This window comes from Gnatocerus cornutus, chromosome 2, assembly GCF_029298725.1.
Source record: "Gnatocerus cornutus isolate USDA-ARS CGAHR chromosome 2, icGnaCorn1.1, whole genome shotgun sequence".
Lineage (NCBI taxonomy): Eukaryota > Metazoa > Arthropoda > Insecta > Coleoptera > Tenebrionidae > Gnatocerus > Gnatocerus cornutus.
Window position 1 is genome coordinate 21,135,824 of NC_142234.1, and position 60,948 is coordinate 21,196,771.

General features: G+C 34.7%; 4 protein-coding genes and 4 long non-coding RNA genes across 11 annotated transcripts; all 8 read right to left on the reverse strand.

Moving 5' to 3' along the window:
* Positions 1–18,522: 18,522 nt before the first annotated feature.
* On the reverse strand, positions 18,523–18,792 carry LOC148180031 (uncharacterized). The gene is made up of 3 exons (XR_015769602.1): positions 18,765–18,792; positions 18,627–18,718; positions 18,523–18,574 (listed from the first exon to the last, which is right to left on the reverse strand). It is a non-coding gene; the product is annotated as an uncharacterized LOC148180031 (long non-coding RNA).
* Positions 18,793–18,914: 122 nt separating this feature from the next.
* LOC148180032 (uncharacterized) lies at positions 18,915–23,855 on the reverse strand. 3 transcript variants are annotated; one of them, XR_015769599.1, is made up of 4 exons: positions 23,767–23,855; positions 23,437–23,709; positions 23,243–23,388; positions 19,950–20,193 (listed from the first exon to the last, which is right to left on the reverse strand). It is a non-coding gene; the product is annotated as an uncharacterized LOC148180032 (long non-coding RNA). The 3 variants fall into 3 exon arrangements; XR_015769601.1 differs by lacking the exons at positions 23,243–23,388; positions 23,437–23,709; positions 23,767–23,855 and adding an exon at positions 20,743–20,915 and having other exon boundaries at positions 18,915–19,997; positions 20,051–20,193; XR_015769600.1 differs by lacking the exon at positions 19,950–20,193 and having other exon boundaries at positions 23,010–23,388.
* Positions 23,816–25,857, reverse strand: LOC148180033 (uncharacterized). Its single transcript, XM_088029845.1, has 3 exons — positions 25,750–25,857; positions 25,349–25,701; positions 23,816–23,905 (listed from the first exon to the last, which is right to left on the reverse strand). Exons 1-2 carry the CDS (start codon positions 25,762–25,764, stop codon positions 25,396–25,398), a joined length of 321 nt encoding a protein of 106 aa, XP_087885971.1. The 5' UTR covers positions 25,765–25,857; the 3' UTR covers positions 23,816–23,905; positions 25,349–25,395.
* A 271-nt stretch (positions 25,858–26,128) lies between these two features.
* Positions 26,129–28,169, reverse strand: LOC148180034 (uncharacterized). The gene is made up of 3 exons (XM_088029844.1): positions 28,062–28,169; positions 27,661–28,013; positions 26,129–26,218 (listed from the first exon to the last, which is right to left on the reverse strand). Exons 1-2 carry the CDS (start codon positions 28,074–28,076, stop codon positions 27,708–27,710), a joined length of 321 nt encoding a protein of 106 aa, XP_087885970.1. The 5' UTR covers positions 28,077–28,169; the 3' UTR covers positions 26,129–26,218; positions 27,661–27,707.
* Positions 28,170–32,144: 3,975 nt separating this feature from the next.
* LOC148180035 (uncharacterized) lies at positions 32,145–34,093 on the reverse strand. The gene is made up of 2 exons (XM_088029615.1): positions 33,678–34,093; positions 32,145–32,224 (listed from the first exon to the last, which is right to left on the reverse strand). Exon 1 carries the CDS (start codon positions 34,091–34,093, stop codon positions 33,725–33,727), a length of 369 nt encoding a protein of 122 aa, XP_087885741.1. The 3' UTR covers positions 32,145–32,224; positions 33,678–33,724.
* A 9,880-nt stretch (positions 34,094–43,973) lies between these two features.
* LOC148180036 (uncharacterized) lies at positions 43,974–44,990 on the reverse strand. Its single transcript, XR_015769644.1, has 2 exons — positions 44,907–44,990; positions 43,974–44,278 (listed from the first exon to the last, which is right to left on the reverse strand). It is a non-coding gene; the product is annotated as an uncharacterized LOC148180036 (long non-coding RNA).
* Positions 44,991–45,092: 102 nt separating this feature from the next.
* On the reverse strand, positions 45,093–46,633 carry LOC148180037 (uncharacterized). The gene is made up of 5 exons (XR_015769645.1): positions 46,007–46,633; positions 45,764–45,952; positions 45,395–45,700; positions 45,230–45,343; positions 45,093–45,179 (listed from the first exon to the last, which is right to left on the reverse strand). It is a non-coding gene; the product is annotated as an uncharacterized LOC148180037 (long non-coding RNA).
* Positions 46,634–47,303: 670 nt separating this feature from the next.
* On the reverse strand, positions 47,304–57,453 carry LOC148180038 (kinase D-interacting substrate of 220 kDa-like). 2 transcript variants are annotated; one of them, XM_088030669.1, is made up of 3 exons: positions 56,929–57,032; positions 56,525–56,880; positions 47,304–47,393 (listed from the first exon to the last, which is right to left on the reverse strand). In XM_088030669.1, the coding sequence occupies exons 1-2, from the start codon at positions 56,941–56,943 to the stop codon at positions 56,581–56,583; spliced, it is 315 nt and encodes a 104-aa protein (XP_087886795.1). In that variant the 5' UTR covers positions 56,944–57,032; the 3' UTR covers positions 47,304–47,393; positions 56,525–56,580. The 2 variants fall into 2 exon arrangements, with proteins under 2 accessions (XP_087886795.1, XP_087886796.1); XM_088030670.1 differs by lacking the exon at positions 47,304–47,393 and adding an exon at positions 57,212–57,453 and having other exon boundaries at positions 56,762–56,880; positions 56,929–57,158.
* Positions 57,454–60,948: the final 3,495 nt, after the last annotated feature.

A 60,948-nucleotide genomic window follows, 5' to 3' on the forward strand; every position in this document is an offset into this window, starting at 1 on the left:
GTAAAATGAGCCGAGAAAAACGATGGCGCAAACCGCAACTCAATTTCTCTAATAGTTTCCGAGATATTTAACTTTGAAAATTGGGAAAAATGAGAAAAAATGAAAATCAACTATCCGAAACTTTAATCGGCCATAACTCGGTTATTTGCAGTCGTATCTGCATTTAAATCCCAGATTTGAAATCTGCGTAAAATTCTGCGTACACTGGTGTATAATAACTCAAGTTTACTCTAAAAAATAAGCGAGATATCGGTATGAGAAGTTTGGCCATAGTTTTAATCATGAATTTTTGCGAAAATTTGCAACTTTCGACTATTGGAAAATCTAAAGACTATTTCTTATGTGAAAAATCGCGAGAAAAACGATGCCGCAAACCGCATTCGAATATCTCAACTAGTTTTCGAGATATCGAGCCTGAATTGTTTGGAACCTTCAAAAATTTGGCCATCTGGCGACCACCCAAAAATTCAAACGGCCATAACTCAGTTATTTGTTATCCGATCTGAATTTAAATTCCAGATTTGGATTCAGCGTGAGATTCTGCGTAAAATGAGTCAAAATTTATTGAGTTTACCTACGAAATAAAGAAAGCATTGACCAAAAACTGTTTGGAAGTGGTCATTTTGGGGTGATTTTCAATCACTATTTTTAATATAAAAACAACGTTTAATACCTTTGTTTTATATACCATTCGAAAGAGGAGCTCGAAATCTATCTACTGGCCCAATTTGAGATCGATCAAGCAAACGGTTTACGAGTTATAGTCAAAAATAAAAAAATTGAAAAATTTTCATCGTTTGAGTCGCATTTTTTTTTCTCAAAAAATCGACTATCGAATTTTGGGCTTTTAAGCACTTTTTCTAACGTAAAATGAGCCGAGAAAAACGATGGCGCAAACCGCATCTCAATATCTCTAATAGATTCCGAGATATTTAACTTTGAAAATTGGGAAAAATGAGAAAAAATGAAAATCAACTATCCGAAACTTTGATCGGCCATAACTCCGTTATTTGCAGTCGTATCTGAATTTAAATCCCAGATTTGAAATCTGCGTAAAATTCTGCGTACACTGGTGTATAATAACTCAAGTTTACTCTAAAAAATAAGCGAGATATCGGTATGAGAAATTTGGCCATAGTGTTAGTCATAAATTTTTGCGAAAATTTGCAACTTTCGACTATTGGAAAATCTAAAGACTATTTATTATGTAAAAAATCGCGAGAAAAACGATGCCGCAAACCGCATTCGAATATCTCAACTAGTTTTCGAGATATCGAGCATGAATTGTTTGGAACCTTCAAAAATTTGGCCATCTGGCGACCACCCAAAAATTCAAACGGCCATAACTCAGTTATTTGTTATCCGATCTGAATTTAAATTCCAGATTTGGATTCAGCGTGAGATTCTGCGTAAAATGAGTCAAAATTTATTGAGTTTACCTACGAAATAAAGAAAGCATTGACCAAAAACTGTTTGGAAGTGGTCATTTTGGGGTGATTTTCAATCACTATTTTTAATGTAAAAACAACGTTTAATACCTTTGTTTTATATTTCATTCGAAAGAGGAGCTCGAAATCAATCGACTGGCTCAATTTGAGATCGATCAAACAAACGGTTTACGAGTTATGGTCAAAAATAAAAAAATTGAAAAATTTTCATCGTTTGAGTCGCAATTTTTTTTCTCAAAAAACCGACCATCGAATTTTGGGCTTTTAAGCACTTTTTCTAACGTAAAATGAGCCGAGAAAAACGATGGCGCAAACCGCATCTCAATATCTCTAATAGTTTCCGAGATATTTAACTTTGAAAATTGGGAAAAATGAGAAAAAATGAAAATCAACTATCCGAAACTTTGATCGGCCATAACTCCGTTATTTGCAGTCGTATCTGAATTTAAATCCCAGATTTGAAATCTGCGTAAAATTCTGCGTACACTGGTGTATAATAACTCAAGTTTACTCTAAAAAATAAGCGAGATATCGGTATGAGAAGTTTGGCCATAGTTTTAGTCATAAATTTTTGCGAAAACTTGCAACTTTCGACTATTGGAAAATCAAGACTATTTCTTATGTAAAAAATCGCGAGAAAAACGATGCCGCAAACCGCATTCGAATATCTCAAATAGTTTTCGAGATATCGAGCATGAATTGTTTGGAACCTTCAAAAAATTGGCCATCTGGCGACCACCCAAAAATTCAAACGGGCATAACTCAGTTATTTGTTATCGGATCTGAATTTAAATTCCAGAATTGGATTCAGCGTGAGATTCTGCGTAAAATGAGTCAAAACTTATTGAGTTTACCTACGAAATAAAGAAAGCATTGACCAAAAACTGTTTGGAAGTGGTCATTTTGGGGTGATTTTCAATCACTATTTTTAATGTAAAAACAACGTTTAATACCTTTGTTTTATATATCATTCGAAAGAGGAGCTCGAAATCTATCTACTGGCCCAATTTGAGATCGATCAAGCAAACGGTTTACGAGTTATCGTCAAAAATAAAAAAATTGAAAAATTTTCATCGTTTGAGTCGCATTTTTTTTTCTCAAAAAATCGACTATCGAATTTTGGGCTTTTAAGCACTTTTTCTAACGTAAAATGAGCCGAGAAAAACGATGGCGCAAACCGCAACTCAATTTCTCTAATAGTTTCCGAGATATTTAACTTTGAAAATTGGGAAAAATGAGAAAAAATGAAAATCAACTATCCGAAACTTTAATCGGCCATAACTCGGTTATTTGCAGTCGTATCTGCATTTAAATCCCAGATTTGAAATCTGCGTAAAATTCTGCGTACACTGGTGTATAATAACTCAAGTTTACTCTAAAAAATAAGCGAGATATCGGTATGAGAAGTTTGGCCATAGTTTTAGTCATAAATTTTTGCGAAAATTTGTAACTTTCGACTATTGGAAAATCTAAAGACTATTTCTTATGTGAAAAATCGCGAGAAAAACGATGCCGCAAACCGCATTCGAATATCTCAACTAGTTTTCGAGATATCGAGCATGAATTGTTTGGAACCTTCAAAAATTTGGCCATCTGGCGACCACCCAAAAATTCAAACGGCCATAACTCAGTTATTTGTTATCCGATCTGAATTTAAATTCCAGATTTGGATTCAGCGTGAGATTCTGCGTAAAATGAGTCAAAATTTATTGAGTTTACCTACGAAATAAAGAAAGCATTGACCAAAAACTGTTTGGAAGTGGTCATTTTGGGGTGATTTTCAATCAATGTTTTCAAAATGAAAATGACGTTTAATAGCATTGAATTATATATCAGTCGAAAGAGGAGCTCAAAATCTATCTACTGGCCCAATTTGAGATCGATCAAACAAACGGTTTACGAGTTATGGTCAAAAATAAAAAAATTGAAAAATTTTCATCGTTTGAGTCGCAATTTTTTTTCGCGAAAAATCGACTATCGAATTTTCGACATTTAAGCACTTTTTCTGACGTAAAATGAGCCGAGAAAAACGATGGCGCAAACCGCATCTCAATATCTCTAATAGTTTCCGAGATATTTAACTTTGAAAATTGGGAAAAATGAGAAAAAATGAAAATCAACTATCCGAAACTTTGATCGGCCATAACTCCGTTATTTGCAGTCGTATCTGAATTTAAATCCCAAATTTGAAATCTGCGTAAAATTCTGCGTACACTGGTGTATAATAACTCAAGTTTACTCTAAAAAATAAGCGAGATATCGGTATGAGAAGTTTGGCCATAGTTTTAGTCATGAATTTTTGCGAAAATTTGCAACTTTCGACTATTGGAAAATCTAAAGACTATTTCTTATGTAAAAAATCGCGAGAAAAACGATGCCGCAAACCGCATTCGAATATCTCAAATATTTTCGAGATATCGAGCATGAATTGTTTGGAACCTTCAAAAATTTGGCCATCTGGCGACCACCCAAAAATTCAAACGGCCATAACTCAGTTATTTGTTATCCGATCTGAATTTAAATTCCAGATTTGGATTCAGCGTGAGATTCTGCGTAAAATGAGTCAAAATTTATTGAGTTTACCTACGAAATAAAGAAAGCATTGACCAAAAACTGTTTGGAAGTGGTCATTTTGGGGTGATTTTCAATCACTATTTTTAATGTAAAAACAACGTTTAATACCTTTGTTTTATATATCATTCGAAAGAGGAGCTCGAAATCTATCTACTGGCCCAATTTGAGATCGATCAAGCAAACGGTTTACGAGTTATCGTCAAAAATAAAAAAATTGAAAAATTTTCATCGTTTGAGTCGCATTTTTTTTTCTCAAAAAATCGACTATCGAATTTTGGGCTTTTAAGCACTTTTTCTAACGTAAAATGAGCCGAGAAAAACGATGGCGCAAACCGCAACTCAATTTCTCTAATAGTTTCCGAGATACTTAACTTTGAAAATTGGGAAAAATGAGAAAAAATGAAAATCAACTATCCGAAACTTTGATCGGCCATAACTCCGTTATTTGCAGTCGTATCTGAATTTAAATCCCAGATTTGAAATCTGCGTAAAATTCTGCGTACACTGGTGTATAATAACTCAAGTTTACTCTAAAAAATAAGCGAGATATCGGTATGAGAAATTTGGCCATAGTGTTAGTCATAAATTTTTGCGAAAATTTGCAACTTTCGACTATTGGAAAATCTAAAGACTATTTATTATGTAAAAAATCGCGAGAAAAACGATGCCGCAAACCGCATTCGAATATCTCAACTAGTTTTCGAGATATCGAGCATGAATTGTTTGGAACCTTCAAAAATTTGGCCATCTGGCGACCACCCAAAAATTCAAACGGCCATAACTCAGTTATTTGTTATCCGATCTGAATTTAAATTCCAGATTTGGATTCAGCGTGAGATTCTGCGTAAAATGAGTCAACATTTATTGAGTTTACCTACGAAATAAAGAAAGCATTGACCAAAAACTGTTTGGAAGTGGTCATTTTGGGGTGATTTTCAATCACTATTTTTAATGTAAAAACAACGTTTAATACCTTTGTTTTATATTTCATTCGAAAGAGGAGCTCGAAATCTATCGACTGGCTCAATTTGAGATCGATCAAACAAACGGTTTACGAGTTATGGTCAAAAATAAAAAAATTGAAAAATTTTCATCGTTTGAGTCGCAATTTTTTTTCGCGAAAAATCGACTATCGAATTTTGGGCTTTTAAGCACTTTTTCTAACGTAAAATGAGCCGAGAAAAACGATGGCGCAAACCGCATCTCAATATCTCTAATAGTTTCCGAGATATTTAACTTTGAAAATTGGGAAAAATGAGAAAAAATGAAAATCAACTATCCGAAACTTTGATCGGCCATAACTCCGTTATTTGCAGTCGTATCTGAATTTAAATCCCAAATTTGAAATCTGCGTAAAATTCTGCGTACACTGGTGTATAATAACTCAAGTTTACTCTAAAAAATAAGCGAGATATCGGTATGAGAAGTTTGGCCATAGTTTTAGTCATAAATTTTTGCGAAAATTTGCAACTTTCGACTATTGGAAAATCTAAAGACTATTTCTTATGTAAAAAATCGCGAGAAAAACGATGCCGCAAACCGCATTCGAATATCTCAACTAGTTTTCGAGATATCGAGCATGAATTGTTTGGAACCTTCAAAAATTTGGCCATCTGGCGACCACCCAAAAATTCAAACGGCCATAACTCAGTTATTTGTTATCGGATCTGAATTTAAATTCCAGATTTGGATTCAGCGTGAGATTCTGCGTAAAATGAGTCAAAATTTATTGAGTTTACCTACGAAATAATGAAAGCATTGACCAAAAACTGTTTGGAAGTGGTCATTTTGGGGTGATTTTCAATCACTATTTTTAATTTAAAAACAACGTTTAATACCTTTGTTTTATATATCATTCGAAAGAGGAGCTCGAAATCTATCTACTGGCCCAATTTGAGATCGATCAAGCAAACGGTTTACGAGTTATGGTCAAAAATAAAAAAATTGAAAAATTTTCATCGTTTGAGTCGCATTTTTTTTTCTCAAAAAATCGACCATCGAATTTTGGGCTTTTAAGCACTTTTTCTAACGTAAAATGAGCCGAGAAAAACGATGGCGCAAACCGCAACTCAATATCTCTAATAGTTTCCGAGATATTTAACTTTGAAAATTGGGAAAAATGAGAAAAAATGAAAATCAACTATCCGAAACTTTGATCGGCCATAACTCGGTTATTTGCAGTCGTATCTGCATTTAAATCCCAGATTTGAAATCTGCGTAAAATTCTGCGTACACTGGTGTATAATAACTCAAGTTTACTCTAAAAAATAAGCGAGATATCGGTATGAGAAGTTTGGCCATAGTTTTAGTCATGAATTTTTGCGAAAACTTGCAACTTTCGACTATTGGAAAATCAAAAGACTATTTCTTATGTAAAAAATCGCGAGAAAAACGATGCCGCAAACCGCATTTGAATATCTCAAATAGTTTTCGAGATATCGAGCATGAATTGTTTGGAACCTTCAAAAAATTGGCCATCTGGCGACCACCCAAAAATTCAAACGGGCATAACTCAGTTATTTGTTATCGGATCTGAATTTAAATTCCAGAATTGGATTCAGCGTGAGATTCTGCGTAAAATGAGTCAAAATTTATTGAGTTTACCTACGAAATAATGAAAGCATTGACCAAAAACTGTTTGGAAGTGGTCATTTTGGGGTGATTTTCAATCACTATTTTTAATTTAAAAACAACGTTTAATACCTTTGTTTTATATATCATTCGAAAGAGGAGCTCGAAATCTATCTACTGGCCCAATTTGAGATCGATCAAGCAAACGGTTTACGAGTTATGGTCAAAAATAAAAAAATTGAAAAATTTTCATCGTTTGAGTCGCATTTTTTTTTCTCAAAAAATCGACCATCGAATTTTGGGCTTTTAAGCACTTTTTCTAACGTAAAATGAGCCGAGAAAAACGATGGCGCAAACCGCAACTCAATATCTCTAATAGTTTCCGAGATATTTAACTTTGAAAATTGGGAAAAATGAGAAAAAATGAAAATCAACTATCCGAAACTTTGATCGGCCATAACTCGGTTATTTGCAGTCGTATCTGCATTTAAATCCCAGATTTGAAATCTGCGTACACTGGTGTATAATAACTCAAGTTTACTCTAAAAAATAAGCGAGATATCGGTATGAGAAGTTTGGCCATAGTTTTAGTCATGAATTTTTGCGAAAACTTGCAACTTTCGACTATTGGAAAATCAAAAGACTATTTCTTATGTAAAAAATCGCGAGAAAAACGATGCCGCAAACCGCATTCGAATATCTCAAATAGTTTTCGAGATATCGAGCATGAATTGTTTGGAACCTTCAAAAAATTGGCCATCTGGCGACCACCCAAAAATTCAAACGGGCATAACTCAGTTATTTGTTATCGGATCTGAATTTAAATTCCAGAATTGGATTCAGCGTGAGATTCTGCGTAAAATGAGTCAAAACTTATTGAGTTTACCTACGAAATAAAGAAAGCATTGACCAAAAACTGTTTGGAAGTGGTCATTTTGGGGTGATTTTCAATCACTATTTTTAATATAAAAACAACGTTTAATACCTTTGTTTTATATACCATTCGAAAGAGGAGCTCGAAATCTATCTACTGGCCCAATTTGAGATCGATCAAGCAAACAGTTTACGAGTTATAGTCAAAAATAAAAAAATTGAAAAATTTTCATCGTTTGAGTCGCATTTTTTTTTCTCAAAAAATCGACTATCGAATTTTGGGCTTTTAAGCACTTTTTCTAACGTAAAATGAGCCGAGAAAAACGATGGCGCAAACCGCATCTCAATATCTCTAATAGATTCCGAGATATTTAACTTTGAAAATTGGGAAAAATGAGAAAAAATGAAAATCAACTATCCGAAACTTTGATCGGCCATAACTCCGTTATTTGCAGTCGTATCTGAATTTAAATCCCAAATTTGAAATCTGCGTAAAATTCTGCGTACACTGGTGTATAATAACTCAAGTTTACTCTAAAAAATAAGCGAGATATCGGTATGAGAAGTTTGGCCATAGTTTTAGTCATGAATTTTTGCGAAAATTTGCAACTTTCGACTATTGGAAAATCTAAAGACTATTTCTTATGTGAAAAATCGCGAGAAAAACGATGCCGCAAACCGCATTCGAATATCTCAAATAGTTTTCGAGATATCGAGCATGAATTGTTTGGAACCTTCAAAAATTTGGCCATCTGGCGACCACCCAAAAATTCAAACGGCCATAACTCAGTTATTTGTTATCCGATCTGAATTTAAATTCCAGATTTGGATTCAGCGTGAGATTCTGCGTAAAATGAGTCAAAATTTATTGAGTTTACCTACGAAATAAAGAAAGCATTGACCAAAAACTGTTTGGAAGTGGTCAGTTTGGGGTGATTTTCAATCACTATTTTTAATGTAAAAACAACGTTTAATACCTTTGTTTTATATATCATTCGAAAGAGGAGCTCGAAATCTATCTACTGGCCCAATTTGAGATCGATCAAGCAAACGGTTTACGAGTTATGGTCAAAAATAAAAAAATTGAAAAATTTTCATCGTTTGAGTCGCAATTTTTTTTCTCAAAAAATCGACTATCGAATTTTGGGCTTTTAAGCACTTTTTCTAACGTAAAATGAGCCGAGAAAAACGATGGCGCAAACCGCATCTCAATATCTCTAATAGATTCCGAGATATTTAACTTTGAAAATTGGGAAAAATGAGAAAAAATGAAAATCAACTATCCGAAACTTTGATCGGCCATAACTCCGTTATTTGCAGTCGTATCTGAATTTAAATCCCAGATTTGAAATCTGCGTAAAATTCTGCGTACACTGGTGTATAATAACTCAAGTTTACTCTAAAAAATAAGCGAGATATCGGTATGAGAAGTTTGGCCATAGTTTTAGTCATGAATTTTTGCGAAAATTTGTAACTTTCGACTATTGGAAAATCTAAAGACTATTTCTTATGTGAAAAATCGCGAGAAAAACGATGTCGCAAACCGCATTCGAATATCTCAACTAGTTTTCGAGATATCGAGCATGAATTGTTTGGAACCTTCAAAAATTTGGCCATCTGGCGACCACCCAAAAATTCAAACGGCCATAACTCAGTTATTTGTTATCGGATCTGAATTTAAATTCCAGATTTGGATTCAGCGTGAGATTCTGCGTAAAATGAGTCAAAATTTATTGAGTTTACCTACGAAATAAAGAAAGCATTGACCAAAAACTGTTTGGAAGTGGTCATTTTGGGGTGATTTTCAATCACTATTTTTAATGTAAAAACGACGTTTAATACCTTTGTATTATACATCATTCGAAAGAGGAGCTCGAAATCTATCGACTGGCTCAATTTGAGATCGATCAAACAAACGGTTTACGAGTTATGGTCAAAAATAAAAAAATTGAAAAATTTTCATCGTTTGAGTCGCAATTTTTTTTCTCAAAAAATCGACTATCGAATTTTGGGCTTTTAAGCACTTTTTCTAACGTAAAATGAGCCGAGAAAAACGATGGCGCAAACCGCATCTCAATATCTCTAATAGTTTCCGAGATATTTAACTTTGAAAATTGGGAAAAATGAGAAAAAATGAAAATCAACTATCCGAAACTTTGATCGGCCATAACTCGGTTATTTGTTGTCGGATCTGAATTTAAATCCCGGATTTTAAGTTTACTCTAAAAAATAAGCGAGATATCGATATGAGAAGTTTGACCATAGTTTTGATCATGAATTTTTGTGAAAATTTGCAACTTTCGACTATTGGAAAATCTAAAAACTATTTCTTACGTAAAAAATCGCGTGAAAAACAATGGCGCAAACCGCATTCCAATATCTGAAATAGTTTCCGAGATATCGAGCACGAATTGTTTTGAACCGTCAAAAATTTGGCCCTCTAGCGACAACCCAAAAAAGAAAGAAAAAAATCCTACCTTGTTGGATCCAACGTCGCCATCGTCTTCGCACACGGACTTACTGCAATAGAAATTTTTTTTTAGAAATTTGGCCAACGATTTCAAGCCAGCAGTTAACTTACCCTTTAATCCTGATCCCTAAGTGGTATCGTCGCGCTCCTACCACTGCATCCCCCTCCAGGAAGCAGGAACCAGGAACCACTCACTCACTTTGTTTTAAAAACGATGTTAGTTTTATTATTATGACACTACTGAAACTGAACTGATCTATCTCGCGCACTAAAAATTTCGGCACTCGAAATCAATGGTGGAAACTGAAAAAAAAAGAGAAAGTTTGAATAGATAAAAAGATTAACATCGAAGAGATAAAATGTCAGAAATTCTAGTCGACAAATATGCAGAATAGGAAAAATAAATTAAATCTGAGTGACTCCCCCCCATTTTGAGTCCCACAATACACCCCTTTCGCGAACACAGACACCGTAATATTCATTTAAAAACACTAGTTTTTAGAATTACTAAATTTTCCCAAATTTTATAGCTGTAGCACTAATAGTACAAGTCCTACCTTTAAACCCTGGCAATCACTAAACTACAATAAAATAAATTTCGAGCCACCGTAGCACGACGTCTTTCTTACACAAAACTCGGAGTACAACTAAATAAACGATGACTTTACGGGGGTTATTAAATAATGATTATTTAACTCTTTTTTTTGGAAAAAAATTTCTAGCATTTTATTTGTAATTGATTTGTCCTTTCACTAATTAGGAACAATGCAGCTCAGTTAGTTACGTATTCTGCATTAAAAAAACAGGACTAAAACGTACGGAAAAATATCACACAGCCATTCAAAATTATTTCTCCTTATTGAAAATCTATCAATTTCGTTATTAATTCGCCTCGCGTTTTCAAAAGACATTTCATCCCAAGACTGGCGGAAAATCCCGTTTCGGCAATATTAAAACTATCAAATGGAAATTTACTAAAGAATGCGACGCAATTTTTGTTAAAACACTTCCTTCCCTTACATTAAAAACATGTACCGGGTGTCCCAGCGATTGCTGAACATAGGGAAATAACATGGGAAAATGAATTTTATTTTTTTCCTGCTCTCTCGACCCTCCAAATTGAATTTGGTCAGTGGTGGATTATTCTTTGAATGATTCTTAATCAGACTGTAATTTTTTTAATTCGATGCTTTTACGGCATTATTCAAAAAAAAACAAATTAAAAACGGTTAATTTTGAATTTCCCGCCGGAATGTCGGCACATTTGAAATTGAAAATTTGTCATTATGACAGCAGAGTTAATCACCGTGAGTCCAAACTAACCTCACTTTTTAAAGATTTGGAGGATTAACAACGATGTCTAACGTTTCAAAACTCTTGTTCTAAGCTTAAATTGTTAATTTCTGACGTAGATAACTTCAATCTGTGCAAAAATATGGTTAAAATTTGACAAAATGTTGCGAGAACTTTGAACTCTTATTAAAAACAAAAACATGTTTGGCTGTGTTCTTCTGTTTGACAGTCTCAGCCATATATTTTTTGTCGTTTCAAAAATGCATTTGGACTCTTGGTGAAGCAAATAATCCGTTAACAGAGCGTCTGACAAATGAGTGCATTTCAGTTGTAGCATAAATGCTGCTCATTCTATTTAGTTACAAACTTTGAAGATTGTTTTTAAAGCAACTTTACTATCTATTACTTTACTTTACTTACTTTACTATTATTTTGAAACGTTAGACATCGTTGTTAGTCCTCCAAAACGAGTCTCCAAATCTTTAAAAAGTGAGGTTAGGTTGGACTCACGGTGATTAACTCGGCTGTCACAATGACAAATATTCAATTTCAAATGTACCGACATTCCGGCGGGAACTTTAAAATTCACCGTTTTTAATTTGTTTTTTTTTAATAATGCCGTAAAAGCATGAAATTTAAAAAAATACGGTCTGATTGAGAATCATTCAAAGAATGATCCACCCCTGACCAAATTCAATTTGGAAGTTCGAGAGAGCAGGAAAAAAATAAAATTCATTTTCCCATGTTATTTCCCTATGTTCAGCAGTCTCTGGAACACCCGGTATTTAAAGTGCTTTGCAATAATCAGATTTTATAATAACACATTGACCCAAATTTCGAATTTTTCAAACACGTCTTTTTTAAACGAAACTACAAACACGCCTGTAATGATCTGTAACCCAATTCCGCCAAAATTCAAATGAACCGCCAAACTCGAGAACCGCGAACTTTAAAATAAATAAAACGGCCGAAAACCGTGATCGTCTGAAACGGCTAGGACCTACGTTGTGTTGTGAAGGCGGATGTTCATTAGATACAAAGCAGTGCATCGTCTTTTAGGAAGAGCGTACCAACACAAAAAAATAAAAATACACCAGACCAAATGTGGTTTAACTTGTTTTATTCAAACTTTAGAAGTTTGAATGGTTTTGATTTAAATTTTACAGCTACGTGTCCATTCTTAACATTTCAAGAAATACAAGCATTTGAACAGACGATTTGATCATGTTACAAAATACTTAATAATTTTTAATCTCAAAGGAAGTCACTTTACAAAGAAACGTTTCGGTACAAAGATGCAATAAACAAATTAACGGAAAGTGAATTACATCAAAAAAACTACAAAAATCTCCCATTCTCTCTGTTGTGAGTGTGATCAAACTACAAAAATGATTGAAAACAAAATAACAATGAAAAACAACACACAATTTACCAAGTAGACATGTACAAACAATTTATCAATAAACATTAATAAAAGATAATTATTTTCAAAGGCGACAGACAGAAACAGGACGAGATTATGTTTTCGGAAGACCCGAAGACAATTTTTCCTATTCCGCAACGTACAGGCGGTGTGTTATCGAGAGTACTAACAAATTATGGCCAGATTAAGAGTAACCAACATCACCCGCGGAAGACCCGCTAGTTAGGTGAACCCTGACTACCCCGAGAGTCCCACGTAACAAGCTTCCAGCACTGGAGGGTTTTCGAAAGTCAAAAATCAAAGTTTAATTTTGAATTGATCACACTCTAAAAGAATGTACTAACATTAACGCGAGAGGCTGTTTGTTATGTTGTGTCTTTTGTGACGAAAAAAGTCTAAGCATCTAAGAAATCAAGGGACATACATAAAATACATAAACATATAAATTTTCAGTTTCGATAAAATACAATGGAAGAGAAAGTCGTGGACTTTAGGAAAAATGTACTCGTTTTTGTTCACAAATGACACAGAGTGATCCAAAAAGACATTCCCAGTTAATTTCATGTATTTCACAATTTCTTTAAAATCCTATTCTATTTTTAATCCTTCGAACTCAACAGTATAAATTCCTTGAACTGAATCGAATAAAAATTCCAGTTCCCAAAACTATCAGGTTTCCACGAATCTAAACTGCTTGTGCACGTGGCTTATCGGACGGTGGGCGAACACTGGTTGAATCCAGACGCTTACGTCAGCGGAAAAAAAACGCGTTACTTTAGAATTGTAGGGAAAATAACTACTTTACATGAATCCGGGGTGACTTCCTTCTTCAGACAACAAATGACAAAAATTATTACATACCAAAAGGTGACAACGCACAAGCGCTTCTACAAGGGGCTCTAAAATAACACCACACTCCCGTTAAAATTAATGGGTAAAAAAAAATTGTTTAAAAGATTTTAACAAACAAAAAATTAAAAAAAAAACAAAAATGAAAAATTAGAACAAAATAGCGATTAACATTAACACTGTGAAAAATATGGCGAAACGCACTCGATAGCACAACACCTTAGTACTCCCGAACTCGTAACAAGAATGAATCGCCTCCGGCGTCGCCCGCCTCCTCCGCTGCGGCGGTGGTGAACTCCCAAGTCCACCAACTTCTTAACGCAAAAATTCCTGCGGTCGTTGTGGCGCGAAAAGTTTGAAATTTGAATTCGAAGTGAGACACTACACGCCTAAAGAATAAATAATGAGCACTAATTTCACTATGCAACAAAATTTAAACATTTGGTTTTCGCTGGGGCGTTAATTTTAAGTCCTTCTTAAGTATGCAATAAGACGTCAGGGTCACATTAGGATTTATAGCGAATTTGTCATACATACTTCCTCCAGAAAGAAAATCAATCGAGGCATATTTCAACAAAGGTCTATTAGTGTGAACCTTTTTTCATATAATTGAACTTGAAATTGGCCAAAATATTCGCGAAGTTTTCAATATTGTTATCCAACTCTTTTTTTGCCAAAAAAAACAATTGTTTGTCAGTGGTGCGGTACTGCTCAACTTGTCTGCCCTTCAACTAATTAAGTAATTGAAGGATAAAATGAATACATAAGACCTAAGTGAATTCCAGCACTATGGCGTGAGACGACTATGGAAATTTTTACGACGATTATGAAGTTGAGTTTCATATGTGCTTTCAAATAAAATTTAAATCTCAAAATTAATATTGAGCGGTTAATTTTGAGAAGAATGTTTCCGTTTCAATAAAAAAATTTCAAAATTCTGAAAGCAATCTTCAAATTTTGTTTGCCATATCCAACAGTCAAACACAAATCCTAGATAAACATTTGTAAGAACCAAAAAAGTCTAAATGTACCTAACTTCCTTTAAAATCCGATTATTACTAAACATGAACACTCTGTATATTAAACAACTTTTGTTAACGCTAACAAACTGAAAAAATGAACAACGTTTCACCCAACGTTTCTATGAATTGAAAACTCTCCAAAATGTCTATAAATGAATATGATGGGCTAGTACTTTACCTTACAAGATATTTTATCAGAGTAGCAAATTTCCGAAACGACCGTCTTTATCAAAAGTCGAAACACAACTGATTCCAATAAAGAGATTAATACCTACGTAATTTCCTAATTGCTTATCTTATAACTTTTTTCTTGAGCGAACAAAAAATAATCAGGTAGTGCTATTGCCATAACCGAGGGAAATGAATGGACAAGGTCGAGTTCCAATATAAATCCAAATATACAGTGTCCGAACGATTTGTAGACGAAACTGATTTTGCAACTTGCAAACTGTGTCCTTCGTTCTACAATTTTGCAATTTGACAGTTACAGAACTTAAAAATAGTAAGTTCCCCAAATTTCAGAACTGTAGCATTAAAATTACCAAAATTATGAAATTTAGTCAAGGATGTGGAAACTTTTGCTTGTCTCAAAAATTAAAATTTCTAAAATATGTGTCATTGCGGCGCAAAAATAGTCACTTCCCCAAATTTCATAGCTGTAGCAATAAAACTACCAAAATTACGGATTTTGCTATACTAGAGCACGTGACCATCAATGCTCTCGTCTAAAGTTGGCAGCAAATCTGTGTTTTTGGCTGTACAATTTTGAAATTTAATAGTCAATATACAAATAAAAAAAAATAACTTTCCCAAATTTCATACACTAAAATTACCAAAATTACGAATTAAATCAAAATCAACTCAAAAACCTTCGGTTAACCAATCCTTCTTTTGAAAAAAAATGTTCTATAGTTTCTTCATCAGATTAAGGCGTTAATACAACCAACGACTTAACCTCAAACATCGCAACATTCAATTTTCTATTAATCTTCTCCCCTAATAAAGAATTGATTTACCCTCAATAGTTTTTGTATATTTCCACAAGAATCTAGAGAAGCTACAAGAAAACTCTTCTTCTTTCTTGGTAAAAATGGACCAACCCGCTTTTGTTGGAAAAATCGTGAAATTTACCTTAATTTACACGGTTTTGGCTGGTGACCACGACTAAAATACTTGAAACACTTCCATGAATGTTTCAGAACACAAAATTTCACGTGGGAACACTAAAAACTTGTGTTTTTACGCGAAATTGGAGAGCCGGCCACTTATGTTAAAACAAATGACATCTTCCGAACTTACGACAGCTGCCGTCTGTCAAACTCTAGCGCGGGACTTTTGAAATTTGAAATTGGTAGAGTTGGAGTTGGAAATGAAAAGTCTACGTTTAGTTTAGGTTGCAGATAAGCACAAAGGTCACAAATTTTTATTGAAATCTTTCATTATTCTCCTGATGTTGATACGTACACAACCAGTTAACCTCAAAACTTGCTAAATTCAGTTTTTCTTCAATTTTATCTCTAAAGAATTTAAAGTCAGATTTTCACAAAAGAAATTTGAAAAATTTACACAGGAGGGTTGACTGATGGCAATGAGCGCCTACTTTTTTATAAGGTGTCTGCAATTTTTGATTGGTCTCAAAAATAAGCATTTCTAAAACCTCAAAAACTGCAACATTCAATTTTCTCTTAACCTTCTCCCTAATAAAGAATTGATTTACCCCCAATAATCTTTGAATATTTCCGCAAGAAACTGAAAAAACCATCTGGCTCTACAACAGAACTCTCCGTTCTTGGCTTTGTTGGAAAAATCGTAAAATTTACCTTAATTTACACGGTTTTGGCTGGTGACCACGACTAAAACACTTGAAACACTTCCATGAATGTTTCAGAACACAAAATTTCACGTGGGAACACTAAAAACTTGTGTTTTTACGCGAAATTGGAGAGCCGGCCACTTATGTTAAAACAAATGACATCTTCCGAACTTACGACAGCTGCCGTCTGTCAAACTCTAGCGCGGGACTTTTGAAATTTGAAATTGGTAGAGTTGGAGTTGGAAATGAAAAGTCTACGTTTAGTTTAGGTTGCAGATAAGCACAAAGGTCACAAATTTTTATTTAAATTTTTCATTATTCTCCTGATGTTGATATGTACACAACGAGTTAACCTCAAAACTTGCTAAATTCAGTTTTTCTTCAATTTTCTATCTAAAGAATTTAAAGTCAGATTTTCACAAAAGAAATTTGAAAAATTTACACAGGAGGGTTGACTGATGGCAATGAGCGCCTACTTTTTTATAAGGTGTCTGCAATTTTTGATTGGTCTCAAAAATAAGCATTTCTAAAACCTCAAAAACTGCAACATTCAATTTTCTCTTAACCTTCTCCCTAATAAAGAATTGATTTACCCCCAATAATCTTTGAATATTTCCGCAAGAAACTGAAAAAACCATCTGGCTCTACAACAGAACTCTCCGTTCTTGGCTTTGTTGGAAAAATCGTAAAATTTACCTTAATTTACACGGTTTTGGCTGGTGACCACGACTAAAACACTTGAAACACTTCCATGAATGTTTCAGAACACAAAATTTCACGTGGGAACACTAAAAACTTGTGTTTTTACGCGAAATTGGAGAGCCGGCCACTTACAACAAATGACATCTACCGAACTGACGACAGCTGCCGTCTGTCAAACTACAGCGCGGGACTTTTGAAATTTGAAATTGGTAGAGTTGGAGTTGGAAATGAAAAGTCTACGTTTAGTTTAGGTTGCAGATAAGCACAAAGATCACAAATTTTTATTTAAATTTTTCATTATTCTCCTGATGTTGATATGTACACAACGAGTTAACCTCAAAACTTGCTAAATTCAGTTTTTCTTCAATTTTCTATCTAAAGAATTTAAAGTCAGATTTACACGAAAGAAATTTGGAAAATTTACACACGAGGGGTTGACTGATGGCAATGAGCGCCTACTTTTTATAAAGTGTCTGCAATTTTTGATTGGTCTCAAAAATAAGCATTTCTAAAACCTCAAAAATTGCAAGATTCAATTTTCTCTTAACCTTCTCCCTAATAAATAATTGATTTACCCCCAATAATCGAATATTTCCAAAAGAAACTCGAAAAGCCAAAAGCTAAAACAGAACTCCCCTTTCTTGGTTAAAATGGACCAACCCGATTCTGTTGGAAAAATCGTGAAATTTACCTTAATTTACACTGTTTTGGCTGGTGACCACGACGAAAACACTTGAAACACTTCCATGAATGATTCAGAACACAAAATTTCACGTGGGAACACTAAAAACTTGTGTTTTTACGCGAAATTGGAGAGCCGGCCACTTACAACAAATGACATCTACCGAACTTTCGACAGCTGCCGTCTGTCAAACTCTAGCGCGGGACTTTTGAAATTTGAAATTGGTAGAGTTGGAGTTGGAAATGAAAAGTCTACGTTTAGTTTAGGTTGCAGATAAGCACAAAGGTCACAAATTTTTATTTAAATCTTTCATTATTCTCCTGATGTTGATATGTACACAACGAGTTAACCTCAAAACTTGCTAAATTCAGTTTTTCTTCAATTTTCTCTCAAAGAATTTAAAGTCAGATTTACACGAAAGAAATTTGAAAAATTTACACACGAGGGTAGACTGACAGCAATGAGGGCTTACTTTTTTATAAGATGTCTGCAATTTTTAATTGGTCTCAAAAATAAGCATTTCTAAAATCTGTGTTTTTGGCTCTACAATTTTGAAATTTAATAGAGTCAATATACGAATCAAAAAAAGTAACTTTCCCAAATTTCATAACTGTTGCACTAAAATTACCAAAATTACGAATTAAATCAAAATCAACTCAAAATGCTTCTTTTGGAAAAAAATGTTCTATAGTTTCTTCATCATATAGAGCCGCTGATACAACCAACATCACCAACGACTTAACCTCAAAAATCGCAACATTTAATTTTCTCTTAACCTTCTCCCTAATGAAGAATTGATTTACCCCCAATAATCTTTGAATGTTTCCACAAGAAACTGGATGAACCATCTGGCTCTACAACAGAAGTCCCCGTTCTTGGCTTTGTTGGAAAAATCGTGAAATTTACCTTAATTTACACGGTTTTGGCTGGTGTCCACGACTAAAACACTTGAAACACTTCCATGAATGTTTCAGAACATAAAATTTCATGTGGGAACACTAAAAACTTGTGTTTTTACGCGAAATTTGAGAGCGGGACACTTACAACAAATGACACATTCCGAACTTTCGACAGCTGCCGTCTGTCAAACTCTAGCGCGGGACTTTTGAAATTTGAAATTGGTAGAGTTGGAGTTGGAAATGAAAAGTCTACGTTTAGTTTAGGTTGCAGATAAGCACAAAGGTCACAAATTTTTATTTAAATCTTTCATTATTCTCCTGACGTTGATATGTACACAACGAGTTAACCTCAAAACTTGCTAAATTCAGTTTTTCTTCAATTTTCTCTCAAAGAATTTAAAGTCAGATTTACACGAAAGAAATTTGAAAAATTTACACACGAGGGTAGACTGACAGCAATGAGCGCTTACTTTTTTATAAGATGTCTGCAATTTTTAATTGGTCTCAAAAATAAGCATTTCTAAAATCTGTGTTTTTGGCTCTACAATTTTGAAATTTAATAGAGTCAATATATGAATCAAAAAAAGTAACTTTCCCAAATTTCATAACTGTTGCACTAAAATTATCCAAATTACGAATTTCAGTCAAGGACGTGGAAACTTTCACTTGTCTCAAAAATTAAAATTTCTAAAATCTGTGTCATTGCGACGCAAAAATAGTAACTCCCCCAAATTTCATAGCTGTAGCACTAAAACTACCAAAATTACGAATTTTACTGTACTAGAGGACGTGACCATCAATGCGCTCGTCTAAACTTCGTAACAGCCCCTAGGGATGTTTATTGGAAACAGCTAACGTCTTGGGCAAGTTTGCCAAAGACCATGAATGGAGAGAAAAGAAAACAAACAAACCTTCCATCCTTCCTCAACAAGCAGCGATGCATCCAGAACTCCAGATCTCACGTTTTCAAAAAACCAATAGAAAGAACTTCGTGCTCCCGCAATGAAATCAGCAACACTCTGAATATTTCCCAGTCACTGAACGACATCTTCGACCACTGGAAAAAGAACATTTGACTTTGACTTAAAACATGTTTAAATTTAACCTTTTTCATCCACATTGCAGTAAAGCAACACCTTTTCCGTGATGTTATGCTCCTGGATCACTTCACTGTACTCTGGGAGCTGAATGAGTGGTTTCTTCAATTCTGTGCAATAAGTTGCAGAGTCCTTCAACGTTGAGCGACGACAACCGCCTTTTCGACATCTTAGGCTATGGGTGGTACCATCAAGATGCTGCAAGATGTGTGTAGTCATGAGAAGACCATCATCTATATACTCAGTCTCTTAATAATAAACTCTGGTAATGAAGTTGGAACCTGAAATACCACAAAACATTATAAAGCTGGGATTCAAACAATTTTCAGCTTACCTGCCTTTAAAAATTTCTATAAAGACCCGGAAATTTGTTGCAAATCAAATCCAAGACTAAATACCTTCAAATGAACTTCTTAACTTGTGTGATTTCTTTGGACCATTCCCAGAAGAACGAGAAAGTAAAGAATTTGTTGTGCTCTGAAAATAAGTCTTAATTAGTAAGAATTATTTCGCTTCAACATGCAGCATATAGGCAACCAATTATACACCTTAGTAATTTTGTGGTAAGTTAGTAACTTTTCTTTCTTAGGTTGATGCCAGTTTGCACCAACCGTTCAACCAATCAAAATTAAGCAAGCATTTCTAAAATCTGTGTTTTTGGCTCTACAATTTTGAAATTTAATAGAGTCAATATACGAATCAAAAAAAGTAACTTTCCCAAATTTCATAACTGTTGCAGTAAAATTACCAAAATTACGAATTAAATCAAAATCAACTCAAAATCCTTCTTTTGGAAAAAAATGTTCTATAGTTTCTTCATCATATTGAGCCGCTGATACAACCAACATCACCAACGACTTAACCTCAAAAATCGCAACATTTAATTTTCTCTTAACCTTCTCCCTAATAAAGAATTGATTTACCCCCAATAATCTTTGAATATTTCCGCAAGAAACTGAAAAAACCATCTGGCTTTACAACAGAACTCTCCGTTCTTGGCTTTGTTGGAAAAATCGTAAAATTTACCTTAATTTACACGGTTTTGGCTGGTGACCACGACTAAAACACTTGAAACACTTCCATGAATGTTTCAGAACACAAAATTTCACGTGGGAACACTAAAAACTTGTGTTTTTACGCGAAATTGGAGAGCCGGCCACTTACAACAAATGACATCTACCGAACTGACGACAGCTGCCGTCTGTCAAACTCTAGCGCGGGACTTTTGAAATTTGAAATTGGTAGAGTTGGAGTTGGAAATGAAAAGTCTACGTTTAGTTTAGGTTGCAGATAAGCACAAAGGTCACAAATTTTTATTTAAATTTTTCATTATTCTCCTGATGTTGATATGTACACAACGAGTTAACCTCAAAACTTGCTAAATTCAGTTTTTCTTCAATTTTCTATCTAAAGAATTTAAAGTCAGATTTACACGAAAGAAATTTGGAAAATTTACACACGAGGGGTTGACTGATGGCAATGAGCGCCTACTTTTTATAAGGTGTCTGCAATTTTTGATTGGTCTCAAAAATAAGCATTTCTAAAACCTCAAAAATTGCAACATTCAATTTTCTCTTAACCTTCTCCCTAATAAATAATTGATTTACCCCCAATAATCGAATATTTCCAAAAGAAACTCGAAAAGCCAAAAGCTAAAACAGAACTCCCCTTTCTTGGTTAAAATGGACCAACCCGATTCTGTTGGAAAAATAGTGAAATTTACCTTAATTTACACTGTTTTGGATGGTGACCACGACGAAAACACTTGAAACACTTCCATGAATGATTCAGAACACAAAATTTCACGTGGGAACACTAAAAACTTGTGTTTTTACGCGAAATTGGAGAGCCGGCCACTTACAACAAATGACATCTACCGAACTGACGACAGCTGCCGTCTGTCAAACTCTAGCGCGGGACTTTTGAAATTTGAAATTGGTAGAGTTTGAGTTGGAAATGAAAAAGTCTACGTTTAGTTTAGGTTGCAGATAAGCACAAAGGTCACAAATTTTAATTTAAATCTTTCGTTATTCTCCTGATGTTGATATGTACACAACCAGTTAACCTCAAAACTTGCTAAATTCAGTTTTTCATCAATTTTCTCTCTAAAGAATTTAAAGTCTGATTTACACGAAAGAAATTTCGAATATTTACACAGGAAGGTAGACTGATAGCAATGAACGCTTACTTTTTTATAATGTGTCTGCAATTTTTGATTGGTCTCTAAAATAAGCATTTTTAAAATCTGTGTTTTTGGCTCTACAATTTTGAAATTTAATAGAGTCAATATACGAATCAAAAAAAGTAACTTTCCCAAATTTCATAACTGTTGCACTAAAATTACCAAAATTACGAATTAAATCAAAATCAACTCAAAATGCTTCTTTTGGAAAAAAATGTTCTATAGTTTCTTCATCTTATAGAGCCGCTGATACAACCAACATCACCAACGACTTAACCTCAAAAATCGCAACATTTAATTTTCTCTTAACCTTCTCCCTAATGAAGAATTGATTTACCCCCAATAATCTTTGAATGTTTCCACAAGAAACTGGATGAACCATCTGGCTCTACAACAGAAGTCCCCGTTCTTGGCTTTGTTGGAAAAATCGTGAAATTTACCTTAATTTACACGGTTTTGGCTGGTGACCACGACTAAAACACTTGAAACACTTCCATGAATGTTTCAGAACACAAAATTTCATGTGGGAACACTAAAAACTTGTGTTTTTACGCGAAATTGGAGAGCCGGCCACTTACAACAAATGACATCTACCGAACTTTCGACAGCTGCCGTCTGTCAAACTCTAGCGCGGGACTTTTGAAATTTGAAATTGGTAGAGTTGGAGTTGGAAATGAAAAGTCTACGTTTAGTTTAGGTTGCAGATAAGCACAAAGGTCACAAATTTTTATTTAAATCTTTCATTATTCTCCTGATGTTGATATGTACACAACGAGTCAACCTCAAAACTTGCTAAATTCAGTTTTTCTTCAATTTTCTCTCAAAGAATTTAAAGTCAGATTTACACGAAAGAAATTTGAAAAATTTACACACGAGGGTAGACTGACAGCAATGAGCGCTTACTTTTTTATAAGATGTCTGCAATTTTTAATTGGTCTCAAAAATAAGCATTTCTAAAATCTGTGTTTTTGGCTCTACAATTTTGAAATTTAATAGAGTCAATATACGAATCAAAAAAAGTAACTTTCCCAAATTTCATAACTGTTGCACTAAAATTATCCAAATTACGAATTTCAGTCAAGGACGTGGAAACTTTCACTTGTCTCTAAAATTAAAATTTCTAAAATCTGTGTCATTGCGACGCAAAAATAGTAACTCCCCTAAATTTCATAGCTGTAGCACTAAAACTACCAAAATTACGAATTTTACTGTACTAGAGGACGTGACCATCAATGCGCTCGTCTAAACTTCGTAACAGCCCCTAGGGATGTTTATTGGAAACAGTTAACGTCTTGGGCAAGTTTGCCAAAGACCATGAATGGAGAGAAAAGAAAACAAACAAACCTTCCATCCTTCCTCAACAAGCAGCGATGCATCCAGAACTCCAGATCTCACGTTTTCAAAAAACCAATAGAAAGAACTTCGTGCTCCCGCAATGAAATCAGCAACACTCTGAATATTTCCCAGTCACTGAACGACATCTTCGACCACTGGAAAAAGAACATTTGACTTTGACTTAAAACATGTTTAAATTTAACCTTTTTCATCCACATTGCAGTAAAGCAACACCTTTTTCGTGATGTTATGCTCCTGGATCACTTCACTGTACTCTGGGAGCTGAATGAGTGGTTTCTTCAATTCTGTGCAATAAGTTGCAGAGTCCTTCAACGTTGAGCGACGACAACCGCCTTTTCGACATCTTAGGCTATGGGTGGTACCATCAAGATGCTGCAAGATGTGTGTAGTCATGAGAAGACCATCATCTACATACTCAGTCTCTTAATAATAAACTCTGGTAATGAAGTTGGAACCTGAAATACCACAAAACATTATAAAGCTGGGATTCAAACAATTTTCAGCTTACCTACCTTTAAAAATTTCTATAAAGACCCGGAAATTTGTTGCAAATCAAATCCAAGACTAAATACCTTCAAATGAACTTCTTAACTTGTGTGATTTCTTTGGACCATTCCCAGAAGAACGAGAAAGTAAAGAATTTGTTGTGCTCTGAAAATAAGTCTTAATTAGTAAGAATTATTTCGCTTCAACATGCAGCATATAGGCAACCAATTATACACCTTAGTAATTTTGTGCTAAGTTAGTAACTTTTCTTTCTTAGGTTGATGCCAGTTTGCACCAACCGTTCAACCAATCAAAATTAAGCAAGCATTTCTAAGATCTGTGTTTTTGGCTCTACAATTTTGAAATTTAATAGAGTCAATATACGAATCAAAAAAAGTAACTTTCCCAAATTTCATAACTGTTGCAGTAAAATTACCAAAATTACGAATTAAATCAAAATCAACTCAAAATCCTTCTTTTGGAAAAAAATGTTCTATAGTTTCTTCATCATATTGAGCCGCTGATACAACCAACATCACCAACGACTTAACCTCAAAAATCGCAACATTTAATTTTCTCTTAACCTTCTCCCTAATAAAGAATTGATTTACCCCCAATAATCTTTGAATATTTCCGCAAGAAACTGAAAAAACCATCTGGCTCTACAACAGAACTCTCCGTTCTTGGCTTTGTTGGAAAAATCGTAAAATTTACCTTAATTTACACGGTTTTGGCTGGTGACCACGACTAAAACACTTGAAACACTTCCATGAATGTTTCAGAACACAAAATTTCACGTGGGAACACTAAAAACTTGTGTTTTTACGCGAAATTGGAGAGCCGGCCACTTACAACAAATGACATCTACCGAACTGACGATAGCTGCCGTCTGTCAAACTCTAGCGCGGGACTTTTGAAATTTGAAATTGGTAGAGTTGGAGTTGGAAATGAAAAGTCTACGTTTAGTTTAGGTTGCAGATAAGCACAAAGGTCACAAATTTTTATTTAAATTTTTCATTATTCTCCTGATGTTGATATGTACACAACGAGTTAACCTCAAAACTTGCTAAATTCAGTTTTTCTTCAATTTTCTATCTAAAGAATTTAAAGTCAGATTTACAAGAAAGAAATTTGGAAAATTTACACACGAGGGGTTGACTGATGGCAATGAGCGCCTACTTTTTATAAGGTGTGTTTGAGACCAATCAAAAATAAGCATTTTTAAATCTGTGTTTTTGGCTCTACAATTTTGAAATTTAATAGTCAATATACGAATCAAAAAAGTAACTTTCCCAAATTTCATAACTGTTGCACTAAAATTATCCAAAGTACGAATTTCAGTCAAGGACGTGGAAACTTTCACTTGTCTCAAAAATTAAAATTTCTAAAATCTGTGTCATTGCGACGCAAAAATAGTAACTCCCCCAAATTTCATAGCTGTAGCACTAAAACTACCAAAATTACGAATTTTACTGTACTAGAGGACGTGACCATCAATGCGCTCGTCTAAACTTCGTAACAGCCCCTAGGGATGTTTATTGGAAACAGTTAACGTCTTGGGCAAGTTTGCCAAAGACCATGAATGGAGAGAAAAGAAAACAAACAAACCTTCCATCCTTCCTCAACAAGCAGCGATGCATCCAGAACTCCAGATCTCACGATTTCAAAAAACCAATAAAAATTCTCCATAAACTTCCGTTCCCTGATGTTTCCTTGACTTCACAAAATATCTCACAAGACACCAGATGACCTTCAGAGCCTTTGTAGTATTTTCTTTCTTGACAACTGCATCTCGATGATGCTGTTTCCGTTGGTTGAGTTCCTTTGGGCCTTCTCTGGAGAAACACTCGTTTTCTGCTCGTAGACTCGTCAGGTTTGGAAACGTTGCAAACTTCGTGCTCCCGCAATGAAATCAGCAACACTCTGAATATTTCCCAGTCACTGAACGACATCTTCGACCACTGGAAAAAGAACATTTGACTTTGACTTAAAACGTGTTTAAATTTAACCTTTTTCATCCACATTGCAGTAAAGCAACACCTTTTTCGTGATGTTATGCTCCTGGATCACTTCACTGTACTCTGGGAGCTGAATGAGTGGTTTCTTCAATTCTGTGCAATAAGTTGCAGAGTCCTTCAACGTTGAGCGACGACAACCGCCTTTTCGACATCTTAGGCTATGGGTGGTACCATCAAGATGCTGCAAGATGTGTGTAGTCATGAGAAGACCATCATCTACATACTCAGTCTCTTAATAATAAACTCTGGTAATGAAGTTGGAACCTGAAATACCACAAAACATTATAAAGCTGGGATTCAAACAATTTTCAGCTTACCTGCCTTTAAAAATTTCTATAAAGACCCGGAAATTTGTTGCAAATCAAATCCAAGACTAAATACCTTCAAATGAACTTCTTAACTTGTGTGATTTCTTTGGACCATTCCCAGAAGAACGAGAAAGTAAAGAATTTGTTGTGCTCTGAAAATAAGTCTTAATTAGTAAGAATTATTTCGCTTCAACATGCAGCATATAGGCAACCAATTATACACCTTAGTAATTTTGTGCTAAGTTAGTAACTTTTCTTTCTTAGGTTGATGCCAGTTTGCACCAACCGTTCAACCAATCAAAATTAAGCAAGCATTTCTAAGATCTGTTTTTGGCTCTACAATTTTGAAATTTAATAGAGTCAATATACGAATCAAAAAAAGTAACTTTCCCAAATTTCATAACTGTTGCACTAAAATTACCAAAATTACGAATTAAATCAAAATCAACTCAAAATCCTTCTTTTGGAAAAAAATGTTCTATAGTTTCTTCATCATATTGAGCCGCTGATACAACCAACATCACCAACGACTTAACCTCAAAAATCGCAACATTTAATTTTCTCTTAACCTTCTCCCTAATAAAGAATTGATTTACCCCCAATAATCTTTGAATATTTCCGCAAGAAACTGAAAAAACCATCTGGCTCTACAACAGAACTCTCCGTTCTTGGCTTTGTTGGAAAAATCGTAAAATTTACCTTAATTTACACGGTTTTGTCTGGTGACCACGACTAAAACACTTGAAACACTTCCATGAATGTTTCAGAACACAAAATTTCACGTGGGAACACTAAAAACTTGTGTTTTTACGCGAAATTGGAGAGCCGGCCACTTACAACAAATGACATCTACCGAACTGACGATAGCTGCCGTCTGTCAAACTCTAGCGCGGGACTTTTGAAATTTGAAATTGGTAGAGTTGGAGTTGGAAATGAAAAGTCTACGTTTAGTTTAGGTTGCAGATAAGCACAAAGGTCACAAATTTTTATTTAAATTTTTCATTATTCTCCTGATGTTGATATGTACACAACGAGTTAACCTCAAAACTTGCTAAATTCAGTTTTTCTTCAATTTTCTATCTAAAGAATTTAAAGTCAGATTTACAAGAAAGAAATTTGGAAAATTTACACACGAGGGGTTGACTGATGGCAATGAGCGCCTACTTTTTATAAGGTGTGTTTGAGACCAATCAAAAATAAGCATTTTTAAATCTGTGTTTTTGGCTCTACAATTTTGAAATTTAATAGTCAATATACGAATCAAAAAAAGTAACTTTCCCAAATTTCATAACTGTTGCACTAAAATTATCCAAATTACGAATTTCAGTCAAGGACGTGGAAACTTTCACTTGTCTCAAAAATTAAAATTTCTAAAATCTGTGTCATTGCGACGCAAAAATAGTAACTCCCCCAAATTTCATAGCTGTAGCACTAAAACTACCAAAATTACGAATTTTACTGTACTAGAGGACGTGACCATCAATGCGCTCGTCTAAACTTCGTAACAGCCCCTAGGGATGTTTATTGAAAACAGTTAACGTCTTGGGCAAGTTTGCCAAAGACCATGAATGGAGAGAAAAGAAAACAAACAAACCTTCCATCCTTCCTCAACAAGCAGCGATGCATCCAGAACTCCAGATCTCACGATTTCAAAAAACCAATAAAAATTCTCCATAAACTTCCGTTCCCTGATGTTTCCTTGACTTCACAAAATATCGCACAAGACACCAGATGACCTTCAGAGCCTTTGTAGTATTTTCTTTCTTGACAACTGCATCTCGATGATGCTGTTTCCGTTGGTTGAGTTCCTTTGGGCCTTCTCTGGAGAAACACTCGTTTTCTGCTCGTAGACTCGTCAGGTTTGGAAACGTTGCAAACTTCGTGCTCCCGCAATGAAATCAGCAACACTCTGAATATTTCCCAGTCACTGAACGACATCTTCGACCACTGGAAAAAGAACATTTGACTTTGACTTAAAACATGTTTAAATTTAACCTTTTTCATCCACATTGCAGTAAAGCAACACCTTTTTCGTGATGTTATGCTCCTGGATCACTTCACTGTACTCTGGGAGCTGAATGAGTGGTTTCTTCAATTCTGTGCAATAAGTTGCAGAGTCCTTCAACGTTGAGCGACGACAACCGCCTTTTCGACATCTTAGGCTATGGGTGGTACCATCAAGATGCTGCAAGATGTGTGTAGTCATGAGAAGACCATCATCTATATACTCAGTCTCTTAATAATAAACTCTGGTAATGAAGTTGGAACCTGAAATACCACAAAACATTATAAAGCTGGGATTCAAACAATTTTCAGCTTACCTGCCTTTAAAAATTTCTATAAAGACCCGGAAATTTGTTGCAAATCAAATCCAAGACTAAATACCTTCAAATGAACTTCTTAACTTGTGTGATTTCTTTGGACCATTCCCAGAAGAACGAGAAAGTAAAGAATTTGTTGTGCTCTGAAAATAAGTCTTAATTAGTAAGAATTATTTCGCTTCAACATGCAGCATATAGGCAACCAATTATACACCTTAGTAATTTTGTGGTAAGTTAGTAACTTTTCTTTCTTAGGTTGATGCCAGTTTGCACCAACCGTTCAACCAATCAAAATTAAGCAAGCATTTCTAAAATCTGTGTTTTTGGCTCTACAATTTTGAAATTTAATAGAGTCAATATACGAATCAAAAAAAGTAACTTTCCCAAATTTCATAACTGTTGCACTAAAATTACCAAAATTACGAATTAAATCAAAATCAACTCAAAATCCATCTTTTGGAAAAAATGTTCTATAGTTTCTTCATCATATTGAGCCGCTGACACAACCAACATCACCAACGACTTAACCTCAAAAATCGCAACATTTAATTTTCTCTTAACCTTCTCCCTAATAAAGAATTGATTTACCCCCAATAATCTTTGAATATTTTCGCAAGAAACTGAAAAAACCATCTGGCTCTACAACAGAACTCTCCGTTCTTGGCTTTGTTGGAAAAATCGTAAAATTTACCTTAATTTACACGGTTTTGGCTGGTGACCACGACTAAAACACTTGAAACACTTCCATGAATGTTTCAGAACACAAAATTTCACGTGGGAACACTAAAAACTTGTGTTTTTACGCGAAACTGGAGAGCCGGCCACTTACAACAAATGACATCTACCGAACTGACGACAGCTGCCGTCTGTCAAACTCTAGCGCGGGACTTTTGAAATTTGAAATTGGTAGAGTTGGAGTTGGAAATGAAAAGTCTACGTTTAGTTTAGGTTGCAGATAAGCACAAAGATCACAAATTTTTATTTAAATTTTTCATTATTCTCCTGATGTTGATATGTACACAACGAGTTAACCTCAAAACTTGCTAAATTCAGTTTTTCTTCAATTTTCTATCTAAAGAATTTAAAGTCAGATTTACAAGAAAGAAATTTGGAAAATTTACACACGAGGGGTTGACTGATGGCAATGAGCGCCTACTTTTTATAAGGTGTCTGCAATTTTTGATTGGTCTCAAAAATAAGCATTTCTAAAACCTCAAAAATTGCAACATTCAATTTTCTCTTAACCTTCTCCCTAATAAAGAATTGATTTACCCCCAATAATCTTTGAATATTTCCGCAAGAAACTGAAAAAACCATCTGGCTTTACAACAGAACTCTCCGTTCTTGGCTTTGTTGGAAAAATCGTAAAATTTACCTTAATTTACACTGTTTTGGCTGGTGACCACGACGAAAACACTTGAAACACTTCCATGAATGATTCAGAACACAAAATTTCACGTGGGAACACTAAAAACTTGTGTTTTTACGCGAAATTGGAGAGCCGGCCACTTACAACAAATGACATCTACCGAACTGACGACAGCTGCCGTCTGTCAAACTCTAGCGCGGGACTTTTGAAATTTGAAATTGGTAGAGTTTGAGTTGGAAATGAAAAAGTCTACGTTTAGTTTAAGTTGCAGATAAGCACAAAGGTCACAAATTTTAATTTAAATCTTTCGTTATTCTCCTGATGTTGATATGTACACAACCAGTTAACCTCAAAACTTGCTAAATTCAGTTTTTCATCAATTTTCTCTCTAAAGAATTTAAAGTCTGATTTACACGAAAGAAATTTCGAATATTTACACAGGAAGGTAGACTGATAGCAATGAACGCTTACTTTTTTATAATGTGTCTGCAATTTTTGATTGGTCTCTAAAATAAGCATTTTTAAAATCTGTGTTTTTGGCTCTACAATTTTGAAATTTAATAGAGTCAATATACGAATCAAAAAAAGTAACTTTCCCAAATTTCATAACTGTTGCACTGAAATTACCAAAATTACGAATTAAATCAAAATCAACTCAAAATGCTTCTTTTGGAAAAAAATGTTCTATAGTTTCTTCATCATATAGAGCCGCTGATACAACCAACATCACCGACGACTTAACCTCAAAAATCGCAACATTTAATTTTCTCTTAACCTTCTCCCTAATGAAGAATTGATTTACCCCCAATAATCTTTGAATATTTCCACAAGAAACTGGATAAACCATCTGGCTCTACAACAGAAGTCCCCGTTCTTGGCTTTGTTGGAAAAATCGTGAAATTTACCTTAATTTACACGGTTTTGGCTGGTGACCACGACTAAAACACTTGAAACACTTCCATGAATGTTTCAGAACACAAAATTTCATGTGGGAACACTAAAAACTTGTGTTTTTACGCGAAATTTGAGAGCCGGACACTTACAACAAATGACACATTCCGAACTTTCGACAGCTGCCGTCTGTCAAACTCTAGCGCGGGACTTTTGAAATTTGAAATTGGTAGAGTTGGAGTTGGAAATGAAAAGTCTACGTTTAGTTTAGGTTGCAGATAAGCACAAAGGTCACAAATTTTTATTTAAATCTTTCATTATTCTCCTGATGTTGATATGTACACAACGAGTTAACCTCAAAACTTGCTAAATTCAGTTTTTCTTCAATTTTCTCTCAAAGAATTTAAAGTCAGATTTACACGAAAGAAATTTGAAAAATTTACACACGAGGGTAGACTGACAGCAATGAGCGCTTACTTTTTTATAAGATGTCTGCAATTTTTAATTGGTCTCAAAAATAAGCATTTCTAAAACTGTGTTTTTGGCTCTACAATTTTGAAATTTAATAGTCAATATACGAATCAAAAAAAGTAACTTTCCCAAATTTCATAACTGTTGCACTAAAATTATCCAAATTACGAATTTCAGTCAAGGACGTGGAAACTTTCACTTGTCTCAAAAATTAAAATTTCTAAAATCTGTGTCATTGCGACGCAAAAATAGTAACTCCCCCAAATTTCATAGCTGTAGCACTAAAACTACCAAAATACGAATTTTACTGTACTAGAGGACGTGACCATCAATGCGCTCGTCTAAACTTCGTAACAGCCCCTAGGGATGTTTATTGGGAACAGTTAACGTCTTGGGCAAGTTTACCAAAGACCATGAATGGTGAGAAAAGAAAACAAACAAACCTTCCATCTTTCCTCAACAAGCAGCGATGCATCCAGAACTCCAGATCTCACGTTTTCAAAAAACCAATAGAAAGAACTTCGTGCTCCCGCAATGAAATCAGCAACACTCTGAATATTTCCCAGTCACTGAACGACATCTTCGACCACTGGAAAAAGAACATTTGACTTTGACTTAAAACATGTTTAAATTTAACCTTTTTCATCCACATTGCAGTAAAGCAACACCTTTTTCGTGATGTTATGCTCCTGGATCACTTCACTGTACTCTGGGAGCTGAATGAGTGGTTTCTTCAATTCTGTGCAATAAGTTGCAGAGTCCTTCAACGTTGAGCGACGACAACCGCCTTTTCGACATCTTAGGCTATGGGTGGTACCATCAAGATGCTGCAAGATGTGTGTAGTCATGAGAAGACCATCATCTATATACTCAGTCTCTTAATAATAAACTCTGGTAATGAAGTTGGAACCTGAAATACCACAAAACATTATAAAGCTGGGATTCAAACAATTTTCAGCTTACCTGCCTTTAAAAATTTCTATAAAGACCCGGAAATTTGTTGCAAATCAAATCCAAGACTAAATACCTTCAAATGAACTTCTTAACTTGTGTGATTTCTTTGGACCATTCCCAGAAGAACGAGAAAGTAAAGAATTTGTTGTGCTCTGAAAATAAGTCTTAATTAGTAAGAATTATTTCGCTTCAACATGCAGCATATAGGCAACCAATTATACACCTTAGTAATCTTGTCGTAAGTTAGTAACTTTTCTTTCTTAGGTTGATGCCAGTTTGCACCAACCGTTCAACCAATCAAAATTAAGCAAGCATTTCTAAAATCTGTGTTTTTGGCTCTACAATTTTGAAATTTAATAGAGTCAATATACGAATCAAAAAAAGTAACTTTCCCAAATTTCATAACTGTTGCACTAAAATTACCAAAATTACGAATTAAATCAAAATCAACTCAAAATCCTTCTTTTGGAAAAAAATGTTCTATAGTTTCTTCATCATATTGAGCCGCTGATACAACCAACATCACCAACGACTTAACCTCAAAAATCGCAACATTTAATTTTCTCTTAACCTTCTCCCTAATAAAGAATTGATTTACCCCCAATAATCTTTGAATATTTCCGCAAGAAACTGAAAAAACCATCTGGCTTTACAACAGAACTCTCCGTTCTTGGCTTTGTTGGAAAAATCGTAAAATTTACCTTAATTTACACGGTTTTGGCTGGTGACCACGACTAAAACACTTGAAACACTTCCATGAATGTTTCAGAACACAAAATTTCACGTGGGAACACTAAAAACTTGTGTTTTTACGCGAAATTGGAGAGCCGGCCACTTACAACAAATGACATCTACCGAACTGACGACAGCTGCCGTCTGTCAAACTCTAGCGCGGGACTTTTGAAATTTGAAATTGGTAGAGTTGGAGTTGGAAATGAAAAGTCTACGTTTAGTTTAGGTTGCAGATAAGCACAAAGGTCACAAATTTTTATTTAAATTTTTCATTATTCTCCTGATGTTGATATGTACACAACGAGTTAACCTCAAAACTTGCTAAATTCAGTTTTTCTTCAATTTTCTATCTAAAGAATTTAAAGTCAAATTTACAAGAAAGAAATTTGGAAAATTTACACACGAGGGGTTGACTGATGGCAATGAGCGCCTACTTTTTATAAGGTGTCTGCAATTTTTGATTGGTCTCAAAAATAAGCATTTTTAAATCTGTGTTTTTGGCTCTACAATTTTGAAATTTAATAGAGTCAATATACGAATCAAAAAAAGTAACTTTCCCAAATTTCATAACTGTTGCACTAAAATTATCCAAATTACGAATTTCAGTCAAGGACGTGGAAACTTTCACTTGTCTCAAAAATTAAAATTTCTAAAATCTGTGTCATTGCGACGCAAAAATAGTAACTCCCCCAAATTTCATAGCTGTAGCACTAAAACTACCAAAATTACGAATTTTACTGTACTAGAGGACGTGACCATCAATGCGCTCGTCTAAACTTCGTAACAGCCCCTAGGGATGTTTATTGGAAACAGTTAACGTCTTGGGCAAGTTTGCCAAAGACCATGAATGGAGAGAAAAGAAAACAAACAAACCTTCCATCCTTCCTCAACAAGCAGCGATGCATCCAGAACTCCAGATCTCACGATTTCAAAAAACCAATAAAAATTCTCCATAAACTTCCGTTCCCTGATGTTTCCTTGACTTCACAAAATTTCTCACAAGACACCAGATGACCTTCAAAGCCTTTGTAGTATTTTCTTTCTTGACAACTGCATCTCGATGATGCTGTTTCCGTTGGTTGAGTTCCTTTGGGCCTTCTCTGGAGAAACACTCGTTTTCTGCTCGTAGACTCGTCAGGTTTGGAAACGTTGCAAACTTCGTGCTCCCGCAATGAAATCAGCAACACTCTGAATATTTCCCAGTCACTGAACGACATCTTCGACCACTGGAAAAAGAACATTTGACTTTGACTTAAAACATGTTTAAATTTAACCTTTTTCATCCACATTGCAGTAAAGCAGCACCTTTTTCCTGATGTTATGCTCCTGGATCAATTCACTGTACTCTGGGAGCATTGAATGGGTGGTTTCTTCAATTCTGTGCAATAACTTGCAGAGTCCTTCAGGGTTGAGCGACGACAACCGCCTTTTCGACATCTTAGGCTATGGGTATCATCCATCGATTCAGTCTCTTAATAATAAACTCTGGTAATGAAGTTGGAACCTGGAAATACCACGAAACATTTCAAGGCTGGAATTCAAACAGTTTTCAGCTTACCTGCGTTTAAAAATTTCAATAAAGACCCATCAATTTGTTGCAAATCAACTCCAACTCTAAATAGCTTCAAATGAACTTCTTAACTTGTGTAATTTCTTTGCTACCATGCCCAGAAGAACGAGAAAGTAAACAGTAAAGAATTCTGGTAGTTTCTTGTTAAATCATGAACATAACCTCAATGTGTGCTGTCAAAATAGTCAAGTTAAGACATACGTTAAGATAGAGACACAATAATTTTTAATAATTAATAGAATCGTAACCAAGTCGTGAATGTTAAATCAGACTTTAGATTCTTACTCCTGAGGACAAAATTAATAAAAAGAGTATTTTCTTGCTTTAATTTTCATCGAAAAACTGCAAACCAAATAAAAGTTTGAAAAATTAATAAAACATTAACGGAGCGTCTGATCAAAAAATCTTTGACGGATTCTTGTTCCTGAGGTCCAAATTGATGGAAAAAGTCGGTTTCAAAGAAATTTTATTTTTTGTCGAAATCGCCAAAAATCCATGATGTTTAGTCTTTGAACTTTTTTTGGCGAAAAACGCGAAAGTTCGCAGATCGACACGAAACTATGCACATGGTATAATTTGACATTTCCACATCCATTTTTGGTCTCCGTTCCTCGCTATCTGCAAGATTTTTTGAGAAAATGCAAATTAAAAATTTTAAAATTCAATTTCCCGCGTCAAGCAATCTGTCAACGAAGCATAGAAGCTAGGACATGCGTCAACAGTCTTTAGTCCATAAATAATATTAAATAAAATATTAACAAAGTCGTAAATCTTAAATCAAAGTTCAGATTCGTTTTTCTGAGGTTAAAATTAACAAGTTAAGTAGTTTATTGTATTTATTTACACCGAAAAGTGAGAGAAGTTTTTCCATAAAAGCCACCTAGCGGAATAACGCCGAAGTTGATAGTTCACGCCTCCTCTCACCAGAGGGCTAAACTTTTGTTTTTAAAACTTACAATTTTTGAATCAAAACCATTTGCAGGAATAAGGAAGAATGATAAAAAACAATACCCTCAAATTAAACTAAAGGAGTATTAATAAAATAAAAAAACACAAACTCGACACTCTCCCTCCTTCTTGCAAAAAGTGTGAAAAAGTTTCATTAGGAACATGTTTGTTGGCTTACCTAAAAAAGACGAGGGAAACAATCTGAAATGGACGAAACTATCCATTCTTAATTAATGGTAATTGATTATTGCTCTAATTCCAACTGATCCAAGAGCCAAGAGCCAAGGTTAGTCCTTCGCAAGTGGCGCTTCCTCAAAAATATCTCATTTAACGACTTCTTCAATTCTTGTAGATCATTGTTGTTTTTATATGCTGATGTAACCGCAGCCAGCTTGTCGGACATTTCAGTGCTCATTTCTTTTTCCGACTAAAACAAACCAAATAGTTTTAGGTGTTAATCTTCCTCTGATACTACAAAAGCCATGACATCATAAAGACACTAAATTTAAATCCCAGATTTGGAATCTGCGTAAAATTCTGCGTTCACTGATGTATAATAACTCGAGTTTACTCTAAAAAATAAGCGAGATATCGATATGAGAAGTTTGGCCATAGTTTTAGTCATGAATTTTTGCGAAAATTTGCAAATTTCGACTTTTGGAAAATCTAAAAACGATTTCTTATGTAAAAAATCGCGAGAAAAACGATGCCGCAAACCGCATTCCAATATCTGAAATAGTTTTCGAGATATCGAGCATGAATTGTTTGGAACCTTCAAAAATTTGGCCATCTGGCGACAACCCAAAAATTCAAACGGCCATAACTCAGTTATTTGTTGTCGGATCTGAATTTAAATTCCAGATTTGGATTCAGCGTGAGATTCTGCGTAAAATGAGTCAAAATTTATTGAGTTTACCTACGAAATAAAGAAAGCATTGACCAAAAACTGTTTGGAAGTGGTCATTTTGGGGTGATTTTCAATCAATGTTTTCAAAATGAAAATGACGTTTAATAGCATTGTATTATACAGGGTCCGCCAACACTTGTGTCCATCCCCAAAATCGTCTTTATTTTTAAAGATAAAATTTTGAAACTTTGCATACGCTCACAGTTGACAAAGCTCTAGAAGCTGACCTAAAAATTTGTTTTTTATCACTGATAGTTTTGGCGTCGCAACGCCTTAAAAATGTAATTGTTAGGTAATTGTGAGGGTTTGTGATATCAACCCCTAATTTAATTTTTTTTCAATATAAATATGTTAAAAATATCTGAGTGGTTATTTTAGATTCAATGCAAATTGGTTTCAAAATTTGAGAAAAAAATGCTGTTTTATCAAGTTAGTTTCCAAGTTCATTACGTCAAAATTGGGAACTACGTTTACACCCATCTGTCAACATCTTGTGTCACAAATGACATCTATCCTTTGGCTCGCTTTAGATTGTAACAAAAGTCTTACTTGGTGAAATTGTCACTTTGTCGATGTTAATTAACGATTTCCGGTGTCCATAAAGTGCAACATGTCCGTGTTAATCAAAATTAACCTTTATAAAAGTGAGTGAAGTGACTTGTGAAATTTTGGTGTAAACGTAGATTGCCGCGGCACTGTCATAATTTTGAAAACTAATTTGATAAAAAAACGTTTTTTTCGCAAATTTTAAACACAATTTGCATTAGATTTAAAATAAAAACTCAGATATTTGTACCACAGTTATGTTGAAAAAAAATTGAATTCGCGAATATTTCCGCAAAAACTCAAAAATCGCTAAAAATTATACTTCTTAGGCGTCGCGACGCCAACCATACCGAGATAAAAAAATAATTTTTTGCGTCAGCTTCTAGAGCTTTGTCAACTATAAGCGTATGCAAATTTTCAAAATTTTATCTTTAAAAATAAAGACGATTTTGGGGGTGGACACAAGTGTTGCCGGACCCTGTATATCATTCGAAAGAGGAGCTCGAAATCTATCTACTGGCTCAATTTGAGATCGATCAAACAAACGGTTTAGGTTTTATGCCCAAAAATAAAAAAAAATAAAAATTTTCATCGTTTGAGTCGCAATTTTTTTTCGCGAAAAATCGACTATCGAATTTTGGGCTTTTAAGCACTTTTTCTAACGTAAAATGAGCCGAGAAAAACGATGGCGCAAACCGCATCTCAATATCTCTAATAGTTTCCGAGATATTTAACTTTGAAAATTGGGAAAAATGAGAAAAAATGAAAATCAACTATCCGAAACTTTGATCGGCCATAACTCAGTTATTTGTTGTCGGATCTGAATTTAAATCCCAGATTTGGAATCTGCGTAAAATTCTGCGTTCACTGATGTATAATAACTCGAGTTTACTCTAAAAAATAAGCGAGATATCGATATGAGAAGTTTGGCCATAGTTTTAGTCATGAATTTTTGCGAAAATTTGCACATTTCGACTTTTGGAAAATCTAAAAACGATTTCTTATGTAAAAAATCGCGAGAAAAACGATGCCGCAAACCGCATTCCAATATCTGAAATAGTTTTCGAGATATCGAGCATGAATTGTTTGGAACCTTCAAAAATTTGGCCATCTGGCGACAACCCAAAAATTCAAACGGCCATAACTCAGTTATTTGTTGTCGGATCTGAATTTAAATTCCAGATTTGGATTCAGCGTGAGATTCTGCGTAAAATGAGTCAAAATTTATTGAGTTTACCTACGAAATAAAGAAAGCATTGACCAAAAACTGTTTGGAAGTGGTCATTTTGGGGTGATTTTCAATCAATGTTTTCAAAATGAAAATGACGTTTAATAGCATTGAATTATATATCAGTCGAAAGAGGAGCTCAAAATCTATCTACTGGCTCAATTTGAGATCGATCAAACAAACGGTTTAGGAGTTATGCCCAAAAATAAAAAAAAATAAAAATTTTCATCGTTTGAGTCGCAATTTTTTTTCGCGAAAAATCGACTATCGAATTTTGGGCTTTTAAGCACTTTTTCTAACGTAAAATGAGCCGAGAAAAACGATGGCGCAAACCGCATCTCAATATCTCTAATAGTTTCCGAGATATTTAACTTTGAAAATTGGGAAAAATGAGAAAAAATGAAAATCAACTATCCGAAACTTTGATCGGCCATAACTCAGTTATTTGTTGTCGGATCTGAATTTAAATCCCAGATTTGGAATCTGCGTAAAATTCTGCGTTCACTGATGTATAATAACTCGAGTTTACTCTAAAAAATAAGCGAGATATCGATATGAGAAGTTTGGCCATAGTTTTAGTCATGAATTTTTGCGAAAATTTGCAAATTTCGACTTTTGGAAAATCTAAAAACGATTTCTTATGTAAAAAATCGCGAGAAAAACGATGCCGCAAACCGCATTCCAATATCTGAAATAGTTTTCGAGATATCGAGCATGAATTGTTTGGAACCTTCAAAAATTTGGCCATCTGGCGACAACCCAAAAATTCAAACGGCCATAACTCAGTTATTTGTTGTCGGATCTGAATTTAAATTCCAGATTTGGATTCAGCGTGAGATTCTGCGTAAAATGAGTCAAAATTTATTGAGTTTACCTACGAAATAAAGAAAGCATTGACCAAAAACTGTTTGGAAGTGGTCATTTTGGGGTGATTTTCAATCAATGTTTTCAAAATGAAAATGACGTTTAATAGCATTGTATTATATATCATTCGAAAGAGGAGCTCGAAATCTATCTACTGGCTCAATTTGAGATCGATCAAACAAACGGTTTAGGAGTTATGCCCAAAAATAAAAAAAAATAAAAATTTTCATCGTTTGAGTCGCAATTTTTTTTCGCGAAAAATCGACTATCGAATTTTGGGCTTTTAAGCACTTTTTCTAACGTAAAATGAGCCGAGAAAAACGATGGCGCAAACCGCATCTCAATATCTCTAATAGTTTCCGAGATATTTAACTTTGAAAATTGGGAAAAATGAGAAAAAATGAAAATCAACTATCCGAAACTTTGATCGGCCATAACTCAGTTATTTGTTGTCGGATCTGAATTTAAATCCCAGATTTGGAATCTGCGTAAAATTCTGCGTTCACTGATGTATAATAACTCGAGTTTACTCTAAAAAATAAGCGAGATATCGATATGAGAAGTTTGGCCATAGTTTTAGTCATGAATTTTTGCGAAAATTTGCAAATTTCGACTTTTGGAAAATCTAAAAACGATTTCTTATGTAAAAAATCGCGAGAAAAACGATGCCGCAAACCGCATTCCAATATCTGAAATAGTTTTCGAGATATCGAGCATGAATTGTTTGGAACCTTCAAAAATTTGGCCATCTGGCGACAACCCAAAAATTCAAACGGCCATAACTCAGTTATTTGTTGTCGGATCTGAATTTAAATTCCAGATTTGGATTCAGCGTGAGATTCTGCGTAAAATGAGTCAAAATTTATTGAGTTTACCTAAGAAATAAAGAAAGCATTGACCAAAAACTGTTTGGAAGTGGTCATTTTGGGGTGATTTTCAATCAATGTTTTCAAAATGAAAATGACGTTTAATAGCATTGAATTATATATCAGTCGAAAGAGGAGCTCAAAATCTATCTACTGGCCCAATTTGAGATCGATCAAACAAACGGTTTAGGAGTTATGCCCAAAAATAAAAAAAAATAAAAATTTTCATCGTTTGAGTCGCAATTTTTTTTCGCGAAAAATCGACTATCGAATTTTGGGCTTTTAAGCACTTTTTCTAACGTAAAATGAGCCGAGAAAAACGATGGCGCAAACCGCATCTCAATATCTCTAATAGTTTCCGAGATATTTAACTTTGAAAATTGGGAAAAATGAGAAAAAATGAAAATCAACTATCCGAAACTTTGATCGGCCATAACTCAGTTATTTGTTGTCGGATCTGAATTTAAATCCCAGATTTGGAATCTGCGTAAAATTCTGCGTTCACTGATGTATAATAACTCGAGTTTACTCTAAAAAATAAGCGAGATATCGATATGAGATGTTTGGCCATAGTTTTAGTCATGAATTTTTGCGAAAATTTGCAAATTTCGACTTTTGGAAAATCTAAAAACGATTTCTTATGTAAAAAGTCGCGAGAAAAACGATGCCGCAAACCGCATTCCAATATCTGAAATAGTTTTCGAGATATCGAGCATGAATTGTTTGGAACCTTCAAAAATTTGGCCATCTGGCGACAACCCAAAAATTCAAACGGCCATAACTCAGTTATTTGTTGTCGGATCTGAATTTAAATTCCAGATTTGGATTCAGCGTGAGATTCTGCGTAAAATGAGTCAAAATTTATTGAGTTTACCTAAGAAATAAAGAAAGCATTGACCAAAAACTGTTTGGAAGTGGTCATTTTGGGGTGATTTTCAATCAATGTTTTCAAAATGAAAATGACGTTTAATAGCATTGAATTATATATCAGCCGAAAGAGGAGCTCAAAATCTATCTACTGGCCCAATTTGAGATCGATCAAACAAACGGTTTAGGAGTTATGCCCAAAAATAAAAAAAAATAAAAATTTTCATCGTTTGAGTCGCAATTTTTTTTCGCGAAAAATCGACTATCGAATTTTGGGCTTTTAAGCACTTTTTCTAACGTAAAATGAGCCGAGAAAAACGATGGCGCAAACCGCATCTCAATATCTCTAATAGTTTCCGAGATATTTAACTTTGAAAATTGGGAAAAATGAGAAAAAATGAAAATCAAGTATCCGAAACTTTGATCGGCCATAACTCAGTTATTTGTTGTCGGATCTGAATTTAAATCCCAGATTTGGAATCTGCGTAAAATTCTGCGTTCACTGATGTATAATAACTCGAGTTTACTCTAAAAAATAAGCGAGATATCGATATGAGAAGTTTGGCCATAGTTTTAGTCATAAATTTTTGCGAAAATTTGCAAATTTCGACTTTTGGAAAATCTAAAAACGATTTCTTATGTAAAAAATCGCGAGAAAAACGATGCCGCAAACCGCATTCCAATATCTGAAATAGTTTTCGAGATATCGAGCATGAATTGTTTGGAACCTTCAAAAATTTGGCCATCTGGCGACAACCCAAAAATTCAAACGGCCATAACTCAGTTATTTGTTGTCGGATCTGAATTTAAATTCCAGATTTGGATTCACCGTGAGATTCTGCGTAAAATGAGTCAAAATTTATTGAGTTTACCTACGAAATAAAGAAAGCATTGACCAAAAACTGTTTGGAAGTGGTCATTTTGGGGTGATTTTCAATCACTATTTTTAATGTAAAAACGACGTTTAATACCTTTGTATTGTATATCATTCGAAAGAGGAGCTCGAAATCTATCTACTGGCTCAATTTGAGATCGATCAAACAAACGGTTTAGGAGTTATGCCCAAAAATAAAAAAAAATAAAAATTTTCATCGTTTGAGTCGCAATTTTTTTTCGCGAAAAATCGACTATCGAATTTTGGGCTTTTAAGCACTTTTTCTAACGTAAAATGAGCCGAGAAAAACGATGGCGCAAACCGCATCTCAATATCTCTAATAGTTTCCGAGATATTTAACTTTGAAAATTGGGAAAAATGAGAAAAAATGAAAATCAACTATCCGAAACTTTGATCGGCCATAACTCAGTTATTTGTTGTCGGATCTGAATTTAAATCCCAGATTTGGAATCTGCGTAAAATTCTGCGTTCACTGATGTATAATAACTCGAGTTTACTCTAAAAAATAAGCGAGATATCGATATGAGAAGTTTGGCCATAGTTTTAGTCATGAATTTTTGCGAAAATTTGCAAATTTCGACTTTTGGAAAATCTAAAAACGATTTCTTATGTAAAAAATCGCGAGAAAAACGATGCCGCAAACCGCATTCCAATATCTGAAATAGTTTTCGAGATATCGAGCATGAATTGTTTGGAACCTTCAAAAATTTGGCCATCTGGCGACAACCCAAAAATTCAAACGGCCATAACTCAGTTATTTGTTGTCGGATCTGAATTTAAATTCCAGATTTGGATTCAGCGTGAGATTCTGCGTAAAATGAGTCAAAATTTATTGAGTTTACCTACGAAATAAAGAAAGCATTGACCAAAAACTGTTTGGAAGTGGTCATTTTGGGGTGATTTTCAATCAATGTTTTCAAAATGAAAATGACGTTTAATAGCATTGAATTATATATCAGTCGAAAGAGGAGCTCAAAATCTATCCACTGGCCCAATTTGAGATCGATCAAACAAACGGTTTACGAGTTATGGTCAAAAATAAAAAAAAATAAAAATATTCATCGTTTGGAGTCGCAATTTTTTTTCGCGGAAAATCGACTATCGAATTTTGGGCTTTTAAGCACTTTTTCTAACGTAAAATGAGCCGAGAAAAACGATGGCGCAAACCGCATCTCAATATCTCTAATAGTTTCCGAGATATTTAACTTTAAAATTTATGAACATAACCTGTTTGTGTGCTGTCAAAATAATCAAGTTCGGACATACGTTAAGATACCTGTCCTATGTTTAGACACTATAATTTTAAATAATTAATAGAATCGTAATCAAGTCGTGAATGTTAAATCAGACTTCAGATTCTTACTCCTGAGGACCAAATTAATAAAAAGAGTATTTTCTTGCTTTAATTTTCATCGAAAAAATGCAAGTCAAATAAAAGTTTCAAAAATTAATAAAAAATTAACGGAGCGTCGGATCGAAAAATCTTTGACGTATTCTTGTTCCTGAGGTCCAAATTGATGGAAAAAGTCGGTTTCAAAGAGATTTTATTTTTTGTCAAAATCGCCAAAATCCATGGGTTACCCTTTGAACTTTTTTTGGCGAAAAACACGAAAGTTTTCAGATCAACACGAAACTTTGCACATGGCATAATTCGACATTTCTACATCCATTTCTGGTCTCCGTTCCTCGCTATCTGTGAGATTTTTTGAGAAAATGCAAATTAAAAATTTCAAAATTCAATTTCCCGCGTCAAGCAATCTGTCAACGAAGCATAGAAGCTAGGACATGCGTCAACAGTCTTTAGTCCATAAATAATATTAAATAAAATATTAACAAAGTCGTAAATCTTAAATCAAAGTTTAGATTCGTTTTTCTGAGATTAAAATTAACAAGTTAAGTAGTTTATTGTATTTATTTACACCGAAAAATGAATGCATAATGTGTGTATAATTGGTTGCCTACCTACATTGCAAATTTTAATTTTAAGTAAACTTATAATTACGTTTTGAATCTGACTTTAGAGTACAGAATCTTGTTCCTGAAGTCTAAATTAATAAAAAAAAAATGTTTTAAGAAGGTTTCGATTAAATTTCAAATATCAGTCGCGAAGAAACCTGTTTAGTTTTCAACCAATCACACACAGCCCAAATAAGAACCGGCAAATTTAAAGAAATTTATTAATAACACAAACATTAACATGAATAAATTAATGAGTACAAAGTTTCTACTTAAAAACTACAACAGGACTTAGAAAGACGTTGAAAACCGCCTCGACTACACTCCTTACATTAAATCTCGCTTCTTTCGGTCTTTTGACCGTCGTTAAATTGTTGTTACTACAAGCGAGACAGCCGATTTCGTCTAACCCGACTTGTACCTTGAACCCCCCACCTCGTTGTTGAAAAGTGTCCCCCCTTAAAATCCCCGCTTGCACTTTCGTGGTGATTTCGAACGTGTACAAGTTGTACCTCTTGTCGATTTGATCGCGCTGTAAAACGAGCTGCACTCTTCGCGGACTGCTTGCGTGATCGAAGATGGTGCGAAAACTGTTCGAAACCGAGCGGATTTTAATATCGTTTTTCAGTTTTCTGGGTTGATTTCAGGAGGATTAGAACCGAGAAGACGACTTGGATGAAAGCCGTGAATTTCTTGTACCGTGTTTGGGCGGTGAGGACCACGAAGAGGCAGAGAGACTGAAGATGAGGCCGGTGAAAACGAAGAAGGGCTAAGCTTCCGCGGAGTCAACGTCACGTGCATCGGAAGTCGTGGAACTCTCGCTTCACCTGCAACATTTGGAACGTGACAACTTGTCACTAGCATCAGCACCACCAGCAGCTGCGTTTCTGACTTCGCCAAAAAGAAAAAGGCTAGGAACCATACCAACTTCAAGTACAAGATCTTAAGGGCTAGATGTGGGTGGAGAATCGACCTCTGGACGGACCAAAGGGATGTGATCCAAAGCCTTCAGATCAGGATGGGATTAACAATGGGTAAATGTCCGTGGGAATAATCCACCGTGGCCGATGGGTAAAATGATGTATAATAACGCAAGTTTACACCAAAAAACAAGCGAGATATCGATATGAGAAGTTTGGCATTGTTTTTTTAATCATGAATTTTCGCGAAAATTTGTTTCATAAAAATATTATAATCTTCTATAACTAGACATTTAACAATCGTAGATAATATATATTAAAGAGCCACTTTGGGGTGATAAAAAATGATATAATAATTAAGTAGAAGCGAAAATTGCAAACGATTTGAGCACTTGTTTAGAAATGATAAGACAACAACGCTCGAATTCTGTTTTCGTGTTTGACGATCATCGCCTTCAACTTTCTTATTTCGTCGGCGAATTCTGGCAACGTTTTCTCCTAAATCAACAAAATTAGTTTAAGAAAAACCACAAACCTAAACTTGTGTTTGGTTTTGAGTCTTCCCCGATTTCGAAGAGCTTCGACACAGAAATGATCGCTTTCGATTCCATCCTTGAGCGAAATCAACAGACTCTTCAGTCGACAGCGCGCGCGCGCGCCGCACTGTCACCCAAAGTATCTGGATAGTCCGGTCAGTCCGGAGTTGTTTAGCCTATAAAACCTCGAGATTTCGCATCCTCTCTTCGGCATCATTCCTATGCCTGAGTTGAGTGTTGATGTAATATCACGCCTTCCACCATCTTCCTTCCTGCAAGAAGTGTAAAAAAGTTTCATCAAGAACATGTTTGTTTATCTCACCTGAAAAACTCTTCTTACTCTGTGCAGTCAATTGCTGTTTCTTCACGGCAAAGCTTTTAATTGCGCCTGCTTCTTGACCAACAGGAAAGACAACAAAGTTGTGTTAAGCTGCAACTAAGAGATTAAGGTGAGACCATGAATGGAGAGAAAAGAAAACAAACAAACCTTCCATCCTTCCTGAACAAACAGATCTCGCGTTTTCAAGAAACCAATAAATGATGTTTCCTTGACTTCACAAAATAGCTCACAAGACACCAGATGACCTTCAGAGCCTTTGTAGTACATATTTTCTTTCTTGACAACTGCATCTCGATGATGCTCTGTTTCCGTTGGTTGAGTTCCTTTGGCTCTTCTCTAGAGGAGAATACTCGTTTTCTGCTCGTAGACTCAACATTGCAAACTTCGTGCTCCCGCAATGCAATAAGGCAACACTTGAAACATCTCCCAGTCACTGAACGACATCTTCAACCACTGGAAAAAGAACATTTGACTTTGAATTTAACCTTTTTCATCCATATTGCAGTAAAGCAGCACCTTTTTCGTGATGGATCAATTCACTGTACTCTGGGAGCACTGAATGGGTGGTTTCTTCAATTCTGTGCAATAACTTGCAGAGTCCTTCAGCGTTGAGCGACGACAACCGCCTTTTCGACATCTTAGGCTATGGGTATCATCCATCGATTCAGTCTCTTTAATAATAAACTCTGGTAATGAAGTTGGAACCTGGAAATACCACGAAACATTTCAAGGCTGGAATTCAAACAGTTTTCAGCTTACCTGCGTTTAAAAATTTCAATAAAGACCCATCAATTTGTTGCAAATCAACTCCAACTCTAAATAGCTTCAAATGAACTTCTTAACTTGTGTAATTTCTTTGCTACCATGCCCAGAAGAACGAGAAAGTAAACAGTAAAGAATTCTGGTAGTTTCTTGTTAAATCATGAACATAACCTCAATGTGTGCTGTCAAAATAGTCAAGTTAAGACATACGTTAAGATAGAGACACAATAATTTTTAATAATTAATAGAATCGTAACCAAGTCGTGAATGTTAAATCAGACTTTAGATTCTTACTCCTGAGGACAAAATTAATAAAAAGAGTATTTTCTTGCTTTAATTTTCATCGAAAAACTGCAAACCAAATAAAAGTTTGAAAAATTAATAAAACATTAACGGAGCGTCTGATCGAAAAATCTTTGACGGATTCTTGTTCCTGAGGTCCAAATTGATGGAAAAAGTCGGTTTCAAAGAGATTTTATTTTTTGTCGAAATCGCCAAAAATCCATGATGTTTAGTCTTTGAACTTTTTTTGGCGAAAAACGCGAAAGTTCGCAGATCGACACGAAACTATGCACATGGCATAATTTGACATTTCCACATCCATTTTTGGTCTCCGTTCCTCGCTATCTGCAAGATTTTTTGAGAAAATGCAAATTAAAAATTTTAAAATTCAATTTCCCGCGTCAAGCAATCTGTCAACGAAGCATAGAAGCTAGGACATGCGTCAACAGTCTTTAGTCCATAAATAATATTAAATAAAATATTAACAAAGTCGTAAATCTTAAATCAAAGTTCAGATTCGTTTTTCTGAGGTTAAAATTAACAAGTTAAGTAGTTTATTGTATTTATTTACACCGAAAAGTGAGAGAAGTTTTTCCATAAAAGCCACCTAGCGGAATAACGCCGAAGTTGATAGTTCACGCCTCCTCTCACCAGAGGGCTAAACTTTTGTTTTTAAAACTTACAATTTTTGAATCAAAACCATTTGCAGGAATAAGGAAGAATGATAAAAAACAATACCCTCAAATTAAACTAAAGGAGTATTAATAAAATAAAAAAACACAAACTCGACACTCTCCCTCCTTCTTGCAAAAAGTGTGAAAAAGTTTCATTAGGAACATGTTTGTTGGCTTACCTAAAAAAGACGAGGGAAACAATCTGAAATGGACGAAACTATCCATTCTTAATTAATGGTAATTGATTATTGCTCTAATTCCAACTGATCCAAGAGCCAAGAGCCAAGGTTAGTCCTTCGCAAGTGGCGCTTCCTCAAAAATATCTCATTTAACGACTTCTTCAATTCTTGTAGATCATTGTTGTTTTTATATGCTGATGTAACCGCAGCCAGCTTGTCGGACATTTCAGTGTTCATTTCTTTTTCCAACTAAAACAAACCAAATAGTTTTAGGTGTTAATCTTCCTCTGATACTACAAAAGCCATGACATCATAAAGACACTAAATTTAAATCCCAAATTTGCAATCTGCGTAAAATTCTGCGTTCACTGATGTATAATAACTCAAGTTTACTCTAAAAAATAAGCGAGATATCGATATGAGAAGTTTGGCCATAGTTTTAGTCATGAATTTTTGCGAAAATTTGCAAATTTCGACTTTTGGAAAATCTAAAAACGATTTCTTATGTAAAAAATCGCGAGAAAAACGATGCCGCAAACCGCATTCCAATATCTGAAATAGTTTTCGAGATATCGAGCATGAATTGTTTGGGACCTTCAAAAATTTGGCCATCTGGCGACAACCCAACAATTCAAACGACCATAACTCAGTTATTTGTTGTCGGATCTGAATTTAAATTCCAGATTTGGATTCAGCGTGAGATTCTGCGTCAAATGAGTCAAAATTTATTGAGTTTACCTAAGAAATAAAGAAAGCATTGACCAAAAACAGTTTGGAAGTGGTCATTTTGGGGTGATTTTCAATCACTATTTTTAATGTAAAAACGACGTTTAATACCTTTGTATTATATATCATTCGAAGAAGGAGCTCTAAATCTATCTACTGGCCCAATTTGAGATCGATCAAACAAACGGTTTACGAGTTATGGTCAAAAATAAAAAAAAATAAAAATTTTCATCGTTTGAGTCGCAATTTTTTTTCGCGAAAAATCGACTATCGAATTTTGGGCTTTTAAGCACTTTTTCTAACGTAAAATGAGCCGAGAAAAACGATGGCGCAAACCGCAACTCAATATCTCTAATAGTTTCCGAGATATTTAACTTTGAAAATTGGGAAAAATGAGAAAAAATGAAAATCAACTATCCGAAACTTTGATCGGCCATAACTCAGTTATTTGTTGTCGGATCTGAATTTAAATCCCAGATTTGGAATCTGCGTAAAATGCTGCGTTCACTGATGCATAATAACTCGAGTTTACTCTAAAAAATAAGCGAGATATCGATATGAGAAGTTTGGCCATAGTTTTAGTCATGAATTTTTGCGAAAATTTGCAAATTTCGACTTTTGGAAAATCTAAAAACGATTTCTTATGTAAAAAATCGCGAGAAAAACGATGCCGCAAACCGCATTCCAATATCTGAAATAGTTTTCGAGATATCGAGCATGAATTGTTTGGAACCTTCAAAAATTTGGCCATCTGGCGACAACCCAAAAATTCAAACGGCCATAACTCAGTTATTTGTTGTCGGATCTGAATTTAAATTCCAGATTTGGATTCAGCGTGAGATTCTGCGTAAAATGAGTCAAAATTTATTGAGTTTACCTACGAAATAAAGAAAGCATTGACCAAAAACTGTTTGGAAGTGGTCATTTTGGGGTGATTTTCAATCACTATTTTTAATGTAAAAACGACGTTTAATACCTTTGTATTATATATCATTCGAAAGAGGAGCTCGAAATCTATCTACTGGCTCAATTTGAGATCGATCAAACAAACGGTTTAGGAGTTATGGCCAAAAATAAAAAAAAATAAAAATTTTCATCGTTTGAGTCGCAATTTTTTTTCGCGAAAAATCGACTATCGAATTTTGGGCTTTTAAGCACTTTTTCTAACGTAAAATGAGCCGAGAAAAACGATGGCGCAAACCGCATCTCAATATCTCTAATAGTTTCCGAGATATTTAACTTTGAAAATTGGGAAAAATGAGAAAAAATGAAAATCAACTATCCGAAACTTTGATCGGCCATAACTCAGTTATTTGTTGTCGGATTTGAATTTAAATCCCAGATTTGGAATCTGCGTAAAATTCTGCGTTCACTGATGTATAATAACTCGAGTTTACTCTAAAAAATAAGCGAGATATCGATATGAGAAGTTTGGCCATAGTTTTAGTCATGAATTTTTGCGAAAATTTGCAAATTTCGACTTTTGGAAAATCTAAAAACGATTTCTTATGTAAAAAATCGCGAGAAAAACGATGCCGCAAACCGCATTCCAATATCTGAAATAGTTTTCGAGATATCGAGCATGAATTGTTTGGAACCTTCAAAAATTTGGCCATCTGGCGACAACCCAAAAATTCAAACGGCCATAACTCAGTTATTTGTTGTCGGATCTGAATTTAAAGTCCAGATTTGGATTCAGCGTGAGATTCTGCGTAAAATGAGTCGAAATTTATTGAGTTTACCTACGAAATAAAGAAAGCATTGACCAAAAACTGTTTGGAAGTGGTCATTTTGGGGTGATTTTCAATCAATGTTTTCAAAATGAAAATGACGTTTAATAGCATTGAATTATATATCAGTCGAAAGAGGAGCTCAAAATCTATCCACTGGCCTAATTTGAGATCGATCAAACAAACGGTTTAGGAGTTATGGCCAAAAATAAAAAAAAATAAAAATTTTCATCGTTTGAGTCGCAATTTTTTTTCGCGAAAAATCGACTATCGAATTTTGGGCTTTTAAGCACTTTTTCTAACGTAAAATGAGCCGAGAAAAACGATGGCGCAAACCGCATCTCAATATCTCTAATAGTTTCCGAGATATTTAACTTTGAAAATTGGGAAAAATGAGAAAAAATGAAAATCAACTATCCGAAACTTTGATCGGCCATAACTCAGTTATTTGTTGTCGGATCTGAATTTAAATCCCAGATTTGGAATCTGCGTAAAATTCTGCGTTCACTGATGTATAATAACTCGAGTTTACTCTTAAAAATAAGCGAGATATCGATATGAGAAGTTTGGCCATAGTTTTAGTCATGAATTTTTGCGAAAATTTGCAAATTTCGACTTTTGGAAAATCTAAAAACGATTTCTTATGTAAAAAATCGCGAGAAAAACGATGCCGCAAACCGCATTCCAATATCTGAAATAGTTTTCGAGATATCGAGCATGAATTGTTTGGAACCTTCAAAAATTTGGCCATCTGGCGACATCCCAAAAATTCAAACGGCCATAACTCAGTTATTTGTTGTCGGATCTGAATTTAAATTCCAGATTTGGATTCAGCGTGAGATTCTGCGTAAAATGAGTCGAAATTTATTGAGTTTACCTACGAAATAAAGAAAGCATTGACCAAAAACTGTTTGGAAGTGGTCATTTTGGGGTGATTTTCAATCAATGTTTTCAAAATGAAAATGACGTTTAATAGCATTGAATTATATATCAGTCGAAAGAGGAGCTCAAAATCTATCTACTGGCCCAATTTGAGATCGATCAAACAAACGGTTTAGGAGTTATGCCCAAAAATAAAAAAAAATAAAAATTTTCATCGTTTGAGTCGCAATTTTTTTTCGCGAAAAATCGACTATCGAATTTTCGACTATTAGGCACTTTTTCTGACGTAAAATGAGCCGAAAAAAACGATGGCGCAAACCGCATCTCAATATCTCTAATAGTTTCCGAGATATTTAACTTTGAAAATTGGGAAAAATGAGAAAAAATGAAAATCAACTATCCGAAACTTTGATCGGCCATAACTCAGTTATTTGTTGTCGGATCTGAATTTAAATCCCAGATTTGGAATCTGCGTAAAATTCTGCGTTCACTGATGTATAATAACTCGAGTTTACTCTTAAAAATAAGCGCGATATCGATATGAGAAGTTTGGCCATAGTTTTAGTCATGAATTTTTGCGAAAATTTGCAAATTTCGACTTTTGGAAAATCTAAAAACGATTTCTTATGTAAAAAATCGCGAGAAAAACGATGCCGCAAACCGCATTCCAATATCTGAAATAGTTTTCGAGATATCGAGCATGAATTGTTTGGAACCTTCAAAAATTTGGCCATCTGGCGACAACCCAAAAATTCAAACGGCCATAACTCAGTTATTTGTTGTCGGATCTGAATTTAAATTCCAGATTTGGATTCAGCGTGAGATTCTGCGTAAAATGAGTCAAAATTTATTGAGTTTACCTACGAAATAAAGAAAGCATTGACCAAAAACTGTTTGGAAGTGGTCATTTTGGGGTGATTTTCAATCACTATTTTTAATGTAAAAACGACGTTTAATACCTTTGTATTATATATCATTCGAAAGAGGAGCTCGAAATCTATCTACTGGCTCAATTTGAGATCGATCAAACAAACGGTTTAGGAGTTATGGCCAAAAATAAAAAAAAATAAAAATTTTCATCGTTTGAGTCGCAATTTTTTTTCGCGAAAAATCGACTATCGAATTTTGGGCTTTTAAGCACTTTTTCTAACGTAAAATGAGCCGAGAAAAACGATGGCGCAAACCGCATCTCAATATCTCTAATAGTTTCCGAGATATTTAACTTTGAAAATTGGGAAAAATGAGAAAAAATGAAAATCAACTATCCGAAACTTTGATCGGCCATAACTCAGTTATTTGTTGTCGGATTTGAATTTAAATCCCAGATTTGGAATCTGCGTAAAATTCTGCGTTCACTGATGTATAATAACTCGAGTTTACTCTAAAAAATAAGCGAGATATCGATATGAGAAGTTTGGCCATAGTTTTAGTCATGAATTTTTGCGAAAATTTGCAAATTTCGACTTTTGGAAAATCTAAAAACGATTTCTTATGTAAAAAATCGCGAGAAAAACGATGCCGCAAACCGCATTCCAATATCTGAAATAGTTTTCGAGATATCGAGCATGAATTGTTTGGAACCTTCAAAAATTTGGCCATCTGGCGACAACCCAAAAATTCAAACGGCCATAACTCAGTTATTTGTTGTCGGATCTGAATTTAAATTCCAGATTTGGATTCAGCGTGAGATTCTGCGTAAAATGAGTCGAAATTTATTGAGTTTACCTACGAAATAAAGAAAGCATTGACCAAAAACTGTTTGGAAGTGGTCATTTTGGGGTGATTTTCAATCAATGTTTTCAAAATGAAAATGACGTTTAATAGCATTGAATTATATATCAGTCGAAAGAGGAGCTCAAAATCTATCCACTGGCCCAATTTGAGATCGATCAAACAAACGGTTTTCGAGTTATGGTCAAAAATAAAAAAAAATAAAAATTTTCATCGTTTGAGTCGCAATTTTTTTTCGCGAAAAATCGACTATCGAATTTTGGGCTTTTAAGCACTTTTTCTAACGTAAAATGAGCCGAGAAAAACGATGGCGCAAACCGCATCTCAATATCTCTAATAGTTTCCGAGATATTTAACTTTGAAAATTGGGAAAAATGAGAAAAAATGAAAATCAACTATCCGAAACTTTGATCGGCCATAACTCAGTTATTTGTTGTCGGATCTGAATTTAAATCCCAGATTTGGAATCTGCGTAAAATTCTGCGTTCACTGATGTATAATAACTCGAGTTTACTCTAAAAAATAAGCGAGATATCGATATGAGAAGTTTGGCCATAGTTTTAGTCATGAATTTTTGCGAAAATTTGCAAATTTCGACTTTTGGAAAATCTAAAAACGATTTCTTATGTAAAAAATCGCGAGAAAAACGATGCCGCAAACCGCATTCCAATATCTGAAATAGTTTTCGAGATATCGAGCATGAATTGTTTGGAACCTTCAAAAATTTGGCCATCTGGCGACAACCCAAAAATTCAAACGGCCATAACTCAGTTATTTGTTGTCGGATCTGAATTTAAATTCCAGATTTGGATTCAGCGTGAGATTCTGCGTAAAATGAGTCAAAATTTATTGAGTTTACCTACGAAATAAAGAAAGCATTGACCAAAAACTGTTTGGAAGTGGTCATTTTGGGGTGATTTTCAATCAATGTTTTCAAAATGAAAATGACGTTTAATAGCATTGTATTATATATCATTCGAAAGAGGAGCTCGAAATCTATCTACTGGCTCAATTTGAGATCGATCAAACAAACGGTTTAGGAGTTATGCCCAAAAATAAAAAAAATAAAAATTTTCATCGTTTGAGTCGCAATTTTTTTTCGCGAAAAATCGACTATCGAATTTTGGGCTTTTAAGCACTTTTTCTAACGTAAAATGAGCCGAGAAAAACGATGGCGCAAACCGCATCTCAATATCTCTAATAGTTTCCGAGATATTTAACTTTGAAAATTGGGAAAAATGAGAAAAAATGAAAATCAACTATCCGAAACTTTGATCGGCCATAACTCAGTTATTTGTTGTCGGATCTGAATTTAAATCCCAGATTTGGAATCTGCGTAAAATTCTGCGTTTACTGATGTATAATAACTCGAGTTTACTCTAAAAAATAAGCGAGATATCGATATGAGAAGTTTGGCCATAGTTTTAGTCATGAATTTTTGCGAAAATTTGCAAATTTCGACTTTTGGAAAATCTAAAAACGATTTCTTATGTAAAAAATCGCGAGAAAAACGATGCCGCAAACCGCATTCCAATATCTGAAATAGTTTTCGAGATATCGAGCATGAATTGTTTGGAACCTTCAAAAATTTGGCCATCTGGCGACAACCCAAAAATTCAAACGGCCATAACTCAGTTATTTGTTGTCGGATCTGAATTTAAATTCCAGATTTGGATTCAGCGTGAGATTCTGCGTAAAATGAGTCAAAATTTATTGAGTTTACCTACGAAATAAAGAAAGCATTGACCAAAAACTGTTTGGAAGTGGTCATTTTGGGGTGATTTTCAATCAATGTTTTCAAAATGAAAATGACGTTTAATAGCATTGAGTTATATATCAGTCGAAAGAGGAGCTCAAAATCTATCTACTGGCCCAATTTGAGATGGATCAAACAAACGGTTTAGTAGTTATGCCCAAAAATAAAAAAAAATAAAAATTTTCATCGTTTGAGTCGCAATTTTTTTTCGCGAAAAATCGACTATCGAATTTTGGGCTTTTAAGCACTTTTTCTAACGTAAAATGAGCCGAGAAAAACGATGGCGCAAACCGCATCTCAATATCTCTAATAGTTTCCGAGATATTTAACTTTGAAAATTGGGAAAAATGAGAAAAAATGAAAATCAACTATCCGAAACTTTGATCGGCCATAACTCAGTTATTTGTTGTCGGATCTGAATTTAAATCCCAGATTTGGAATCTGCGTAAAATTCTGCGTTTACTGATGTATAATAACTCGAGTTTACTCTAAAAAATAAGCGAGATATCGATATGAGAAGTTTGGCCATAGTTTTAGTCATGAATTTTTGCGAAAATTTGCAAATTTCGACTTTTGGAAAATCTAAAAACGATTTCTTATGTAAAAAATCGCGAGAAAAACGATGCCGCAAACCGCATTCCAATATCTGAAATAGTTTTCGAGATATCGAGCATGAATTGTTTGGAACCTTCAAAAATTTGGCCATCTGGCGACAACCCAAAAATTCAAACGGCCATAACTCAGTTATTTGTTGTCGGATCTGAATTTAAATTCCAGATTTGGATTCAGCGTGAGATTCTGCGTAAAATGAGTCAAAATTTATTGAGTTTACCTACGAAATAAAGAAAGCATTGACCAAAAACTGTTTGGAAGTGGTCATTTTGGGGTGATTTTCAATCAATGTTTTCAAAATGAAAATGACGTTTAATAGCATTGAATTATACAGGGTCCGGCAACACTTGTGTCCACCCCCAAAATCGTCTTTAATTTTAAAGTTACAATTATGAAAATTTTTGTACGCTCATAGTTGACAAAGCTCTAGAAGCTGACGCAAAAATTTATTTTTTATCACGGTTTGGTTGGCGTCGCGACGCCTAAAAAGTATAATTTTTAGCAATTTTTGAGTTTTTGCGGAAATATTCGCGAATTCAATTTTTTTTCAACATAATTGTGATACAAACATCTGAGTTTTTATTTTAAATCTAATGCAAATTGTGTTTAAAATTTGCGAAAAAAACGCTGTTTTATCAAGTTAGTTTTCAAAATTATGACAGCGCAGCGGCAAACTACGTTTACACCAAAATTTCACAAGTCACTTCATTCACTCTTATAAAAGTTAATTTTGATTAACACGGGCATGTTGCACTTTATGGACACCAGAAATCATTAATTAACATTGATAAAGCAACAATTTCATCAAGTAAGACTTTTGTTACAATCTAAAGCGAGCCAAAGGATAGATGTCATTTGTGACACAAGATGTTGACAGACCGGTGTAAACGTAGTTCTCAATTTTGACGTAATGAAATTGGAAACTAACTTGATAAAACAGCATTTTTTTCTCAAATTTTGAAGACAATTTACATAAAATTTAAAATAACAACTGAGATATTTTTAACACATTTATATTGAAAAAAAATTAAATTAGGGGTTGATATCACAAAACCTCACAATTACCTAAAAATTAGATTTTTAAGGCGTCGCGACGCCAAAACTATGAGTGATAAAAAACAAATTTTTGCGTTAGCTTCTAGAGTTTTGTCAACTGTGAGCGTATGCAAATTTTCAAAATTTTCTCGTTAAAATTAAAGACGATTTTGGGGGTGGACACAAGTGTTGCCGGACCCTGTATATCAGTCGAAAGAGGAGCTCAAAATCTATCCACTGGCCCAATTTGAGATCGATCAAACAAACGGTTTACGAGTTATGGTCAAAAATAAAAAAAAATAAAAATTTTCATCGTTTGAGTCGCAATTTTTTTTCGCGAAAAATCGACTATCGAATTTTGGGCTTTTAAGCACTTTTTCTAACGTAAAATGAGCCGAGAAAAACGATGGCGCAAACCGCATCTCAATATCTCTAATAGTTTCCGAGATATTTAACTTTGAAAATTGGGAAAAATGAGAAAAAATGAAAATCAACTATCCGAAACTTTGATCGGCCATAACTCAGTTATTTGTTGTCGGATCTGAATTTAAATCCCAGATTTGGAATCTGCGTAAAATTCTGCGTTCACTGATGTATAATAACTCGAGTTTACTCTAAAAAATAAGCGAGATATCGATATGAGAAGTTTGGCCATAGTTTTAGTCATGAATTTTTGCGAAAATTTGCAAATTTCGACTTTTGGAAAATCTAAAAACGATTTCTTATGTAAAAAATCGCGAGAAAAACGATGCCGCAAACCGCATTCCAAAATTACGAATTTTACTGCACGTGACCATCAAATGCACTCGTCTAAAGTTGGTAGCAGCCCCTAGGGATGTTTATTGGTAACAGTTAACGTCTAGCGCAGGTTTGCCAAAAACCATAAATGGAGAGAAAAGAAAACAAACCTTCCATCCTTCCTCAAACAAGCAGCGATGCATCCAGAATTCCAGATCTCGCGTTTTCAAAAAACCAATAAAAATTCTCTATAAACTTCCATTCCTTGATGTTTCTTTGACTTCACAAAATAGCTGACAAGACACCAGATGACCTTCAGAGCCTTTGTAGTATTTTCTTTCTTGACAACTGCATCTCGATGATACTTTGTTTCCGTTGGTTGAGTTCCTTTGAGCCTTCTCTGGAGAAACACTCGTTTTTTGCTTGTAGACTCATCAGGTTTGAAAACGTTGCAAACTTCGTGCTCCCGCAATGAAATCAGCAACACTCTGAACATTTCCCAGTCACTGAACGACATCTTCAACCACTGGAAAAAGAACATTTGACTTTGACTTAAAACATGTTTAAATTTAACCTTTTTCATCCACATTGCAGTAAAGCAGCACCTTTTTCATGATGTTATGCTCCTTGATCAATTCACTGTTCTCTGGGAGCACTGAATAGGTGGTTTCTTCAATTCTGTGCAATAACTTGCAGAGTCCTTTAGCGTTGAGCGACGACAACCGCCTTTTCGACATCTTAGGCTATGGGTATCATCCATCGATTCAGTCTCTTAATAATAAACTCTGGTAATGAAGTTGGAACCTAAAATACCACGAAACATTTCAAGGCTGGAATTCAAACAGTTTTCAGCTTACCTGCGTTTAAAAATTTCAATAAGACCCATCAATTTGTTGCAAATCAACTCCAACTAAAAATAGCTTCAAATGAACTTCTTAACTTGTGTAATTTCTTTGCTACCATGCCCAGAAGAACGAGAAAGTAAACAGTAAAGAATTCTGGTAGTCTCTTGTGCAAGCAGGATCGTTGTTAATCATTTGTTGTACTCTGAAAATAAGTTTAGTAAATCATGAACATAACCTCAATGTGTGCTGTCAAAATATTCAAGTTAAGACATACGTTAAGATAGACAATACCATTTTTAAATAATTAATAGAATCGTAACCAAGTCGTGAATGTTAAATCAGACTTCAGATTCTTACTCCTGAGGACAAAATTAATAAAAAGAGTATTTTCTTGCTTTAATTTTCATCGAAAAACTGCAAACCAAATAAAAGTTTGAAAAATTAATAAAACATTAACGGAGCGTCGGATCGAAAAATCTTTGACGGATTCTTGTTCCTGAGGTCCAAATTGATGGAAAAAGTCGGTTTCAAAGAGATTTTATTTTTTGTCGAAATCGCCAAAAATCCATGATGTTTAGTCTTTGAACTTTTTTTGGCGAAAAACGCGAAAGTTCGCAGATCGACACGAAACTATGCACATGGCATAATTTGACATTTCCACATCCATTTTTGGTCTCCGTTCCTCGCTATCTGCAAGATTTTTTGAGAAAATGCAAATTAAAAATTTTAAAATTCAATTTCCCGCGTCAAGCAATCTGTCAACGAAGCATAGAAGCTAGGACATGCGTCAACAGATCTGTCCATAAATAATATTAAATAAAATATTAACAAAGTCGTAAATCTTAAAACAAAGTTTAGATTCGTTTTTCTGAGATTAAAATTAACAAGTTAAGTAGTTTATTGTATTTATTTACACCGAAAAATGAATGCATAATGTGTGTATAATTGGTTGCCTACCCACATTGCAAATTTTAATTTTAAGTAAACTTATAATTACGTTTTGAATCCGACTTTAGAGTACAGAATCTTGTTCCTGAAGTCTAAATTAATAAAAAAAAATGTTTTAAGAAGGTTAAAAAAAATGTTTTAAGAAGGTTTCGATTAAATTTCAAATATCAGTCGCGAAGAAACCTGTTTAGTTTTCAACCAATCACACACAGCCCAAATAAGAACCGGCAAATTTAAAGAAATTTATTAATAACACGAACATTAACATGAATAAATTAATGAGTACAAAGTTTCTACTTAAAAACTACAACAGGACTTAGAAAGACGTTGAAAACCGCCTCGACTACACTCCTTACATTAAATCTCGCTTCTTTCGGACTTTTGACCGTCGTTAAATTGTTGTTACTACAAGCGAGACAGCCGATTTCGTCTAACCCGACTTGTACCTTGAACCCCCCACCTCGTTGTTGAAAAGTGTCCCCCCTTAAAATCCCCGCTTGCACTTTCGTGGTGATTTCGAACGTGTACAAGTTGTACCTCTTGTCGATTTGATCGCGCTGTAAAACGAGCTGCACTCTTCGCGGACTGTTTCCCTGATCGAAGATGGTGCGAAAACTGTTCGAAACCGAGCGGATTTTAATATCGTTTTTCAGTTTTCTGGGTTGATTTCAGGAGGATTAGAACCGAGAAGACGACTTGGATGAAAGCCGTGAATTTCTTGTACCGTGTTTGGGCGGTGAGGACCACGAAGAGGCAGAGAGACTGAAGATGAGGCCGGTGAAAACGAAGAAGGGCTAAGCTTCCGCGGAGTCAACGTCACGTGCATCGGAAGTCGTGGAACTCTCGCTTCACCTGCAACATTTGGAACGTGACAACTTGTCACTAGCATCAGCACCACCAGCAGCTGCGTTTCTGACTTCGCCAAAAAGAAAAAGAACGTAAATTCGCAGGCTAGGAACCATACCAACTTCAAGTACAAGATCTTAAGGGCTAGATGTGGGTGGAGAATCGACCTCTGGACGGACCAAAGGGATGTGATCCAAAGCCTTCAGATCAGGATGGGATTAACAATGGGTAAATGTCCGTGGGAATAATCCACCGTGGCCGATGGGTAAAATGATGTATAATAACGCAAGTTTACACCAAAAAACAAGCGAGATATCGATATGAGAAGTTTGGCATTGTTTTTTTAATCATGAATTTTCGCGAAAATTTGTTTCATAAAAATATTATAATCTTCTATAACTAGACATTTAACAATCGTAGATAATATATATTAAAGAGCCACTTTGGGGTGATAAAAAATGATATAATAATTAAGTAGAAGCGAAAATTGCAAACGATTTGAGCACTTGTTTAGAAATGATAAGACAACAACGCTCGAATTCTGTTTTCGTGTTTGACGATCATCGCCTTCAACTTTCTTATTTCGTCGGCGAATTCTGGCAACGTTTTCTCCTAAATCAACAAAATTAGTTTAAGAAAAACCACAAACCTAAACTTGTGTTTGGTTTTGAGTCTTCCCCGATTTCGAAGAGCTTCGACACAGAAATGATCGCTTTCGATTCCATCCTTGAGCGAAATCAACAGACTCTTCAGTCGACAGCGCGCGCGCGCGCCGCACTGTCACCCAAAGTATCTGGATAGTCCGGTCAGTCCGGAGTTGTTTAGCCTATAAAACCTCGAGATTTCGCATCCTCTCTTCGGCATCATTCCTATGCCTGAGTTGAGTGTTGATGTAATATCACGCCTTCCACCATCTTCCTTCCTGCAAGAAGTGTAAAAAAGTTTCATCAAGAACATGTTTGTTTATCTCACCTGAAAAACTCTTCTTACTCTGTGCAGTCAATTGCTGTTTCTTCACGGCAAAGCTTTTAATTGCGCCTGCTTCTTGACCAACAGGAAAGACAACAAAGTTGTGTTAAGCTGCAACTAAGAGATTAAGGTGAGACCATGAATGGAGAGAAAAGAAAACAAACAAACCTTCCATCCTTCCTGAACAAACAGATCTCGCGTTTTCAAGAAACCAATAAATGATGTTTCCTTGACTTCACAAAATAGCTCACAAGACACCAGATGACCTTCAGAGCCTTTGTAGTACATATTTTCTTTCTTGACAACTGCATCTCGATGATGCTCTGTTTCCGTTGGTTGAGTTCCTTTGGCTCTTCTCTAGAGGAGAATACTCGTTTTCTGCTCGTAGACTCAACATTGCAAACTTCGTGCTCCCGCAATGCAATAAGGCAACACTTGAAACATCTCCCAGTCACTGAACGACATCTTCAACCACTGGAAAAAGAACATTTGACTTTGAATTTAACCTTTTTCATCCATATTGCAGTAAAGCAGCACCTTTTTCGTGATGGATCAATTCACTGTACTCTGGGAGCACTGAATGGGTGGTTTCTTCAATTCTGTGCAATAACTTGCAGAGTCCTTCAGCGTTGAGCGACGACAACCGCCTTTTCGACATCTTAGGCTATGGGTATCATCCATCGATTCAGTCTCTTTAATAATAAACTCTGGTAATGAAGTTGGAACCTGGAAATACCACGAAACATTTCAAGGCTGGAATTCAAACAGTTTTCAGCTTACCTGCGTTTAAAAATTTCAATAAAGACCCATCAATTTGTTGCAAATCAACTCCAACTCTAAATAGCTTCAAATGAACTTCTTAACTTGTGTAATTTCTTTGCTACCATGCCCAGAAGAACGAGAAAGTAAACAGTAAAGAATTCTGGTAGTTTCTTGTTAAATCATGAACATAACCTCAATGTGTGCTGTCAAAATAGTCAAGTTAA

Bases quoted from the DNA above. Each gene is read 5' to 3' on its own strand.
- LOC148180035 (XM_088029615.1), bottom strand. From the start codon at position 34,093: ATGTGGATGAAAAAGGTTAAATTTAAACATGTTTTAAGTCAAAGTCAA.